Source organism: Nicotiana tomentosiformis, chromosome 4 (assembly GCF_000390325.3).
Source record: "Nicotiana tomentosiformis chromosome 4, ASM39032v3, whole genome shotgun sequence".
Lineage (NCBI taxonomy): Eukaryota > Viridiplantae > Streptophyta > Magnoliopsida > Solanales > Solanaceae > Nicotiana > Nicotiana tomentosiformis.
This window is the reverse complement of record NC_090815.1, coordinates 115,290,293-115,359,110: the sequence shown is the minus strand read 5'-3', so window position 1 is coordinate 115,359,110 and position 68,818 is coordinate 115,290,293. Positions and strand designations below refer to the sequence as shown.

The 68,818-nt window shown below is 36.2% G+C and overlaps 3 protein-coding genes across 5 annotated transcripts in view; 2 read left to right on the top strand and 1 right to left on the bottom strand.

The window, feature by feature from the left end:
• Window positions 1–22,750: 22,750 nt before the first annotated feature.
• LOC104119728 (transcription factor RSL2-like) lies at window positions 22,751–25,018 on the top strand. Its single transcript, XM_009631303.4, has 5 exons — window positions 22,751–23,496; window positions 23,584–23,841; window positions 23,944–24,009; window positions 24,254–24,319; window positions 24,625–25,018. Exons 1-5 carry the CDS (start codon window positions 22,858–22,860, stop codon window positions 24,715–24,717), a joined length of 1,122 nt encoding a protein of 373 aa, XP_009629598.1. The 5' UTR covers window positions 22,751–22,857; the 3' UTR covers window positions 24,718–25,018.
• Window positions 25,019–41,296: 16,278 nt separating this feature from the next.
• Window positions 41,297–66,503, top strand: LOC104119729 (uncharacterized). 2 transcript variants are annotated; one of them, XM_009631305.4, is made up of 19 exons: window positions 41,297–41,712; window positions 45,300–46,039; window positions 48,762–50,419; window positions 51,522–51,730; window positions 51,827–52,616; window positions 52,695–52,776; window positions 52,975–53,022; window positions 53,456–53,653; window positions 54,379–54,396; window positions 56,272–56,278; window positions 57,540–57,953; window positions 59,223–59,382; window positions 59,482–59,543; window positions 60,246–60,340; window positions 62,476–62,589; window positions 63,508–63,573; window positions 63,896–63,993; window positions 64,344–64,783; window positions 65,231–66,503. In XM_009631305.4, exons 1-19 carry the CDS (start codon window positions 41,409–41,411, stop codon window positions 66,316–66,318), a joined length of 6,591 nt encoding a protein of 2,196 aa, XP_009629600.1. In that variant the 5' UTR covers window positions 41,297–41,408; the 3' UTR covers window positions 66,319–66,503. The 2 variants fall into 2 exon arrangements, with proteins under 2 accessions (XP_009629600.1, XP_018634395.1); XM_018778879.3 differs by lacking the exons at window positions 41,297–41,712; window positions 45,300–46,039; window positions 48,762–50,419; ... (7 more) ...; window positions 57,540–57,953; window positions 59,223–59,382 and having other exon boundaries at window positions 60,257–60,340.
• A 2,166-nt stretch (window positions 66,504–68,669) lies between these two features.
• The window catches only part of LOC104119730 (uncharacterized), a 5,170-nt gene continuing 5,021 nt past the window's right edge, over window positions 68,670–68,818 (bottom strand). For both annotated transcript variants that reach the window (XM_009631306.4, XM_070200182.1), the window contains exon 13: window positions 68,670–68,818. This exon is cut by the window's right edge and continues 205 nt beyond it. The gene's annotated coding sequence lies outside the window, so the exon portion shown is untranslated.

Here is a 68,818-nt window from a genome sequence, read left to right as displayed (position 1 = left end):
TCATGAAACAACAATTCAAACATGGTAGGGAAAACAGGTTGAGATAACTGTTCTAAATCACAAGCAATCACTAAAGGGGTATGGGATCGAGTGAGCATGTTGAGCGACACAATCGCAGAGAGACAAGTTATAATTAACAACGAAAGTCTTAACACAGATTATTACAAATGTGAGGCATTCGTTACAGAGATTCAGGGCCAAGCAGGTAAGCATATTCATGAACATTCAGGTGTCAATACACTAGCTAAATAAGCTTAGGAAGGTTCAGATTATCCAAGTTAGACATAGATAATCTCAGAACTAGCAGCATTAGGAGTAGTTAAATGCTAAAGAGACTTAAAACGCGTGTAAAGTTAACAGAGTTGTACATAAAAGTAACCCAGAAACACATTAAGCCATAGATTTCAGAAGTAAGAACACATACCAATCAGAGACACATAGGGATGAAATTGCAAAAGTCAAGTGGCTTACTAGTTAAACGAACAAGAGTAAAGAGCAGAATTTCACAAAAACCCATAATTTCAATGCGTCAAAGTTCCCAAAAGCTTTAAAAGAACTCTGGGAAATACTTGCACCAAGAGAAAGTTCGAATAACAGAATCTCAGTGGCATTGGCTTTCAGCCGGCCAAAATAAAGTACAGAACAAGAGAATAAGAAAATCACAGAACAAGGCTCCAATTTTTAGTAAAAGTATATCGATTCAAGTCTGTCCCAAGAAGGGAAAATGGGGGGTTTATATATCAATTAACATTGAACGAACACATAAGGGAATGAAATAAATCAAACAACAAATAAGGAAAGGAAACATGCAAAATCAATTCGAAATCAATGTAGGAGAGAAATTCGGGAAACCCTAGTTTTTTTAGGAAAAGTGTAAATCACAGAAATTCAAACGAAATCGGACTCACATAATACAGTGTTGAACGTATGTAGAAAAAATAGAGCTCAAAATCAAAGATTCGAACCCCTTTTTGTTCGATTTCGGAGATTATTTCTTGCCTTGTTTAGGCAAGCACTTAGGTAACACCACAAACGGACAATCAGTACTAGAAAGATTCGAATATGGCAAGAAAATAGTAGTTGAATCTCATTAGGAGGGGGATCAGGAGAGAGATTAAGGAAGGCAACTAGGGTTTAGAAAAGAGAAGTAGAGAGAGTTTCAGGGCGATGGGTTAGAGGGAATGGGGGATTAGGGTTTGGGGTTGGATAATTAAAAGGGGTAAGTTGATTGTGGGCCGTTGATCTTAGAGATCAACGGTCGGGATTTTAAAAAGGGGGTGGGGCGGGTTAATTAAATGGGTACCGACCGGGTTTATTAAAGGGGTATTTGGTTTGGGCTTCTGATGAGTGAATTGGAGTGGGCCAAAGGTTTGGGCCTAATTTGGTTCATAAATAGTCTTGTATTGGGCTATAAAATAAATATGCAAACTTATTTTAAAAATAACTCATAAAAGAGATTAATAAATAATAAAAATATCATTAATGCATTAAAATGATTTAGAAGACTAGCTTGACATTATAAAAATATAAAAAATATTTTTTAGCATAAATAATACAATAAAATGTAATTATGCATAGAATATAGGCTATTCTTTGCAAAATTATGTAAATAGCCTAAATATACGAAATATAATTATATAAAACAAAGTAAAATATTATGAAGCATATATATAGATGTATAATAATAAACTGGATGATTGAGTCATTATAAAAATAATTTAAAGGATAATTTATAAATATTGAATGATTTAAATGCAAGAAAAATTAATTTTGAAGTTTTAAAATTATGAAAAATTATGGGAAAATATTTGCATAAATCTTGTAAATTAAATGATAATGCAAAAATAATATTTTAAAAGTATATATTATTTAAAAAATATATAAGGGCAAAATTGGGTATCAACAATGTGTGACTATGTGCAAGATTTTAGGCAAATCTAAAAGAGTCTCGTTTGGAGGCTATCAAGAGGTTACTCAGATATCTTAAAGGGACTCCTGATCTGTGCCTATGGTATCCTAGAGAGTATAGTTTTGATCTAGTTGGTTATGCTGATGCTGACTATGCAGGTTTTCATATTGGCAGGAAAAGCACTTTAGAAACAACACATTTTCTATATTCTTGTCTGGTGTCTTGGGGAACAAAAAAGTAGAACTCGGTGGCTTTATCCACAGTTGAGGCTGAATATGTAGCAGCAGCATCCTGTTATGCGCAATTGTTGTAGATAAGACAACAACTAAGGGACTATAGTATTTCCGTTGATTGTGTTCCTATTTTCTGTGACAACACTAGTGACATAAATATTGCTAAAAATCCATGTCACCATAAGAGAACCAATCACATTGATATTAGACACCACTTTTGCAGACAATGTTGCAAAAGGGAATATCTCAATTAACTTCTGTAAAACTGAAGGCCAAATTACAGCTATTTTTACTAAAGCTCTAAGTAGGGATCACTTTCAAAGGAATAGATTGGAACTAGGTTTAATCAATACTTTCAAATAGGTTGAACTCCAATGATTGGCTAGAAAAAGTATAATTAGATGTAGATTGTCAAGTACAATGTATTTGATTCAGTCTCGTGCTTGTACACACACTTGCCTAGAAAAATCTAGTTGATAACTATGTTGTATGATACTAACTTGTAATGCTGAAGCTTTATCGCAGACATGAATAAAGAGTTACTGAGGATTCGGTTCTTTGATTTAAGTACGTGATATCTTGTCTTAATTCACTGAGACTTAATATCCTAAATTACGGTTATGCTCGCACTTTCTAATCCTATTAGCATCACTTCTAGTCGTCATCTAGTCAAAGAGTAAGGGAAAATCCTAGAGAAATTAAAGTTTAATTACTTTTGAAATCCTAACAGTCAAAGTAACCGTTAATAGAGTCCCGTTAGAACTCAAATTTGGTCAATCTCTCTCTCTCTCTCTCTCTCATCCAATCAAATAAGGAGTAACATCTTTAAAATACCCTTATGATCAGTTTCTCGGACCTTATTGTTCCTCTCAAACCCTAAGCAAAAATCAAGAAGCAATTCTCCCTTTCCCTTCATCGATTTTCTTCTCTTATCCCCATTAGGGATGTACATAGGTCGAGTTGGTTCGGATTTTTCAATTATCAAACCAAACTAATGGTGTCAAATTTTTAAATTTATAAACCAAACCAAACCAATAAATGCGGGTTTTTCAATCTCGATTTTTCTTGGATTTTTTGGGTTTTCGGAATTTTTTCCGATAAAGTCTTCATAGCATAAAATATGTAACGTGTGCTCTAAATATTTCTTAAGTCCTAGTAAAATACAACTATATAATATTTTTTTTCAAGAAACTAACACAATAATATGAGATAAGTCATAGCATTATACTAAAATATTCAATAACAAAGATAAAATAATAAAATTACATAAAACAAATATTGCTAATTAAGAAGCCATAATGAAAATTAACATAATCTAAAAATGCTATATAGGTCATGCTAAAATAAGTATAGCTAATAAGTACTAAAATTAATTACATAACTAAGTACTAAAGAAAAAGATAAACTAAGCTATGCATTTTTATTATAAATCAATGTAAAACTAATATAATTATCCAACACTATCGCCATTCCTAATATTGAATTGAATTTCTTTTGTTAGCATTAGTATTGATTTGAACTTTGTTTGAGTTACTACATTTATGGGCTATAAAATTTATTTACCATTCAAGAATGTTAAGTCTAAACTTGAAATAATACGTTAAAATATAAAAATGTAAAAAAGTTTAAGAAATATTTATAAATTATATTACAATAAATATTTTTAAAAATTATATAAATGTACTATCGGGTTGGTTTAGTTTCGGTTTAACTTTTTTTAGTTAAAACCACACCAAACCAATTATGATCGGGTTTTATATTTCAATACCAAACCAAATCAAACCAAACCATATCGGGTTTTTATTCCGGTCGGTTTGGTGTGGTTTATCGATTTTTTTTGTACACCCCCAATCACCATACCTAAATCCAGCCAAACCCCTTCTAAAGCAAAATTATCATCCAAGACTGAAGCAAAATCCAAGAACATGAGGCCCAAATCAAAGAAAAGTGTCAAACCATCTGTTGACCTAAGCGGTTTTGGTTTTAATGATTGACAAAGGAACACATGCATGAACCAGGTTCATGGACAGTGTACACAGGTGACGGGCAGAATCAAGCAAAAGGCATGTACATAAAAGAGATAAGTATAAGTGGTTATTGCTGATAATCCCTAAATGAACAGGTTGCATATTTGATAAGGAGCAGGACTTCTTACTTGAGAAGAACTCTATCCAAGATAAGCAAAGAGTTAGAAGTTAAAGATAACTAGAACTCTTCTACATGTGATGCACACATACTGAAGTTATGCAGGAATTGAGAGCAAAATATCAAGGCATATTGGGAGCAATTCCTGTGAGATTTAAGAGTGTGATCCTGAAGCTACACGAATCAGATTGAAGAACCAGCTCCATAAAGATTTTTATGTGTCTTTCTTTATTTCTAGTTCAAAGTGTAGTAAGGGTTTTGAGTTGTACCATTCAGCTTTCTAAGAAGCAAATTGTACTAGGTATCTGAGTTACATCTTTCAAGTTAGAGTTAACTTGAAGTAGTCGGAACAGCCTGTGGCGTATTGCTATAAGGGTTAGAGTTAATCCTTAGGTTTGCAAGAGGTTGTAAACTCTAGTTGTATTGTTCAAGTTAGAGTTAACTTGAAGCAGTCGCAACAACCTGTGGTGTGTTGCTACAAGGGTTAGAGTTAATCCTTAGGTTTTCAAGAGGTTATAAACTTTGTTGTTGGCTCAGAGTTGTAGTGAAGTATTTGGGGAAAATTCTATTGGGTAGTAGGTTGTGGTTTTTTCACCGTTTGAGCCGGGTGTTTTCCACGTAAAAATCCTTGTATTTTTTACTTTCTGCATTATTTATTCTGCAACTGTAGTGTAAGGAACGCATAGAAGAGCCAGGTCCTTCGATAATCTAGTGCACGCGAAAATCAGGCACCACACAAATCACCCCCACTTTTGTATGGTATTGAAGTATAAAACATCAATTGGTATCAGAGTCGGTTATCCTTGAAGAGGCTAATACCTTAGAAATAGATCAAAATGAATGCACTACCTGAAAACAGTAAAGAGCAATCCACCATTATCCAATGATCACTACTATTGCTTATGGAAGGAGAGGAGAAGAGATCACTTGTAGATGACTAATGGATGCTTCAAATGTTGTAAAAAGAACCACATGATCAAGAACTGTCCTATGTGGGAAGTCAAGTAGATTAAGGAAAGATCTAAAAGAATAAACAGAAAGAAGGAACATGTTCATGATAAGAAGAAATACAACAAAGGGCCATCCAAAGAAATGGTTGGTGCCTGGGAAGAACGATCAGATGAGGACATTGATGATGGTGATGATGATGATACTGAATGAGCTCTTATAGAAATTCAAGAATCTGAAGATGAACTTGATGAAGAATCTGAGATAAGTCTTCCGAACCTAAAGGATAAAATTAAATTCCTTTCTAAAGATAGACTATCAGAACTATTACTAACTTTAATTGATGAATCTAAGAATATAAGTTCTGAAAAAGAACAGTTCTCAAAAGAGTGTAACTTTTTAAAAGCAAAGTGAAAAAACTTGGAAATTAGGGCTTATGAAACTGAAAAAGAAAATACTGTTTTGAAGAACCAGGTTCATGCACTTGACACAACTGTCTTAGAACTTAGATCTGATAATCTGAAATTGATGTTAGGAACAGGTAAAGAAATAGCTAATGTCACACAACTCACACAAGAAAAAGATTTAGGAAAGGTAAAAGATGAGCTATATAAGAGGGATGAACAGGTAAGAGTCCTAACGGAGGATCTGAACAAGGTCAAGCATGAGCTAGACAGAACTTGTAAATGGAACAGGTCCTCTAATGCACTTTTATGGCTACATAAAAATCATAGTAGCAACAGAAGAGGACTTGGATTTGGGAACTCTGCACCTAAGTGGGGTCCCAAAAGCAAGTACCTCACACTCCCTGAGAATAAGATTTGCACACACTGTTGTAACACTGGTCACTATAAAAGTGAATGCACTGCAAAAGAGAAGGCAAGTCAAAAGAACAAAAAAATTATTCTAGGGAAAAATAGGTTGCCAAGTTGGGCTAAAAAGAATGTGATTTATCCTTTTGCCTATAGAAAGAGACCCAAACTAGTTTGGGTTCCTAAGACTAACCCCCGATTTATTTTTACAAGTCCAAGTGAAGGGGAGCAGCCAAACATGGTACATGGATAGTGGCTACTCAAAGCATATGACAGGAAGCAAGAATGAGTTCCTTTCACTTGAGGACCTTAAAGGAGGTAATGTCTCCTTTGGAAATGGAAAGAAAGGTGAGATTATTGGGGTTGGAAAGGTAGGTAAGACTGATTCTCACTCTATTGAGAATGTCTACTTGATAGATGAACTGAAGTACAGTCTAATATGTGTATCATAATTGTGTGATAGAGGTTACATGGTAGCCTTCACCTCTACAAAATACTTTGTGATTAATCTTACCACTGACAAGATAGTTTTGCAGGAAAAAAGAGTGAACAACATATATGTCGTGGATCTGTCCACACTTTCAGATAATGAACTCACTTGCTTAAGTGTGTCGGATAATGATCCCCTCCTTTGGAACAAGAGACTTGGACATGCCAGTCTAAGCCAACTCAACAAACTAGTCTCCAAGGACTTGGTTATAGGGCTTCCTAACACTAAGTTCAAGGAAGATAAAGTTTGTGAGGCTTGTGCAAGGGGGAAGCATATAAGATCCTCTTTTAAAATCAAGAAAATGGTAAATACTACCAGGACGATAAAACTGGTCCATATGGATCTTTGTGGACCAATGAGAACATTGAGCAAAGGTGGTAAGAGATATGTTATGGTACTTGTTGATGATTACTCTAGGTTTATGACATGTTCACTTCATTTGTTAGAAAAACTCTAAAATAACTAGGTAATCAACTTGCATCAGTTAGGTCTGATCATAGTACTGAATTTGAAAATGCTAAATTTGCTGAATTGTGTGATGAGCATGGCATAGATCATAATTTTTCTGCTCCTAGGACTCCACAATAAAATGGAGTAGTTGAAAGAAAGAATAGAAAATTGGAGGAAATGTCTAGGACTATGCTAGTTGCTAGTAAATTGACCCATAACCTCTGGGCAGAAGTTGTGAACATTGCATGCTACATCATAAATAGGTGCATGATTAGACCTTTTGTTGAGAAGACTCCTTATGAGTTACTTAAAGGGAGAAAACCAATTATATCCCATCTTAGGGCATTTGGATGCAAGTGCTTTATGCATAATAATGGAAAAGACTCCCTAGGTAAGTTTGATCCCAAAAGTGATGAGGGAGTATTCTTGGGATATTCTTCATATAGTAAAGCTTATAAGATATATATAATAGAAGAACTATGTGTGTAGAAGAAGGTGTGAATATTATTTTTGAAACTAACATTCTTTCTGAGAGGCAGGAACACGATGATGAAGAGATTGGACTGACAAGAAACTCAAATGATGAAGCCACAGTCCAGCCTGAAGATACATCAAAGAAAGGAACATGTCCTTCCACCCAGGGCAACCTGGCAGGGGGAACTGACTAGAGAGAAACTGATTCTCAAACCTCGAGAGAACCTGTCCATGAACCAATTCCTCAATAACAAAACAAGGAAGGAACATCCAAAGAAATTGACACTCCTATTGTAACATCCACGAAATTGGAATTGGATGAACCTAGTTCATCTGTTGATCAGAAGATGTATAGGGGAATGATTGGATTTTTGTTATATATCACTGCTAGTAGACCTGACATTATTTTTCAGTATAGGCCTTTGTACTAGATATCAGGCAAATCTAAAGGAGTCTCACTTGAAGGTTGTCAAGAGGATCTTGAGATACCTAAAAGGCACCACTGATCTTTGCCTATGCTATCCAAAAGGTAATAATTTTGATTTAGTGGGATATGTTGATGTTAATTATATAGGTTTTCTTGTGGATAGAAATAGAACTTCAGGTATGCCACACTTTCTTGGCTCATGTCTTGTATCTTGGGCCACCAAAAACCAAAACTCTATGGCTTTATCTACTATTGAAGATGAGTTGTATCCCCATCTTTTGTGATAACACTAGTGCAATTAGTATGACCAGAATCCAGTCCATCACAAAAGAACTAAGCACATAGATGTTGGTCATCGTTTTCAAAGGGATAATTTTGAGAGGTGTTGATCACTGTGGAATTTTGTGCTAATGATAAGGAAATTACTGACATCTTCACAAAATCTTTGAGTAGGGATCACTTTGAAAGGAACAGATTAGAATTAGGGATGATTAACATCACCTAAAAGAAACCAGTTCTAACTCAATGATTGGTTAGATAATTTGTGAATTTTGTGAATAATTAGATTAGATATTGCTCAGTCTCATGCTTTTATTAGTATACTCTTGTGCCATGTGCTAAAATGGCTCACTGATGTCTAATGATATTATCCTTATTTTCTTGGAAAAAATCAGTCTTACACAAGAGAACTTTGAGTGAAGAACTTGGTTCATCGAGCTTATAAGGTATATATTCTACACTCCGCATAATTTGAAATAACTGCATATCGATCATGAACTGAAAAGAGTCTCACTTTATTCCAAACTACTTTTGAACCAATTAGTTACAAACGAACCAGTTTCATCAAGAGTCCTACGCGACATAATTGCCGAAATATTTGGGGAAGAGTCCAACGTCTTTTCAAACTGAAATTTCCAATATGATTAGACTTCTAGACTTCAAAAAGGTGTCGTTATACACTCAACCTTTCCCTCTTTAAATTGATCTGACCTTACCCTCTTATCTCAATTTTTTTTGAAAAATCAAACTCTCCAAAACCTCAAAACTCTCTCTATTTCTCTCAAATTTCTGAACTGATCAAATGGCAAATACCCATGAGAATCCCAAAAACTCTGAAAATTCTTCCTCACCACCCAAAGAACCTTCACCAACACTTTCAACCACCCAAACCCCCAAGAAAAGGCATATCAAAATGATTACATGTAACACAGTGGCCAGTAGAGAACAAGCTAAGAAATTGAGTGAGATGCTACAAGCCAGTCGAGCAGAAGAACCCTAAAATTTTGATGAGTCCTTCAAGTCTACGACTGAGGGGGAAGAACAAGTTTTATCTGAATCTGAGCAGGTAACTTCTGGGTTAACCTAATGAACCTGGTCCTTGATGATTTGTGACTTTAAATGAAAAGTGTTCTAACATTGTGTTAATATTGAGCTGAGTTGAATTAGGTTCCATGCTTATGAAAAGCACCGAGTTTGTCATCATCAAAAAGGAAAATTTGTTGATCTGAGCGGTTTTGGTTTTGATGATTGACAAAGGAACATATGCATGAAACAGGTCCATGTACAGCATACACAGGTGACAGACATAATCAAGCAAAAGGCATACACATGAAAGAGATAAGTATAAGTGGTTATTTCTAATAATACCTGAACTAAAAGGTTGCATATTTGATAAGGAGCAGGACTCCTTACTTGAGGAGAACTCTATCCAAGATAAGGAAATAGTTAGAAGTTGAAGATAACTAGAACTCTTCCACCAAGGAGGATTAAAGCATTAGAACTCTAGTTAATCCTTATTCTGCTAACTCTATAAATATCAGTTGTATTCTCTTTTACAAGTGATGCACACATACTAAAGTTAAGCAGGAATTGAGAGCAAAATAGCAAGGTATTTTGTGAGCAATTCATGTGAGATTTAAGAGTGTGATCCTGAAGCTACACAAACCAGATTGAAGAAACAGCTCCATAAAGAGTTTTATGTGTCTTTCTTTTTTTCTAGTTCAAAGTGTAGTAGGCGTTTTGAGTTGTACCTTTCAGCTTTCTAAGAAGCAAATTGTACTAGGTACCTCAGTTATATCTTTCAAGTTAGAGTTAACTTGAAATAGTCGCAACAGCCTATGGTGTGTTGCTATAAGGGTTAGAGTTAATTCTTAGGTTTGCAAGAGGTTGTAAACTGTAGTTGTATTGTTCAAGTTAGAGTTAACTTGAAGTAGTCGCAACAGCCTGTGGTGTATTGCTACAAGGGTTAGAGTTAATCCTTAGGTTTGCAAGAGGTTATAAACTTTGTTATTGGCTCAGAGTTGCTGTGAAATGTTTGGGGAAAATCCTACTAGGTAGTAGGTCATGGTTTTTTCACCGTTTGAGTCGAGTGTTTTTCATGTAAAAATCGTTGTGTTCTTTACTTTCTGCATTATTAATTCCACAATTGTAGTGTAAGGAACGCATAGAAAACCATGTCCTTCAATAATCCAGTGCACGCGAAAATTAGGCACCACTCAAATCACCCCCCCTCTTGTGTGGTAATGAAGTATAAAACATTACCATCAAGTGAACTTGCACCCACACCTACCCCTTCTTCATTGATATCCTCCACTGTACCTACACCATCATCCCATATTCCTGTTGTTCTCACCATCTCCACCCCTACTGTGCCTTCACTTTCAAAACTAACCACCCATGCATCTGTGCCTACTTTGAAAAACACCTCTAAGTCAACCAAGATCAAGGCTAATCCAAGAAAATCTGTCAAGAGTGACAAGGTAGTGGTTGATGCTTCTTCTAAAGTAGACACAGTGGTTAAGGAAATTGTGGTTCAGGGGGAATCAGTGTCAATTACTACAAGTCAGGTAAAACCCCCTCCATCCAAGTTAGATATTTTGGTATCTGCTATAGATCACCCTTAGACACTGTCCCACCCACAAGTGAAGGAACCTACTGCAGAAATGAATGTAGCAACTCTAGCGAAAGGGGTATATGCCACTGATGTTATGCCTATAGTTGGGGGGGGGGGGAGGGTAGTAAAGAACCAGCACAAAAGGAGACATCTGATGCTCTTTCTTTCAGCTGGACTGAGGATGAGGATGATAATAAGTACTACTAGAAAATAGCTGAATTCCGACCACCAAAATGGTCGAAAATCACGGATTTTTGACTACTTTCCGACCAAAATTGGTCGGTCGGAAAATAATTTCAGACCAAATCCGTCGGTAATTTTCGACCAAAGTAGTCAAAACATTCAAAAGGTCAGACGACCAAATTATTTTCAAATTTCCGACCAAAGTGGCCGGAATTTTACCAACCGAATCAGTCGTAATAATTTAAATTAAAAAAATATTTATTTAAAATTAAATAATAAAAATAAATATTTACCGACTGAATAAATTGGAAATTATTAATTAAAAAATAAAATTTCTTTAATTTCCGACAGAATCTGTCGAAAACTAGTAAAAAATAATTGGTTTTTTTTATCATTTCCGACCGAATCGGTCGTAAATCTGGGTGTTTTTTGAAAACAAAATGGGCAACTATCTGATTGTTTTCATCGGAAATCAATCAGAATTTTTTGTAAAACTAGGCAGAATTTTGCTCAATTTTAAGCAACACTACCTGTCAAACAATTACAATACAATAACGCCAATAACCAATCAACAAATATAAGATCTAAACCAACAAATCTAACCATTAACACAATCTAAACCAACAAATCCAATCATTAACACAATCTAAACCAACAAATCCATTAAACCTAATAATTTTGGGCATAGAAACATCCAAATAGTAGCCCACATTCAAGTTTAAAAATAAAACATAAACTTGTCTCTCACATTCAAGTTTACCAATCAACCAAAATCATACACCTAAACTACTACAAATCAGATTCAGTTTGTTCATCCTCATCATCAGATAGATCATGCCCATATTTTCTCGTGAATTTCTGCATCTTAACAAATGTTTCGAACTGTGAGTCCAACTGTTGCTTCAAATCACGAATTTATTTTCTCATATCTTCCATCTGTTCTTGATTTTGCGAAGAAGAAGAATCGGCTAAGAGTGGGTTTGAATGACTTGTAGGTCGGTGTACTCCAAGTCCGTAGACTCTGCCTTTGTTTACTCCACCCGCTGCCTCTGTCCACAATGAAGCCATATCATCAGGTGTTGGTTGAGTTGAAGGAGGCTTAGTTTGTTATCATTCTTCCACCCTTTTATGATAATCTTCCTGAAATAAAAACATAACTATTATGTAAACAAACTAATATTAATAAACTGTAAATAATTATGAAGTTAGTATTTTATATATGTATCCAACGCACGCGTCACCACCCAGTGTTCTCTTGTACTGTCCTTCTTCTTTTTCTTAAGCGTCTCCTCGAAGACCTCAGCATGACTCATATCTCGCCCTATTTTATTTTCATTCATAACAAAAAGTATGAGTTAGACATTACAATCATAAAATTCTATATGTAAAACTAAGAAAATTTTTATAAGTAATTACCAATCTTAGTTTATGGGACGCAAAACTAATCGAACCTCCTGTGTGCAACGTGCCACCTTTACTGGAGGCACGGTTTGCCTTTGCTTGTTCATTCTTCTTTTTCCATTCATCAGTATTCCATTTCATAAGAAGTTTCTTCCAAACATCTTCTCTTAACCACTCCGGCATTTTACCAGCATTTCGAGCAGCGAATAGAGTATCTTTAATCCGCTTAGCAACCTTCTTCTCGAAAATAGCATTTATTTTATTTTGATGCTGAGGATGCCATGTACACTTTGTCTACAATATAAAAAATAACATTAGATGAAGACGATAGTTATTAAATAAATGTAATCAATTTTTATCCTAAATTGATTCCATATTTGCTCTCTGATGTTGTACGGTATCCGTCTCCAAGAATTCTACGACTCATGATAAAATGGCTTCATAGAATCCATAACCAAATGTGTAGACTGAAAGAATGGAAAAAACCTGCATTAATGTGTGGTAACAAACACTGGCCAACATGAATATGGTGCAACAGAGATATCAAATGGAATGAATACATCTGCACATGATCCCGACCTAATGTTTCTTGGTTCACTAGCAAACTCGGGGAACACCCTATCAAAATGCTTCCACGCTTCTCCATCTGACGGATGGCATAGAATACCGGGTGGCCTTCTATGTTCATAATTTCATGTCATATGAGTAGCAGAGCTCATTGATGTATACAACCTTTTTAACCTAGGTATTAGAGGTAAGTAATGCATCGCTTTAACTGGAACCTTCTTTTTTGTATTGGCATTTGTGACTTCCTTAAAACGAGGTTGATTACAAAATTTATAGTTCTCTAGAAATATGTCATCCTTATAGAATAACATGCAACCTTTCTCACAACAATCAATTTTCTCGGAGGAAAGGCCCAATTTAGAAACCAATTTCTTAGTAGTGTGGAAATCTTTTGGTTAGTTAATGTTACTCGGATTAAGTTCTTTCATAAGCCCAATAATAGAATCCATGCCCGCTTAGGAAATAGAACTATGCGATTTAATACTTAGCAATCTAACCGCAACAGACAACTTGGAATGCACCGAGCCTTCATACAATGGGCGACTAGCTTCCTCTAACTGTTCATAGAAACGTTTAGCCTCATCATTTCGTTCGGATTGAACCCCAAGAAACATCCCAAAAGCAACCCTCATCGTTTCATTGTATCAAGAATTTTTAATATTATGCTCCGCTATGGGGCTACCCTCACCACGAAAGGAATTCTGAAAGTTAACATCATCTAAACTAGCATGATTTTCCCCGTGAACAGTCCATATATAATAATTTTCTACAAACCCTTTCTTGTAGAGATGAACTTTAATTTCGTCTGTTTTCAATAACTTAACACACTTCCATTTCAACCAAGGGCATCTAATCCTTCCTCCAATAAGAAAATCATCATGTGTTTGAGCCTTAGCAATAAATTCAGCAACCCCTTCAATAAATTTATCCCCCAACCCTTCACGATTAGGATGATTCCTATTATACATCTATCTACGATGCACAAATTCCATCTACACAAATAGAAATGTAGAAATGAGATATTTAAAATAATTTAATTTATTTAAATTGATTACAAAGTTATACTCTTTCAAAGGTTCCTTTTATATATATATATATATATATATATATATATATATATATATATATATATATATATATATATATATATATATATATATATATATATATATATATCTCATTGTGTCAAAGTACTTTAATTGATATATTTTATTTTTAAATTAATATTTTTTAACACTCAAAATCTCACATCAATCCCTATTCTAAATTATATAAGTTTTTAACTATAATAATTAAATTTGAATAACTTCTTAAATATTCATATAATCCAAACTAATGATTTCTCAAATTTACAAATTAATCTTAATGTTGAAATTGAATAATTTAATATCATTCTAATAGTAAAACTAACAAGCAACAATGAACCTAGTACAACAAGCTTTACACCAAAGCTTTAAACTATAACTAGTTAATATAATTAAAATCAATAAACTATAAAGTTAATATATCATTCCATAGATAAATTCAATACAATGGTGTTATGTTTTTCCTATAGGAAACCCTAAAAACTTATAGCATACAAAGATAAATATATAATTAAATTTTACATAATGTCAATTCAACCATACCTATATCAAATAAACCTACAAAAGCTAAAATCCCTAAAATTTCAACCATACCTAATTCAACTAGCTAGGATGTTCATATATAGAAAATCCAATAAGCCTACAACAACTAAAATTACTATAAATTTAACAATGAAAATAAGATCTATGTCAACGAAGTACTTACCTTGTCGGAAAAAATGCCGAAGAAGAAAGATGCCTCAGTTGCCGCTGCGGAACCACTGCTGAAAAATAAAAGAAAGTTAAAAATTAAGGGGAAAATGGAGGAGGGAGAGGGAGAAGGGAGGAGGAAACGAGAGAGAGAGAGAGAGAGAGAGAGAGAGAGAGAGAGGGAGAGAGAGATAGAGAAAAAATACATTACCTAGAAGGAGGAGGATGGTGAAGAAGGACGAGGGAGAGAGAGGAGGAGGATGAGAGAAGGAGGAAAAAAGAAAAAATATGTTTTGTTTTTGGGGAACGAGGGTTGGGCAGGGTTTAAAACAAGAATTCCGACCGATTCGGTCGAAAATATAATTAAATATTTCTTTTTAAAAAAATCGACCGATTTATTCGCTATTAAAGTCAAACGAGTCAAACAGTCGAATTTTAAAAATTCAATACCGACGGATTCGGTCGGAAATAACCTCCCGAGCTTTTGTACCAAAAAGTACGCCCGATTTGGTCGGAAACATGGTCGAAAATATTTTTAAAAAATATAATTGATATTTTTTTAAATTTCGACCGATTCCGTTGAAAATTTTCGATAATTTTTTTCCATCAAAAATTTCAGTCAAAAATTTACGATTTTCTATTAGTGGAGAGTGAAAAAGAAGAAGGAGTAGTGGCCAGTCATGAGGAACATCAAACTAATGACATGGCTAATGAAAAGAAAAAGAGTGAGAATGAGGGAGATTCTGGTGAAGAGAAGGAGAGTGATACAGAAGATAGGATAGATGAACAAGTGAATGATTCTGCAGAAAAAGAAAAGAACAACGAAGAAGAAGGTGATTCTGAGAGTGAAGGTGAGGATCAATAAAAAGCAAGTGAGAGTGAAGGAGGGAATGAAGAAAGCGAGGAAGAGAATGAGAATACAAGTGGGGAATCTGAAGGCTCTATGACTATTGGGAACATTGTCATAGCCCCTTCAGAAGAAGCAAGTGAAGAGAAAAGGACGGAAGAAACCGGGCCCTTGTTAACTCCTTTCACTGGAGATGAGGAGGTCAGTAGTGATGAAGATAACTTCCCATTGTCTGCAGTAGGGAAGAAAACCAGGAAGACTCCTCTTAAAGCAACAAAGTTTGTTGTCCCTACAAGGAAAGAAGTGGCTCCTCCTGCTAGGACTCCTCTCACAAAAAGTAAAAGAAAGGATGTTGATGAACAAATCAATAAGGAGTACAGAGGTGCCGAGAAGCCAAGGAAGCAAGTTTCAGTTATGGAACCTGTTGTTCAGTTGGATGTAAAAGATGAGTCTGATTCTGCTCTGCCAGATAAGTCATCAACACAAAAGAAAAAGGTTGTCAAATCTACAAATACTACTACCCCATCTGTAAGGTCCAGTAGAGGAAAGAAGAGAAAGATTGTGCATGTTGTGGTTGATAAATTCACTGAGCTCAGGAACAAAAAAGTCCGTAATGTGACGATACTTGCAAACACTGATGAAAAAGTGATGTCTCAACTTGTTGAAAAACTTGAGCTACAGGGATGGAAACACATGTTTGTCAAGGCTTTCTCTCTTGTGTGTGTTCCTACTGTGGTGGAGTTATATGCGAACTTCCAGTTTGATGGAAAGGCGGTCAAGAGTAATATAAGGGGGTTTGAGATAGAGTTTGATGCTAAGGAGCTGGGGATTCTTTTGAATATTCCCTCTTTAGGATTTGAAAATTACTTGAAGTAAAAGTGGCCAGCCATAGACAATAATGTGGACACATGTATCACGATCCAAAATCCAACTAGTCGTGATGGCACCTAACTCAACCCGCTAGGTAAGCCAATTAACAACTATCCAATTCCAATGAAATTTAATAAGACAATTAAGTGAAAGAAAATATCTGAATCTTATACATTGTCCAAGGACTGGTAGTACAAATCATGAGCTTCTAAGATTAGAATTTACAAAGCTGGTATGAAATAAATACATCATCTGTTCGAAATGTACATAAACAGATTTTTATAACTCTAAGGCTACCATGAACTAGAGACAGCTATAACCGGAATGCATGTACGTCTTCAAATCCTACTCTCATCGATTACAGCAACATCAACATCCAATATCTGCACGCAAGGTGCAGAAGTGTAGTATGAGTACAACCGACCCCATGTACTCAATAAGTAACAAACCTAATCTTAGGTTAAAAGTAGTGATGAGCTGGAACACCGGTCGGGGTCCAACACTAATAGCCAATAACAGTTCATGACAACATAATGAAATTAATAAAAGAAGTATCTCAAAGATAAAATACTCAGTTTGTTCACAGTTCTAGAAAAATAGGCTTGCTTTTTAAGGATATCAGTGAAAACCCAAATCCTTTACCGAAATCACCAAATTTATGAGTAAGTTTGAAAACTGTGATTGTTTCCCGAAAACTTTTCAACAATAGGTAAGATGTTTCATTATCAAATGGCATGAGGAAATTACATCTCTATGCCTACATGTCAATATGCAGGTGGAATTATGCATGACACCAAAAACCGGAGTGACAAAAAGAAATACATCTCTATGCATGTCAAATGTAATGTATCTCAGTGATAAGCTCATGTACTCACACTCTCAGAGTCTCACTGTCTCACACTTTTCACTCATCATGCTCAATTACTCGACATGCTCAGTCACTCAGTACTGTATATGGCCAATTCAGCCTAGGGGAAATCCATCCCAAATACATATATATCAACTAACAGTTAGTCACTCAGTACTGTATAGGGCCAATCCAGCCCGGAAAAGAGCCATCCCCAAATATATATGCTTCAGGCAAGATCCATGCCCAGGGAAGATCCATCATTCAGTATAATCAATTGCGCTCACTGGGGGTGTGTACAGATTGCGAAGGGTCTCCTTCAGCCCAAGCACCATAATAAGCCAGATCCAGGCATAAATCAATATAACATGTTGCGGCGTGCAGCCCGATCCCTTAATATCACTCACAATTATGCCCTCGGCCTCACTCAATCATCAATCTCTCTAGTCTCTCGGGCTCACAATGCCATGAAACTAGCCCAAAAATAATGATATGATGTGTCAATATCTAGCAACAGATACTGAGATATGATATGCAATAAATGAACATGACTGAATATGGAATTGCAATGTAAGCAAATAACTCAACAGCAAGAATGACCTCAGTAGGTCCCAACAGAATAAGCATATAGCCTAGATATAGTTTCTAACATGGATCACAGCTCAACAGCTCTAGTACGTAGAGATTTCATGGTTATAGATAAGATCAGGTAACTACACAATACTACAGAAATAATAGAGTCACAATTCATACGGTGCACGCCCACACGACCGTCATCTAGCATGTGTGTCACCTCAACACCAAAGACATAACACAAAATTCGAGGTTTCATACCCCCAGCACCAAGTTTAGAAGTGTTACTTACATCGAACAAGCCAAATCCAATACTGGACAAGCCAAGGGATGCTCCAAAAATGCCATCTCGTGCGTACCGACCTCCTAACGGCTCGAAACTAGCCAAAAGTAACTCAATTACGTCAATTAATGCCTAAGGAAATAATTTCAAATGATAAGGGTCGAATCTTTAATCAAAAGCCCAAAATCGACCCAAAAGTCCAACCCGGGCCCGTACCTTGGAACCCGATGAAAATTACAAAATCTGATAACCCATTCAATTACGAGCCCAACGATACTAGTTTCACTCAAATTTGACTCTCAATCGACATTCAAAACTCAAAAACTCACTTTATGAAGCTTTAGGCTAAAATCCTTAATTTTCTCATTAAAACTCATAATCCAATTACCAAAAATGAAGATAAAATCATGGAATATAATTAAAACCGACTGTAGAACACTTACCCCAATCCTTGTGATGAAATTTGCCTCCAAAATCGCCTCAATCCGAGTCCCGCATCTAAAAATATGAACAAAACGACCAAACTCTCGATTTAAAGCTTCTGCCTAGTCATTTCTGCTTCTACGGACACAAGAGCCGCTTTTGTGGCGTCGCTTCTGTGGCACGAGCTCCACATATGTGGACTCCACTAGCCAACCAACCCCTCGCACCTGCGGATCTCCATCCGCTTCTACGCAACCGCAGGTGCGAAGCCAAACGCGCTACTGCGCTCCATCTCGTTTCTGCGCCCAAGACCATCGCTTCTGCGGGGCCGCAGATGCGCCCAAATTTCCGCTTCTACGATTTTCCTCACCAAGCTCTCCCTCTCTTCTGCAACCAATTATCTATATCTACGGACTCGCATCCGTGTCTATTCTTCCGCAGATGCGGAAGTACCAGAACCAACATGCCTTCAGCAATGCAACATGAAATGAAAATGATCTTAAACTCACTCGGGCTACTCGGGACCCCGTCCAAATATGACAACAAGTCCCATGACGCAACACGAACCTATTCTAGGCCTCAAATCTCACTTAACAACATCAAAATGACGAATCGCACCTCCAATCGACTTAAATGAACTTTGAACTTTCAATTTCCGAAACTTGCGCCAAAACATATCAAATCAACTCGGAATAAACCCAAATTATACACACAAGTACCAAATGACATAGCAAAGCTATTTAAATTCCCTGAACCAAAATTCAAATCCGATATCCTCAAAGTCAACTTCCGGTCAAACTTATGAACTTTCCAAACCTTCAAATTTCCGACTTTCGCCATTTAGTGACGAATCCTTCTAGAAATATCCAAATGTAAATCCGGGCATACATCCGAATCCAAAATTGCCATTCGGATCTAACAGAGCCATCAAAACTCTGTTCCGAGGTCAAATTCACAAAAGTCAAACTTGGTCGACTCTTCCTACTTAAAGCTTAAATCATGAAATTCATTATTTCAAATCGATTTTGAATAATCTGAAAACTAAAATCAATGATTCACATAAGTCATAATACATCATACGGATCTACTCATGCCCTCAAACTACCGAGCGAAGTGCAAATTCTCAAAACGACCAGTCGGGTCATTGCAACAGGAATTATGGTCATAGGGAAGTTCTCTCAAAAGTTTGAACTGGATGCTCCTCAGATGGTGTACAAAACTGATATGACCCCTTTCCACAAGTTGTTGTTTCACTTTGTCAATTTCTGCATTTTATAGAGGTTTGAGAGAAGGCATGAGGCTACCCTGTTGGATATGGCTGTGATGGAACTGCTTGACACTAGTATACCTATCAATCTCCCTAGCTTGTGATTCAGCACCTGGCAAGAGTTACAGATACCTCCAAGCCTAAGCATGTTATGCTTTATGGATTCATGTTGACTGAGTTGTTTGACAAGCTTAACATTGTCGCTTAAGTATAGAAATCATAATGATATCTTCCTGTTAGCAGCAGGGCAGAAGACCAACAAGTTCTGCTATTCTACCTGGTAGCAGCATGGCAGCAGAGCTCACTAAGAGGTTGGAGTTGACTGTTGAGAAAAATGCCAAGCTTCGAGAAGATAATTATGAGTTGAGAAAAGAAACCAGACAGCTTAGGGAAGAGCTCAGAAGGGATAGGGAAGCTCATGCCCAATAGATTGCCACCCTTGTAAAAGCATTGACCCCCTCTACCTCTCACCCATGAACTTGTTCCTTCCCCTAGTGTCCTTAGTTTCTTTTGTTATCCCACTGATGCTTTAGTTTTTTTTTCTTCTGTTCTAGTCTGAGTAGGTTGCAGCATGTTTAATTTATTTTGGTCTAATGGTTTAAGATAAGGCCCTGAGCTTATTTTGGAACTGCTAAATGACTTCTCTTATAATGTTTTAATGCTTCACATATGGTTATCATTAACTTAGTCGGTTTGCTTTGATAATTCTTGAGCTTGTATTGTAGCCTGTATGGCCATGAATCTTTCATTAACTGTGCTTAATATGTCTAACATCTTTTTGTTATTTTTTTATGATGCCAAAAAAGGGAAGACAGAGTTGGGGTGCAGTGTATGTTGTTATGGATATGTTTGTATGTGGTGTAATGCGCTTGTTGATCATGATTTGGTGTGATTACCCGATTCTAGTATGTACAAAGTTTGTCATCATCAAAAAAGGGGAATTTGTTGAGTATTGAGATTTTGATGATTAGCAAAGTTTATTCAGTTGAAGTGTTCTAAAAACCAAATCCCCAACATAGCTGCCTAACCGCTTTAAGAACCAGCTCCTCAGGGTTAAGGACCAGCTCCTCAAGGTTAAGGATCAGCTCCTCGGGGTTGATGATTGTACATATTTTCAAGAAAGTAAATTTATATCAAAGTTACCTAGGTCCGAGTTTGGTTGAAGAAGACTGCTACTTATGATAAGGGTCGTTGCCCAAGAAAATACGTATGAATGAGAGAGAGACAAGAGTCCCAAGACTTGTGGAGTCTTTGAAACAGAAGGAGTCCTATCAAACGAGAAGCTGACTACTTTTAGGACTCCTAGAAGATCAGCACGTCAACTAAAGAATTACATTTTACACACTACTAGTTGAGTACCCGTATTGTTTTCTTCTTGAGTCATTCTAGTGAATGTATTTTAGGAAGTGTCACAAATAATTAGTGAGTTGGAGTGAGTGGTTGTTTTACAAGTTAGAGTAACTTGTAAATCAAATAGTTGTAGTAGGAGTACTAGAGAGTATTGATTTACAGTTTTGTAATCGATATATTTGGCTCATTGTTCTAGTGAAGTTGAAATTAAAAATTCTACGTAGTAGGTCGTGGTTTTTGCACTTTTTCAGCCGGGTGATTTTTCACGTAAAATTTATTGTTTTTACTTTACTGCTTATTTTACTTCACGTTTAAGGAGTAAGGTAAAGAACCAAGTTCTTTAGTAATTCATAAGGTCACTCAAACTAACACAACTTTTCCAAACATCTTAAAAATATTTGTGAATATAGTATCTTAATTTGAGTTATATAAAGAAGAATTCTTATATAGAGTTAATAGCCTATTTGACCAAGCTTCTTTTTGGTCGAAAGTATTTTTTTTCTAAAGTTAAAATATTTGGCCAGACTTTTAGAAGGAAAAAAATATTTTTGAGTAGAAGCAGAAGCAATTTTTGAGAAATGGAAAAAATAGTTTATCCCCAAAGGCACTTTTGAAAAAAATACACTTAAAAATACTTTTTAAAAGTTTGGCCAAAATACTAATTACTGTTCAAAAGTGTTTTTTAAATTAATCAGTCAAGCACAAACTACTTCTCAAAAAAATACTTTTTTGAAAATTATTTTTGAAAAAAATACTTTTTTGAAAATTATTTTTGAAAAAAATACTTTTCAAAATAAGTTTTTTTTAGAGGTTTCGCCAAATATGTTAATGTGTTGATCCTTCGTGTTTTAGACCTTTTCAGAACCCTTGTACTTAAAACCTTGTCGCTTTTTTTGGGGGGGCACAAATGGAGTATTTTCCTTTTGACGAAATAAAAAGAGGGGAAATACATGAACTGATATCCTTATGTAACGACATTATATTGTATTTCAAGTACTACTAGGGTAACAATGGTTAGGTTTGAGAACCAAAAATTCTCAAAACAAAGAGACAAGAAACGAACTTTGCGGTTACAGTGTCGGATTTCGTTAGTAGTTTAAAAGATTGCACACTCATCTCCCACGTCCTCTTCATTCCTTTTCTTTAATCCCCCAACAGAACTCATAGTATATTCAAGAAAAGCTTACCACGTTCTAACATCTCTTCTGTTAATTACTGTTAACTTTTCATTAATTTTTATCAATCAGTGTGGTTAATTGTCATGACCCAATGATTAGATTAAGACAGTTAGCCTTCGATGACTCATTAATGACATAATAAGCTAAGTCCAAGATTACATTAATCCAATTAAAAGGCTAACATATTTTATTTCATTATTGCATGAACTTGGCCCCTCTTCTTAGTTGTACTTTGCCTGTTGGTTGGCCCCACATTGGAAAAAAGACCTTTGTAAATTAATCATTTGGAATTATGGATTTCAATTAAAAAAATCAAGTAAATCTTCATCTAAACATTCTTTCAATTCCTTTGTAACCTTTTCTCGTATAAATGTCCCCAACTTTTCGCTCATTCCAAGTGTGAGATCATCCTCAAAACCTTATTTTGTCAGTATATCAGTTGACAATACTATTTAGTAAAGCCACCTCTATTTCTCTTTGGCCTAACTCCCTTTACACTTTTAACCAAAAAAATGGAGCAAATTGGAGCTTTTTTTGATGAAGAATGGGAGTCATTAACCAAATTATTCTCAAGTACTGAAACTGCAGATTTCATGCTTCAATTGCATGGCGACCAAGGCAACTTGTTCGCGATAAATGCTCGCGAAAATGGTGGCTCGGGTTATGAGAATGGTCCTCCACAATCAGCATTCTATCAATTAGGTGATGAACAACATGAAGCTAACACTAACTTTCAGTATTTTTCTCAAGAAAGTAGCATTACCAGCTGTGGAAGTGATGGCATTTTTTTCACTAACAATTCGAACCACGACATTGATCATGATGTTAATAACCAGCTTCTTCAAGTAGCAATTAACAACCAACCTGATGATCAGTCCATTGATTTCTTTATTATGGACAACAAAAATAATCTTGAAAATTTGTCTATTAATTTTCCTGATGATACTAATGACATGGACTCACCCTCATCCAAAGAAGAAATGGTATGTGACCAATTGGACAATGTTGGAATTTCCCCTGTTTCAAGCAAGGAAATGCAGCTGAAGAGGAAGTTTGACAAAATTGCACTTCAATCAAGTTCAAAGGAACAAAAACTCAAGGAGGAATTACCTGAGAATCCGAAGAAGAAATCGCGGGGATCATCACAAGATGTGAGTTTAATTTAAGAACTTTAACAAAAGAGATTGATTAATATTATCTTTGTATATGAATCTCATTAGATTATTTACTCAATGCAGGCACAGAAAAATAAGAAAAAGGCACAGCCAAAAGGGAAAAAGAATCAAAAGATAACTCAAATTAACAATGAAGAAGGAGAAGATCAAGAAGCTAATAATGCAGCTATTCAAAATGGACAGAGCTCAAGTTGCTGCAGTTCTGAGGATGATTCTAATGCTTCTCAGGAATTAAATGGAGGGGCAATATCTTCAAAATCTAAAGGGAAATCAAGAGCCAGCAGAGGAGCTGCTACAGATCCACAAAGCCTTTATGCTAGGGTAATAATTAACACCAGCTTCATTTATTCACTTATTGTTCATTAACTTGTTCAGAGATTTATAATGTTAATAAACTAAGATTTTTATTTGCAAAAATTGCAGAGAAGAAGAGAAAAGATCAATGAAAGATTGAGAATCTTGCAGAACCTTGTTCCCAATGGCACTAAGGTAATAATGCTTTTTATTATAATACTTACACGTTTGTCCATAGATTTTTTTTCCTCTTTTTTGGATTTTTTTTTCAAAAACGTGTTTGTCCATAGATTTTTGCATGTTTTGGAGATTTTTCGAAAATGAGTTTTTCAAAACCACTTTTTCAAATTTTTCCAAACGCCTACGAATTCATCTAAAGGAATGAAGAAATTCAAGAATCCTCTTATTGAGTATTTTTCTTATTTGCTATATACATCAGGTTGACATTAGCACAATGCTTGAAGAAGCAGTTACTTATGTGAAGTTTTTGCAGCTTCAAATTAAGGTAAATAACAAAGCCTTCACATTTTCCAGTTTTTTTGGGGGATTTTTACATAAATAGCCGGTGATATTCATTATTTAATTTTTCTAGCCATATACTAAGATTATACATTGATTATACACAATTATACATATATAATGCATAAATTATGCATGTATTATACCTCCACCGGCTGTTTTTAGTTTAAGTGATTGGGTGAACGGCTATTTGTTGTTAATTCTTCTTTCTTTTTTTCCCCTTAAATTTGATTGATTGAATATGGGAAGTAATATAGCATAATTTACTAAATATTTCTTCTCTTGCTACAGTTACTGAGCTCAGATGAACTGTGGATGTATGCTCCAATTGCTTACCATGGAATGGACATTGGTCTCTATCAAAAGATGATGCCAAGTTTGTAATAACTTTGGAAGCAACATTGCCTTGCAATTTTTTATTAGTTGTTATACCTTGAAATAACAGATACAACAGAAACCACCCAAGTATGTTGACTATGTAAAAAAAACATCTATCATTTCTTGATCATGAGGAGTAATTCTCATGTTTTATAAAGTAACCATCATTTAATGAATTAAGGTGAGAATATCTGTCGACTATGATTTAGTGATAATAGTGTATGTAAAGACCAATATTATGTCTTTATTAGATTGATGTAAACATTGAGTACGAACAAGCTTTTTCGGATATAAGTGTCTGTAAATCAAGAAATTGAAAGAATGAGAATTTCTTTTCTCTTTTGTTTCTACCTTCTTCTCTTGATAACTGATAGACAATAGGATTACGTATAAACAATTTGAAAGATCAAAATAAAACAAATCTTATTATCCTTGTTTATTGGCTATTTTGCTGAAAAGAACTCGAACCTACTTGTTTGGACCAAGCCACATTGGCAACAAGGGAAGAACGTTAAGGCATGCAGTTAGTGTGCATTTTGCAACGAATATACACCAATGCATTACCAATCTTAAAAGCGATAATAGGAGAAATTCAAATTTCAGATATGTCCATAGACATGCCAGTAGATTTGCTTTAATTAAAAAAAAGCTCAACTTCCAAGATTAAAAATTAGACAAGTGTTCAATGTATTAAAATACAAGATCGGAAAAAAAAAAGGCTCAAATGTAAGTAGTAAGTAGATAGATCTGTTGTCACGAACCAAAAATCACTAGTCGTGATGACACCTAACTCGACCCGCTAGGTAAACCAACTAACAGACAATACAATCCAAATGAAATTATAGGAAAATAGTGAAGAATTATCTCGATATTTACAAATTAACTCAAGAACTGGTAGTACAAATCATGAGCTTCTAAGACTTGGAATTTACAAAGCTGATACAAATAATTACACGGTCTGCTTGAAAGTTACATAAACAGATTAACAAAATCTAAAGTACCAAGAACAAGTGGCAGCTATATCCGGAATGCACGAACATCTTCAGGGTCAGCTCCCGGCATCACTAGCAGCTTCGCTCCAAAAATCTACACGCAAGGTGCAGAAGTATAGTATGAGTACAACCGACCCCATGTACCCAGTAAGTATTTTGTCTAACCTCGTCGAAGTAGTGACGAGGCTTTTTAGTTAAAAGATGCTCACTGATAAAATATGTACCGTAAACTAGCAATAAAACTATACTACAGTATAACAGAATAGAGTACACGAAATGAATGTACAAAGCAATAGCGGAGTACTAGAAGAGATCATAATTCAACAGTTTCCAATATCTCGACCAATCTTTTCCTTAGAACGAAAACTAATAGACCACAATAGTCACCCCATAACTTTCATAGCGTGAGGAATATACTCTGATATCAAGTCAAGTGCACGACAACACCCTTCGTGCATTTATCTCATCCTCAACAAATATGCGTAAAACAGTACCAATCGGATGGCAGAAATGCCGATAACAGTAATAACAAAGTAGGAAATACGCAAGTAAAAATAATGAACGAGGATATACATAAGGGCATCGGTAAGAGACTAGGCGGAAAGCATAGGGGTAATGACAACAATTAGGGAAAGGAATATAACTTCAACTAACTAGCATGGTGGAGGCATAAATATAGATATAACGAATAAGAGGGGAACACGTGATCTTTATGCGTTAACAAGTAGAAGCATGAATGACTAACACGGTAGAAGGCATGTACTAAGTGCAACCAAAATAGATACGACAAAGATATAATTATGACAGCAGGAAGTAGGCATGGTATTTTGCAAGTTTAGCAAGTAGAAGGCATGAGTGACACAATAACAAATAAGATAAAGGACAAGAACAGGGCATTAACGACAAGTCATATAAGGACCATAAATACAACAATAATAGCTCAATGTAACGACATGAACGTATATACAAAAAAAAGATATCACAACATAATGCATGTCCCTCGTCCTCACCTGCACGGAAACACCCATCGTGCCATGAACTCATGATAATTTAAAGCATGATAATATAAATGAAATGGAACGGCATCACCCTTCGTTCTTTACACTCACATAACATGGCACGGCATCACCCTTCATGTTTTTACTCTCAATAATATGGCATGGCATCACTCTTCGTGCTTTTACTCTCAATAATATGACATGGCATCATCCTTCGTGCTTTTACTCTCAATAATATAGCACGGCATCTCCCTTCGTGCTTTACACTCTCCCTCACATGATAATATATAAACAAAGGAACAACATCACCCTTCGTGTTTTACACTCTTTCTTACCAAGCATATGTATATCAATGACAAACAAGGTATAAAGCATAAATAACGTCAAGGAGAGTGTTTAAACGAATATTCTAAATGAATCCCAATCATAGCTTTTCAAGCCAACAATAGTTCAATAAACCCGCAAGAACCTTATTATTCAAGTATTCCAACAAATCTCACAAATGATCTATAACATAAGTATATAGAATCTAGTATCTCAAGAATATCGGTCGTAGCAATGTATTAACGATTATGCATATTGATGACCGAATTAAACACACCAATGTATTCTCAGAATTTCATCAAATTTGATCAAGTTATAATAAGCTAAGTCTTAGTTTCTAACATTTAATACTATGTTCTTAGTATCTAGGAGTCAAGGCATGAGGTAAGAAGGTCACGTGATTCTACAAGATACAATTTATAATATAATTTACCCCCGAGCATGGTTAACCCTGGCACATGCATATATGCTCATCACCTCATATATGTATCATTCACGCATGTAGTAAACAATGTCAAATAGTAGGAAAAATTTCCTCAACAAAGTTAGGCAAGACACTTACCTCAATTCGGCTAACTCAATACTCAATTTAGCTTTTTCCTTTACAAATTCACCTCTGCTCAGCTCAATCTAGTCAAAGACGACTTAAATACATCACACAATGCAAGGGAAAATAATTTCAACTAATAAAGCTGTGATTTTTATACAATTTCTAAAAGTCAACAAAAGTCAACCCCGAGCCCGCCCGGTCAAAACCCGGGTCCAATGGTAGGTCTTGACTACCCATAGCCTCATGAGTCCAAATACGTATTTTGTTTCCAAATCCGAGTCCTATGCGACTCTCAAATCCCAAATTTTTATTTTTCAAAGTTTTGACAAAATCCACAAATTTTCATGAATTTGATGTTAAATCTTATGTAAAATCATGAAATGTAGTTGAGAATTAATTAGAGGCACTTACCCAATGATTTGGTATGAGAATTCCTTCACAAAATCGCCTCCTATCGAAGCTAGGGTTCAAAATATAACAAAATGAAGCTAAGTCTCGGAATTCTCAGAATTTAGCAGGCTGCAGATGTTGCATTTGCGACATGGGGTTTGCAAATGCGACCTCCGCAAATGCGAACCAGAAGTTTTCCTGTCAAGGTCGCGTTTGCGATCCCAAAACTTCGCAAATGCGAAGATCAATATCTCGGAAAAGCGACAGGGTCCATCGCAAAAGCGAACAACCCCACATCGCAAATGCGAATCTCCCCCCAGCAGCCCAAATTTCGCAAATGTGATGGCTGCTTCGCAATTGCGATTATCGCATTTGCGACAAAAACATCGCAAATGCGATGACACCAGTACCAGCACTCAAAAATCATGAAAAGTCATTCTAAAACCAATCTTAAACTCACCCGAGCCCCCGAGGCTCCAAACCAACCATGCACCCAGGTCCAGAAACACAACACGAACTCGCTCGAGCGATCAAAACATCAAAATAACCTCTAGAATCACGAATCGGACGCCTAAACGCATGAAGATCAAGGTAAACTTCAAGAACTTCTAGAATCACAACCGAGCGTCTGAACCATATCAAATCAACTCCAAATTGAGCCAAATTTTGTAGACAAGTTTTATATGACGAAATGAACCTACTCGAGGCTTCAAATCACGCATAACAACCTCAAAACGACGAGTCGCACCTCAAGTAAAAATCAATGAACTTTGAAACTTCAACTTCTACAACTGATGTCGAAACCTATCAAAACACATCCAATTGACCTCGAATTTTGCACACACGTCACATTTGACATTACGGACCTACTCCAACTTCCGGAATCGGAATCCGACCCCGATATCGAAAAGTCCACTCCCGATCAAACTTCCCAAAAATCCAACTTTCGTCATTTCAAGACTAATTCGACTACGGACCTCTAAATTACAATCTGGATGCGCTCCTAAGTCCAAAATCACCCAACGGAACTAGCGGAACCAACGAAACTCCATTCCGAGATCCAATGCTAAAGGTCAAACTTGGTCAACTCTTCCAATTTAAAGCTTAAATCTTGAAGTTCATTCTTCCAAATCGATTTCGGATAACTTGAAAACCAACACCGACGATTTACACAAATCTTAATACATCATGTGGAGATACTCGATCCCTCAAACTATCGAGCAAAGTGCAGATGCTCAAAACGACCAGTCGGGTCGTTACATTTGTATGGGTCAAAAATTACCTCTGATATGATAAAACCATATTAATATTAAGGAGGCACTCGCAGATTGTCACGTGTCGTCAGTACGGCTTTAATAAAGACCTATCCAAGGTCGAAATGGTCCCTAAAGTGATGAATGGTACGGTCGAATGGTTAGCAAAGATCAGGGTCGAGAAGTCATCGTAGATCAAGGTCGAGGTCGAGCATCTTAGACAGAGTTAACAGCTAGTTTTAGAATATGACACAAAAGAGAATATTCTAGTGGATATTCTCTGTACTTGTGCTATTAGAGTTTTTAGGAATATGTTCCCTATAAATAGAAAGAGACATAATGACAGGGGACATAAGATTTGTAAAAAAATACATTGACTTTATAGAGAGAATCTGACTTTATTGCAAGCACACGAGAAACACCTTTTTACTAAGATTCTTACATAACCTTTTCCACTAGATCCAAGAACTACTTGAACATTCGAAGGCTTATCAATCATTCATAATTGTCAGAAGAAATATCCACAAATCTCACCTATTTTTCGGGTGACTTGCATGTTCTTATTTACATAAATGTCATCCATTGCTATTTCTTATTATTTAATACTATCTTTCTCCAGTTGGGTCATTGAATATTGTTAGCATTGTCCATATTTATTGCCCTTCGGTAAAGCATACATATTATCTATTACAAAATCGGCTATTTTGTCTTTTAGATATTAATATTAGCTAAGATTGACTCTACTTTATTTAAATCTAATTGGTTGAACCCGAATCTAAAATTTGGGTCAAGCAAGTTCCTTCGGTCATCGAGTATGCTATCGACTTTTCACATGTATTATGATAATATCGCTCATCTTTTGACTCTTATGGAACACCTTATCATACACAACGAGCCACTAGAGTCATTATAAAAGCTCTAGCACGAAAATAAGTTAAATTAACTATAAATGGTTAAATTAAAATTATCTAAGGTTTCACTTAATGGGCATTTCAATCTAAGCTAGCGTTTGGACATAGATTTGATTGAAAAAAATAAATTTTTGAAGTTATGTTGAAAAATAATTTTTGAAAGTTGAAGTTGTGTATGGACATACATTTTATTTGAAAAAAAACTTGAAAGTTTGTGAGTGGAAGAAAAAATTTCACCCAAAAACTGCCCTGAACTAGTTTTTGGGAACTTGAAATTTTTTGATTTTTTTCCCCAAAACATATATTTCATAAATAAACAATGTTTTCAAAAAAACATTCTGAAAAAATGAAGCCAAAATATATGTCCAAACACGATCTAAATAGTTCAAACCTCAGTCATTAATTGCATAATTTTAAAATAACCATTTAATGAGGATGAATAGATGTGGACCATTCAGATCTTGAATGTTATCTTAAAATTATTACTCTCTCTGTCCCACTTTATGTGGCGGGGCTCGGATTTCAAGAGTCAAACTTCTTAATTTTAATTGTGAATTCAAACATAGAATCTTTAAATTTTTTGAAATAAAATTTATTCCCACCGTTCACTTTTACTTGTCCACTATTGACTTTGCACTTCCCTTAAGAAATAATAAATGAAGTGCATAACTTACCATGATATTCATATTAATTGATACATATTTTTAATGGATTTGAGAAATGATTTAAAATGAGTAATTAATATTCTGGGTATAACAGGAAAAAAAAATTGTGTTCTCTTGATATGTTAAAAGTAAAAAATAAAAGTGAAAATCTATTTTTAGAATACTGGACAAGTAAAAGTGAACGGGGGAGTATATATTTAGAAACTACATAAAAAGTTCAGTCACAATTATTAACAATTCAAAATATCTAAAAGGTATAATAAAAAAATAACGTTAAAAAAACTCATTTCATTCTCGAAATCTAAACTCCGTCACATAAATTGGGAGGGAGGTGTAAGAAACTATTCAAAAATATGAGGAATATAATTATCTGATTAAAAATATAAGGAATGTATCTATACTTAACATAGTAGTATTATAAAGATGTTTGGCGTAATTCATCAAATAGTACATGGCTAAAAGGCCTCCTGGCCACTTGAACTTGCACCCGATTGTCATGACGGTAAATAAATTTTCAAAATTCTCAAATGAATACTTCAACTCGAGAATAAGTTGTTTAATAAACACATCTGACAGTTGAATCATAGCGCGCACATTACAATTTTACAAACATGGCAACTCAGTCAGCAATAAATAAATTAAAACCTGCCACGTGTAAGGCGCGAAAACTCACTAAGTACCGAATATTTCCCATTCATTTTTTACTGAAAGACCCTAAAACACTCATTTCATTTTCAGTCGTCTCTCTCAAAGAACTCTACATTTTCAATCGTCTGCTCAAATGGAGTGAACGGTTGTCATAGGATTTTCCGCCCATTAGATCATCTGCTCATTATGTTTATTTTTCTTTCAAAATCGGTCCCGAAACAAGAATCTGAGTGTTTCGTGTAGCGTCTATTTCTCCTTCACCGGAAACATAGAAATCATTCAGGGTCCGATTGTAGTCTTTTGTGAAATTTCTGGTTGTTTTCTTTTTGGACATAATAGATAATGTTTTGTATGCATGCAATGGTTCTTTCGTTATTTAGGGTTTAAAATTAGGGCTTTTTGGAATAACACACTAAATTCTTATTTTTTTTCTCTAAATTTTGTTGGTTCCTAACTGATTTGGCATGTAGTGATCAAGTTATGGTTCTTTTCCCGCATTTGCTTGTTGTTTTTCAAAGACAGTTCAAATAATATTGTCTTTTTCTTTTGAATATTTTACTAATTTGGACTTATCTTATCTTATTTTCATAGGGGTAGTGACGAGCTCGAAACACACACCTAAATTATGCTCGCTAATCAAAGATAGTATAGTAAAATATCGTATCCATAGGGATTAGATTTAAACAGTATTTTCGTAGTTTCTAGATTGGTTGCTATCCAAGATGATCAACATTTGAGATTTATAAGATGTCTAACTAAAATTAACAAAGAATCTAAAGTTATTGACTAATAACAATCGAAACAAGGAATAAGCAAAGAAGGTTATCAATGGGAGAAGATAGTGTTTTGATAGGATAGGTGCAAGATAATTTTTTGGGATCTAACTCTAGGTAATTCGCTTTTAATATTAAAGTGGGTCTCTCGAATTTACTCAATTATTAGTTCAAACAGCAAAAGCTCCTCTCTCGATTAAGTCTTAACCTCACAAGATGAATCAATTTAAGCACGTAAAGATATGCAAGAATGCATAGTGGATTGGTCTTTAGAAGAACTTCTCTCAATTATCCTCCTAACTAGGTTTAATTAATGATTCAGCTAGCCTCTTTCGATTACTAAGAAGAATTAATGAACTCGACCAACAATATAATGCAAAGAATTCACAAGTTATGCCTCTCTCGATTACATGAACAAGTAAATATAGATGCAACAATTAAATCATCCAAAAATGCGTCAATACATAAAACTAGAGTTATAATCCACAAACAATCATCAATACACCAAATCCATCAAACCCTAAAGGTAACTACTCCATAGATATGGAGCAATTCATCACAAATAAAGTTAAAGTATAGAAAAATACAAATTCAATCTAAACTCGGGTCTTGAGTGAGAAATGAATGATGAAATCCTTGTGCTCGTGTTCTTCCAATTCCTCCTTAGCTTCCTTAGGTCGAATATGTGACAAAAGTCTAGAAAATAATATTTTTCTATGTATTTATACCAAGTAGGGTCGGGCCTAGATGAAATCACCTTTTTCTAGCCGAAATAGGATATTTACTCTGTAAAAAATACGCAGGCGCGCCGAATGGGGCGACACGCCATGCGTGGCATTAGTAGGGAAATCCAGAGAGCTAATTTTTTCACTTTGCGGGAATTTTGCACTGCGCCCCGGTACGCATGGCGCGGGGCGGTAGTGTAATTTTTTCAGAGTAATTTTGTTTTCTCATTTTTTGACATCCAGACTTGGTCCTCAACCCCCGAACATGATCCCGACTTAATTTCTTGGGCTTTTACTCAGATTTCAAAGCTCCGACTTATTCTATTTAGCTCCAAATTATCTTCATAGCTCGGAATTACTTCTTGCAAGGCATAAAACACACAATAAGTGCAAAATATAACCAATTAAAGCTCAAACACAAATAAAGTGTTGTGAGTTAGAGTGCAATAAGCGACAAAAATACGTAATTATAGCCTACCATCAACACCCCACACTTAAACCATTGCTCGTCCTCGAGCAATCAAACTACACTTCACATAGACACGATATTTTTAAACAACTCTCATAACTCATCACACCAAGAATAATTAAAACAGATTAAGCACTCTAATATAATATCCTTGCCTCAAGATTTGACTCAAAAGCACCACACTTTTCACAACCCGCTCACTTACTCTAACACAGAGGTCAACGACATTACCTTTCCTTCATGAATCAAGTGCCCTCACACAATAATAGAGAGTAGTTTCACACACAATAAAATTTAAGAACAATTACGAACTCAAGATATAAATAATTCACTCACTCTCAGAATCATATGCCATAAAAGACGTACCATAGGCTTGCCCGTAAGGATCAAGTAGAGGATCAAGTAGGACTTTAATTAGTTGTAATGTAGGTTGCAGGATGGGTAGGATACATTTGGATATAAGAGTGACTACACTTCCCTAAATACTTTAATACATACAATTAACCATTCAAAACCCCACACTTATGTCAAACCATAACTCCACATTTACATCAATATACATTAACTCCCTACTTCTTTAAGAACAATTACATCAAGAGTCACCACTATCAAAGAATATTTTGCACAACAATACAACTATTTTTTTTCTTTTCAATTCAAGTAGCTCTTACATTTTCAAAACAGTACACTTTCTTCCTTATTTCAATAGTTCCATTCAAAAGCCAAACCAATCACCCTACACTTTACCTTTTACAAAGTTCATAACAAATTTACGTGCTCACGAGAGGTAAAAGTTCAAATTCAAACAAATGAGTAAGGTTTGTACTGTGGTTGCTAAAGAAACATGATTACATTCTCAAAAGGGTTAACTACGATACATAACAATTAGGTGGGTAAAAGCTTATAATTGGCTTAACAAAAAAGGCCTAAATCACTTCCAAGACTGAATAAAACTACTATTACGCTTTGCAAACATACGGGGCAAGTTTTAGACATCAAATGCACTGAACAGAATAACACAAAACCTCACACACACATGGCACATAACTTATTCAGGATCGGATTTATCCCGACTCTCTAATCAAAGAAATTAAGCAAGGTCAAGATCAAACAAATTAAGGTACTTATATACGAGTCAAGAGCTGAGCTTAAGCGTCACAACTAAAGTACTCATTATTCTCAAGGTATAATAAGGTCAAGAGATATTGCTTTCAATTCAAACCATAGCACAAGGTTTCCTACTACTTCACAAAATAAAAACTAACTATACCCGGTTCAAACAAAACTCTTAGAAAAGAACCGCGACACAAAAAAAAAAATCAAGGGGGAATTATTACACTACCTAACAAAAGAAATCTTTTTGTCTTTTTCTTTCTACTTTAATCCCTTAAGAAACATGTCTATGATATCCATCGTCGGCAAAACTCGAAAATTTTAAATTTTTTATGGTTTTTCAATTATTTTCTATCTCTAACTACTACAACTAACAAAAACTAACACTAATATACATACATACAACATATCCTCCACCCCACACTTTAAGTTGTGGCATGACCTCATGACACACAATTAAAAAATATAAGGTAAAGGAAATTTCCCTGAATATCTAGTCGGGGCCTGAGTCAAAGTCGGGCTCCATTCTCCGCGCCTGAACTAATGCGCACATCCCTGCAGACAACGGCGTCAAAATTTGACAAGCGCAAAATACAACACAAAATTATTGCTCGCTAGTCAAAGATAGCATCGTTTAATTATCGTCTCCACAAGGATTGGATTTAATCAATGTTCGAATAATCTTCAGTTGATTACGATCCAGGAGAATTAACACTTGATTTGATTACTATTACTACGATTAACTACTAAAAATTAAGCAATTAACAATTGATCACAAAAGACAGCGGATGAGCAATAAAGGAATATCAAAGAGAGGAATAATGGTATTTGACTAGGTAGGTGCAAGATAATTGACTCGGGATCCAATTCTTGAGTGAATTCACTCTATAATACTATTGATTCTCACGAATTCAACAAATCATCAGATTACACTTGAAGTGAAGGTTCCTCTTCCGATTAAATATTAATTTCTGTAATTAATCCAATTGAAGCACGGTAGACAATTGCAACAATAAAAAATGATGGTCATGATCTAAAGGGTAACTTCTAACGAATATTTTTCTATTTTCTAGTTCGATTAACAATTCAAGAGGCTCTTTCAATTACTTATTTGAATAACGAATTTAAACTAGAGCATAAAATGTAAAGCAATTCAATATCAAGCTCATCTTTCGATTAAGCAAAATAAGAAATGACTCCACATTATGAATTAAACTCCAACAATTAATTTTGACAGTTATCAAGAATCGAATCCCTAATCAAGTTATCAAAACACCGTATCTATCAACACCCTATTGGAATTTACTCCATATCTATGGAATAAGTCATCTCAATAAGGTTCAAAAAAAAAAAAAATTAATACTAATGATTCGATACAAACTCGCGTATCACACCGATTGTAGGTTGAAATCCTGAAGAATTCTTGTGTCTTCTTGCCTTGGTTGCTTCTCCAATCTTTTTAGGTCAAAAGTCCCTTCAAAAATATCTTTTTGGTGTATTTATACCCTGTAGGAGTGGGCCCAGGCAAAATTACCTTTTCCAAGCCGAAATAGTACAAATACATTGAGAAAATTACACATGCGCGCCGTGCATTGTGCCGCCCCATGCGGGGCGCTAGTGAAAAAGTTAAGAGAGCAACTTCTGACGAGAAGCAGTACAAAAGCACTGTCGCGGTGCCCTGGGTGTCGCGGTAATGGAATTTTGCTATTGTGTCACGTTTTGCTTCATGATGAACGATTTAACTTTGCCCCTTATGAGGCATAGCCTAGCACATGACATGTTAGTGTCCAACATCAGAAGGGTCTTGTTTTGCATTTATCTCAAATTTCTTGGCACAAGGCGGCACATGACGAATTGCACGACGTGGAACTTGACAATTATTAGAATGTTGAACTTCTTTCATTTTGCTGAAAATTTGCATAGCACGACGTGGCATCCTTGGTTTATTTCCTTACATTTTTTTCTTTTCTTTTTTTTCTAGGCATACTCGGTCCTTGACTCCCGAACTCGATCCCAACGCCTTAACTCTCGAACTTATACTCAGACTTCAAAGTTTGCTTTTATTCCTTTTAGCTCTATAAATTCTTTTTAGTTCGAAATCTCGACCTACACAACAAAAAACACGTAATGATTATAAATTGACTATATTTTAGCTCAAACACAATTAAAGTATATTAAATAAAAGGTGCAAAGTAACCAAAAATTTCGTATTTCTAGACTACCATCACGTAGTGAGGCAGGATGGTTGTTCTTGTGAAATTACAATTTCACCATCATGAACAACTGGTAGCTGGCCCATTAATGAGGTATGAAAATGGTATAACATGGTCTACTATTGTAACTATTGACACTGATGAATTGCATGTTATTCAACTCAAAAAATGGGCAAATGATATGGGGTACTTAGGTGTGGAGAAATTTGCATGTTAAGTCAATAAAAAAAGAGCATTTCGATTTATTAAGTATGATGCTGATATGTTAGAATTCTGCAAAGACCTTCATGATGGGGATTTTATTGATGTTTATTTATATCAAATTGTTAATATACCATGTGTTGATATTGAATTGGATGAAATATTAAGTAGTGGTGTAGACCCCAGTGATATTCCATATGACCAAACAACTGGCTTTAGTGAAGTGCCACAAAGGCAAAGTAGAGCTAATGCTAGGGCAAAAAACTCACCTACCAATGATATAAATAGTGGTTGTTTTATTGAGAGAAAGGGTAAAGGGAGTATTGCTGATATAGAAGAGTCTACTGAGGATGAAGGGGAGTTCTACAACTTTCATCTAGCCATAGTTTCAGATTGTGATGAATTTGAGAGTAATTCCAAGAGTGAGGATGGTGAATATGAGGGTGTTTCTGCTGATGAGGATACAAATAAGTCATTTTATGATGCTGATGACGATGTTATTGGAGAGACAAGTGATATAAAAGCTGACCTAGTTGCTGCTAGATATACCAAAGTAAATCAGAAGAACTGGAAAGAGAGATCTAGTGATGTTAATGTAGATGAGCTACCTAGTGGCTCAGTAGGCATTGACCCTGAATTTGAAGATTTTTACAAGGACAAGACTACTAAATATGCTGGCAAATTGGAAGGGGATGAGCAGTACCTAGACAGTTCAGATCCAGGGAGTGAGGATAGTACTGATGATGATATAGATGCAGATGATGAGGTGCAGAACCTTCCTCCAAGAATATACAGTAGAAAGGTCTACTTTGACCCTAACTGTAAGAAAATTATTTTCCAACTAGGAATGGTCTTTAAAAATGTTAGACAATTTAGATCTGCTTTACAAGACTATGTTGTACAGAGGATAATTCAGTTAAAGTTGAGGCCAAATGAGAGGAATAGGGCCAGGGCAATATGTTTGAACTCTAGTATATGTAGATGGCATATTTTAGGCAGATTACATGGCCACATACAGAACTTCATTGTTAACACATACTACCCTATTCATTCATGCTTCCAGTCACAAAGAACAAGCTTGCTAACACAACTTGGATAGTTAAGCATTACAAAGATAAGATCATTAATCAGCATGACATAAAGCTTAAGAAGTTGCAAGAGTTGATAAGAATTAAGTATGGTGTGTATGTAGGAAAAATAATATATGCGAGGGCTAGACAGAAGGTAATAGGTAAGTATTTAGGTGATTGCAAAATAGAGTTTGCTAGGATTAATGATTATGCTGACATGATAAGAACTACTAACCCTGGTAGCACTGTTGTGGTGAGGACTTCAAAAGAAATAGAACCTGGTAAAGAGGTATTTGTGAGGATATACATTTGTCTACATACTTTAAAGACAGGTTGGTTAGAAGGGTGTAGAAATATAATTGGCTTTAATGGTGCATTTTCTGAAGGGAATATGTAAAGGTGAGCTATTGTCATGCATTGCTAAGGATGGTAATAAACAAATGTACCTTGTTGCTTGGGCAGTGGTTGAGAAAGAGACCATGAACAATTGGTCATGATTTTTTAGGTGTCTAATAGAGGACTTGAAACTGACAGAATCTGAAGGTGAAAGACTAATAATTATGTCTGATATGCAGAAGGTATGTGTATTGTTTTAATATTATTTTTTACTTTAATACTTAAGCTTGCATTATATGAATTCTAATAGTGTATTTTTGTTGTTCAAGGGACTTGTTCAAGTTGTATCTGAATTGATGTCAAATGCTGAGCATAGAATGTGTGCAAGGCATATATGAAGCAACTGGAAGAAAATACGGAGTGGTGAGAAAAGAAGTAAGAAAATATGGGGTTGTGCAAGAGCTTCAATTGAAGCATTTCTGAAGGTTAAACTAGATGAGTTGGCAGAATTGTGTGGCAATAAGATAATAGAAGACTTACTTAGATATCCCAAACAGTCATGGTGCATGGCCTTTTTTAAAGACTGTAGTAAGTATGATGTTGTGAAGAACAACATGTGTGAGACCTTCAACAGTTGGATACTTACTTCTAGGCACAAGTCAATCATAACCATTTGGAAGAGATCAGAGTTAAGGTAATGAAGAGGATGACTAATATGAGAGAATTTGCTACAAAGTGAAATTATGATATATCTCCTATGGCAATGGGGTACATTGAATATCAATCTATAAGAGCCACCAAGCATCAATATAAATGAAATGGGGATACTGGATTTGAGATCCAAGATAGAATTTACAAACACATAATTAATTTTGTAAAGAAAGAGTGCACATGTAGAATGTGGCAATTGAAAGGCATACCCTGCTCCCATATAGTTTGTGCAATTTTTTTAAAAAGGTATGACACTGCTGACTATATTGAGCATTGGTATAAGAAGGAAACATACCTCAAGGCATTCAATTGTTACATTCAACCTATGACCAACACGGAGATGTGGCCTCTAACTCAAAACTCCAAAGTTGAGCCTCCTCTAATTACTAAGATGCCTGGTAGACCTAAGAAACATAGAAATTTGGTAAAAAGTATGACAGTGCTAACAAAAAAGGCTGTGCAATCCTGGTAAGAAACAAATACTCCTTATGCTTTAAGTGTTTTTAGTCTTTTGCTGAATGTTTTATATCATGGGTGTTTTAGAAAGGGCAAAGTTCAACTGCTGGTGCTAGTAGTAGTACTGCAAATGCCAAGGCTATTACAGCTGTATCAAGAGGTCATTTCGGTACTACTGCTAGTGGTGGATCTGCAGCACAACAATCTGGTACTACTGCAACAGCTAGATCTGCAACTCAAAGAAATTCTGGAACTGCTGCTGATGGTGGATCAGGAACACAACAATCTGGAACTACAGAAGAAAGATCAAGGACTCCTCAACAAATTCTTTAACTTTAGGTGGAAGGCCTAGGACTGCTGGATTTGGAATACTGTTTGGTGAATCAGGGATAGTCATAGAGAGGGTAAGTATGTGAAATTCTGTCCAATTATTGTGTCTAATTACTATACTAAGTTCTGAAATTATATTTCTATTTGAATGTAGTTTGGGTTAAAGGACAAAGTCACCCATTATCCTAGGCAAATAATTAATACTAGCGAGACCAATATTAATCTTGGATATAGATCACCTGGACTAAGGTGAAAAGGAACAAATGCAGTAACACAACGACAACTTCAACAACAAGCTAGAAGGAGACAAACTCAGGCAACCCTAAGCCAATCTGAAACTCCTTCTTCAACTCAACCAAACCTGAGTCAATCTCACTCCAACTTCAACTAGTCTCAATCATAATGATTTGAAGAAATATTTCTTTTTGTGAAAGTTTAAGTCTTTAGTATCAGAACTTATTTGTAGGTTATTTTGTGGAAGATTTAGTCTGAAATATTCAGAACTTAGTTAATGTTGTTTTGGTTTGGTTTAGGCACAATAGTAAACTGGTTTTTGCTAGTGTGCATATTTGATGGCCTACTTTCGAATCAAGATTGTTGTTTTGAACTTGTCTAGTATATGTTCAGATATTAATACCAAGCATCACTTTTCATTGTAGCAAAATACTTCATACACTTGACATTGTCATTGTTTGTTAAGAATAAACATATGATACAAAGATCCTAAGCTAAGAATAACACTACAAAGAGCAGTGCAACAACAACAAACACAATTACATATTATTTTTCCCTATTCCTTCGCTGCTCATTCACAAGAATTTTTGTTAGCAGTCCCAAAATTACTTGTTTGTAATGATCTGGAAGAGGTGGGTCAATACACCTGAAAAAATTACATCAACTACTTCTACCATACTTTGAGCATCCTAAGGACCTTCTACCCGGATTGGTGGGCTTCCAGGTTATGCAAACAACAACGTCAACTCCACAACGATGAAATACACGGCTTTCCATTGTATTCTTGGCCTGAAGAATAAAATATCGACCTAGAGAAGAAAAAATTGACTTGAATATGTAAAAAAATTGAAGAGAGAAGAAATTCAAAGCTTGTATACATCAAAAAATGGAGGTTGTAGGCCAACGGAGGAGGAAGAAGAAACCCTCTAAATAGATGGGCCCTTGGGTTTATTACCGTTGGGCATTCAAAAAAGAACATTCACGGTCCTGTCAAGCGTGAACAACAGCTAACTAGGAATTACTGATGTCACATAGATTGAGTCAAATGATCGGAGGTGTTTATTAGTTCACTTGTGCTAAGTTGAAGTGTTCACGAGGAAATTTTGAAAGTTTATTAAGGGGAGATGAAGCCATTTTGCCATAGTACATTTTTTACTATTAGCCACTTTTCAACTTGACTAGGCGCATGCGTATGGGAGTGCGGACGGTAATTACACTTAGGAATATTAAGAAAGATCGTACGTTCTTAATCACCAAAGTAAAATACAGCCAAAAAGCGTGACTGAGCGCGTGTTCCCACTTCTCCCCTCTTCTCCTCTTCCCCGTCCGTCTGCCATGGCTACGACGGAGCAGCCACTGAAGAAACGGAAGCTTTACGAACAACTACACGAACCATCACCAGCACCGCCTCAGTCACCGCCTCCTCCTCCTCCGCAACCACCACCACAGCCTCAACAGCAGAGCGTCGCTGCTCCGGCGATATCTCAGGATGAAATCCTCCGACGGAGAAGGAACCAAGAAGAGATTCGCAATGTTTACGAGTGTTACAAACGTATTAAATTCTGCATCTCACAGAACGATCATCGTCTTTCATCCGAACTCGAACAAGCCTACCTTTCTCTCATTACTTCCTCAAGAGGTCAGTATTTAGCACTTTTTTCTCTCTCTCTAATTTCGCTTTTGTTCCTTTTCTTCTGAATCGTGAAATTGAGTATTTTCGTTGCTATTTGTGTTCAGTTGCTTGCTGCAGAGTCAACATATGTATGAAGTTTATACAGTTCTTTTTCTCTTCGTTGTTATTCGAAGAATAGGAGCTAGTAATGTTGTGAGACTGATCAGTTACATGAAGTAGGTGTCTTTAGGCGTTTCTGGGATTTTCCCCATCCCTTGTATGATTCATGAACCCTAGGTTTTAGAAATTACCGCTTCGTCTAGTTGGAGTGAAAAAGAGGAGATGTTCAAGGAGTGCAAATAAATGTGGAGGGTTTGTTTCCCTTGCCAGACTGAAAGGAAGAACTATATCTTGTTTACTTACTTTCAACTTTATAATCCCACAAGTGGGGTCTGGGTCGGATAGTCTGTATGCAGACCTTACCCCTACCTCTCACGAGACAGAGAGACCGTTTCTGAAGACCCTCGGTTCAAGGACAATAGGAAAAGTGGCAGTAGCAAGCGGTAAGAACATCGATATATAAACAACAACGGTATAGTGAAATAATTGAAGCGAAAGAAATAACTGGTAAGAATATAGCTCTACGAACAGGAAAAAGGAAAAAGGAAAAAAAGACTACAAGACTAATACTATTGCCACTAGGATGACAAAGGAATACATCTAGCTACCCCCTAACCTTCTACCCTAATCCTCAACCTCAACACCCTCCTATCTAGGGTCATATCCTCAGTAAGCTTAAGTTTCGCCATTTCATGCCTAATCACCTCACCCCAATACTTCTTAGGCCTATCTCTACCTCTCCTCGAGCTCACCACAACCAATCTCTCACAACTCCTCACGGGGGCATCAACGCCTCTTTTTCTCACATGCCCGTACCATCTTAACCTCACTTCATGCATCTTGTCCTCCACTGGGGCCGCTCCCACCTTGTCCCGAATAGCTTCATTCCTAATGTTATCTCTCCTGGAATGCCTGCACATCCACCTTAGCGTACTCATCTCGGCTACTTTCATCTTTTGGATATGAGAGTAAATTACATTATTATCCAAACAAACCGACGAGAGTAATGCGAGCAAGGATTAAAGCTTTCTCATGGTTGAAGTGATGCGAAGAAGACTATATTTTGAATTAGTGACAGTGTGATGCAAAGTGAGGGTTATAACTTCTCATGGTTGAAGTGATGTGAAGAAGAGTGTGTTTCGGGTCACCGCTTCTCATGGTTGAAGTGGTGCTTAGCTATGTTGCTTGGATTTTTCAAAAAATACCACTGCACCAATGTTGGAACCTCCAAAAAATGCATAATATTTGGAGGATCAGACACGGGTATGCAACATTTTTGGAGGATTTGAGCAAACATAGATGCTAAGAAGCGCGAGTTTTGGGCAGTGAGGTGCTAAGCGATCCAAGTGACAAGCATCGCTTCTTCGAATACAACTTTAAAAGATGGATGGCGTTTTGCTATCTGAGTATAAGTATTCCTCTTTGCTATCATCTGCATCTTTTCTTAGCTTGCGAGAAACTTATTCTACTACTTTTGTTAACTCTCCTTTTCCTTACTTTTTTCTTCATCTTCTTTTTTCTTTTTCATAATGACTCTTTCTTCTTTCTCTAGTGTCTGAGTCATCTTATTCTGTTCTATATACTTGGTGTCCAAAAAATAACACTTATTAATCTGATTAATGATGTCGTTTAGGGTATCTTTTTGACCGAAATTGTCAGCTCCCTTTAGGACTGCTCATATGGTTGACCATTTCATCAAAAAGTATCTGTGCCATTAAAACAATTGTCTGCATGTTTCCTTCTGGCACAAATTGGACATGCTTAAATCTTCCAGGGATACTTGGATTTCTATTCCAGTTGTGCTATGGCGGGTTATATGGAAGAAAAGAATTACTAGAGCTTCAAAGACAAGTAGTATAATGCAGTTAACCTTAAACTCAAATGTATACATCTGCTTACTTTTTGGTGCAACTGGCACAGATGTATTACATCCGTGAGCCATGGTCGATTTTCTCAGTTCTTTACACACACTGTAAAGTTCTTTTTTTGGATGTACTCTTTTCCCGCATTCCCTTAATGCTAGTTTTTAAATCAATAATATCAGTACATTACCTATCCAAAAAAGGAAAAAAAAAAGGAAAAAAAAATAAGAGAAACCTGAAAGAGGTGATACCAGTTGAATAATCACCGAAAAAAGGAATGACGAACGATCACTAGGAAGGAGACATTGTGCCATCAAAACGGCCACTTGAAATATACTAGTAAAGTCATCATAACAAGAAAAACTTTTGACTGAACAGTTGACATACCAGGGACTTCATCCAAATTTTAGGCTACTTACAGTCTACTGAATGATTTTTCTTTGCACTTTAAAAGGTAAGCAATTTTCCTACAAATAAACAATTAAATAAATAATATTCTATGACATTTAAAATCAGAGAAGGTCATTAGAGATGGTTTGATCATGTCAATTCACAGAACTCTATATGCGACGGTTTGTAGATGCAACTATTAGTGCTAAAATTTGTACTTAAAATGACATAGAAGAAAGTTGTATCTATCTTCGTATTATTTTGAGTTAACAATAACTTTGTAGCGTGCACCTATTTCATTTGGATGAAGGGCTCTGGATTGCCCTGTATCGAGTGGCAATAATCTCTCCTACTTGTGACAGTCCTCTCCAGTCCTTCAAAAAGAAATACTCTCTTCATCCCATTTTATGTGGTGGTGTTTGGCTGGGTATGAAGTTTAAGAAAGAAAGGAAGACTTTGAAATTTGTTTGTCCAAAAGAAGCTACAGACATTTGTGAGGTTATAAATCATCTCATTAAGGGTAAGATAAGAAATTTAAAGTTCAATTGTTTCTAAATATAGAAATGCGCAATTCTTTTCGTGACAGACTAACAAAGAAAGTATGCCACATAAAATGGGAAAGTGGAATTAACAAATAGAGAATGAGAAGGAAAATTGCAGAGATAGATTACACTGGGGTGACATGGTTTATTTCTCAATTCATTGAATGATTATACATATGAAACTAAGACAGGTTACCTAGTGACGTGTATTGGTGTTCTGTCCTGTTCTTTCTAAAATCTCATATAAATGTGCCAGTTGTTCTATGAGATCCATGCCCTTGCTACTCATGCTCAAATGTGATGCAAGTGTGCCAATTGTTTTTTGAGACCACTTTCGTTCCATTCTTTCTAAAGTGTCCCTAAATGTTCTGCGGGACCCACTCGTATTGACTAATTGGCATGAACAGCAGTTGCTATGTTTATGCTTCTAGTTCTATCTTGTGCAACTTTGCATTAACTTAGTTCTACTTAGCTACTAATCGAGTAATTCTTTTCATGCTTTCATTATCGTAGTAAATAATTGCAGTATAATGAATTGCCATCAATGTTCCTGATAGAAAATCATTATACTGACGCAGCCTGTGAACTCCCAAAGGGACTTACTCCTATTTGTTGAAAGTATTCCTCTTTGGTACTGAAATATATTGCATGTTCTATGAAGTTTTAACTTAAATTTTCATCTATGATTCTCGGTGTACAGGCTGCACAAGCGTACAACGTTTAGTGGCTGATTTTATTCCTCGATTTGCTTCGTATTGTCCTACTGCTCTTGAAGCTGCAGTGAGAGTTGTTATCAACATGCATAATTGGAAGTTAGCTTTGATTGGTAAAGGAGATGATATAGACGGTGTTGCATTTGAAACTGCCAAGGCATGCATTTTTGGTCTAGCTGATATCTGTCAAAGTGCTGCTGCTGAGGCGCCAACATCGTCAGTTATTCAAGGAATTTGCTCCACAGTATTCCATGACGCACTCACCTTCTTCATATCCAGTTTTGAAGGGAAGGATGTTCTCGAGATTGCTGACAAGGAACTTTTTGGTATACAGGATGCTCATTCGTTCTCTGAGTACCAACAAAAAATTTTAAACAAGGAAAAATCGGTATTGCTCAAGCTATCTGAGTTCCGTGTACTTAGTTTCCTCAGAATTTTCTTTACTTGCCCAAAAAACTCAATTGCAACTTGTTTTGAGCTCTTCGGCTCTACTGGATCGGAGGAAGCTAAGCGAGAAGGATATTACTTACTTCGTCAGTTAACAAACAGGCTTGATGATGCTATTGCTCATCCTAGGAATGGCGGAAATAGTGCAGTGACATCATCAGCAACATCCAGAGAAACAAGTAGCAAATGTAAGGGTCTTGTGGATGATGGCCTTGCAACATGCAGCAAACAAGTCTCGGACAACAGCTCTATTGTTTTGAAGAACTGCTTATTAGGACTGGTACAATACCGTATCTAACAATTTTCCTTTGATTAACTAGTCAGTTACTGTTCCTTTTTCCGTTTTCCCCTTTCATCTAAAAGCAATTCTCTGAGACTAATCCTTGTTCTTTTGTATTGGTTGAAACATGGGACCTCTTGTCCTGTGTCTATTTCTGTTATTATTTCAGTACATCTACTTATCTGTTTCATGTTATTTTCTTTTTCCTTTTTCCGTCTAGAAGCAGTTTCGTTTCATGTCAGCTCATCATGAGAAGCTGGAATCAGTATATTGTGCTTTTTTTTTCCCTTGTTTCCTAGTAGGGCAGATGACAGAAACCTAAACTCAAGGTTTAGGTCTGAGACTTACTTGCCACATGGTTTCACAGATTATGAGCTCATCAGCTCACTAAGTAATTTTTGTCCATCGTGAGATTGTTCAATTTGAATTCAATATTAGGGGTGGGCATACATCGGTTACCGGAAAAACCGACCAAACCGATTTTTTTGGTTTTCTCGGTTAGGTTTCTTCTGTTTTTTGGTCGGTTTCAGTTTAGAATTTTTGGAAGTTTGGTTCGGTGCTCGGTTTTTCAAAGAAACAACCGATTAAACCGAATAACCGATCTTAAATATACTTATTGCATCATATCTTTTAGTTTTGAGACTTACATGGAGAAACAAAAAAAATTTAGGACTTAGGATCCCTGAGTAGAGGGAGGAAGGAAGATTGACTTGCCATAGTCGGAGATTTGTCGTTCTAACCAATCAACGGACACTAGATCTCTCTTTAACCATAACAACATCAGACGTTCGTAGGCCAGGATGCCTTTTCCATTGGAAATTTAAGTAGATTTTGGCTGTTCTATAGTATCATTACGTCTTTAAGTGCTTCTGATTTAGTTGTTTTCCTTCTGTGAAGAGTTTTCTTGGTAAATGAGTTTAGATTGACTGTCTAACGGCGGTCGTCTGAGGCACCTTTTACTGTCTACAGTGATGTAAAGGTTCTAACTTTCTTGGTTTTCTTCTTCTTTCTTATGAAGAAAGTTATACTTTTTTTTGAGTAAGGTAACAATATATTCATCAGCACCAAGTTGGTACTGGTATCCAAAAAGAGAATGTACAAATTACAGAGGGCCTTGTATCTTACAAAGAATCTAAGAAATCTACAAGTGATTCTGCATCCTCTATATAGTTCTCTTTACACCAGAATTGAAAAGACAAGAAACAATTCAGCTTAATTCTTTGTATGGAACTAATTTTATCCTCAAAACATCTACGATTCCTTTCTGTCCACACCGTCCACCATGTACATACTGGCACCATTCTCCACCATAGCTTCTGACACATCCTTGTTTCAATATAATTCCAGCACCACAAAAGGTCCTTGGTATTCTTTGGTATTACCCATTGTATTCCTGCCAGGGTAAGGAATAACTGCCACAGAGTATCAGTTACCTTGCAATGTAGAAAGAGATGGCTATTGGTTTCTTCCTCCTTCTGACACAAGAAACATCTGGAAGTCATAGGAATCCCCCTTCTCTGCAAAACTTCATGAGTGAGACAAGCTTATGAAGAAAGTTTTACTTTTTTAATAGAAAAGTTTCTGATTTGGGGAATCACTTGAAGAAGACGACAGGCATCATTGCAAAATTGTTTTATGAGAAAACGAGGCCCAAATAGATAAATCCGAACCAAAAACCAAAAAACCGACCGAAATTTCAAAAACCAAACCGAATTGAACCGGCCGATTGCCCACCCCTAGATTCAATATAAGCTCCTCTTTTTTCTTTACTTAAATCCATCACAAATTAAGTGTGTTGAATTATACATTTCAAACGTATTATCTGATAATTGGCTTTCTATTCTCTCAAAAGTTTATTTAAGGCTTTTCCCCTACAGTACTACCTTAGTATTGTATATCAATAAGATTTTACCTTACAAGAAAAAAAATATTTAGGTTTTACCTAAATTCAGTACAATCACAACTTAGAGATCATTGCTTCATTTTCACCGAGTGCTCAATGTTTTTATTTTAATAATTTTTTTCCTTGGTAATTATCTCATAGATCTATATAGAAACATAGGAGCATTCTATTTGATGAAGTTATATAGTGCTTAAAATAAAAGGTGAAAGAACTTCTATAATATGGACACATCACTTGATGAAAAGGGTGCATTGAGCTCTATATCCTATGTTTCTCATGAATTGTTGTAAGATCTGATTTGTTATAGTTCAACAGAAATAAGGGAGGTCAAGGATACATACTTAAACCTTGAGGGCAGTTTTTGTAATTGAATTGTTCAACTAGTGGCATAGCCTTCTCGCTGAAGTTATGTCTCCCATTAATATCTGAAACCCTGATTGCTATGAGGTGGAAAATAATGTCTGATGATCTTTTGTTGATGGTCAATCCTTCAGTTTTGAAGTCATCTTGGGGAAAAGGTTTTTTTTTTATGTTTGAACTGTCCCAGACCCCACTTTGTGGGATTATACTGGGTTTTTTGTTGTTGTAACTGTCCCTAGAAAATCGATGTTGTCACGAAGATTTCTCTGGAATTTTCAGAGAGTTAAACACTTAATTTCCATAAAGTATTGTCATCTTTCCTGTGGTGAAAGTGATAGTATGATTGATTTATTTGGTCTCTAAGGCTTTTGCTCAAGATGTGCACTCTTATTATGATTCATTTCTTTGGTCTCTAAGGCTTTTGCTCAAGATGCATTGTCTTTAAATCTCTTTATACAGGTCGTAGAGAAAGATAATTCTCTGATGAGTTGGATTTGCTCAAGGTTTAAGAAATTAAGTAAATCAGCATCCCCTCGAGTTGTTTCAGATATTTCCTCAGTTCTTGAAGGAATATTGCAGTCTTTCTTAGATGAAGTGAACGCAGAAAAAACGCATGAGTATGGTGATGAGGATGGTTTGGGTACAGTAAAGTATGCTAGTGAGTACTCGGGTCACGAGCTATCTGCTAAAAAAGAAACTCATGAAGTTTCTCGAAGCCCAGCAATCCCTCTGGGAGCAAATCACCGTTCCAGTATGAAATCAAATACTGATAGTGGTGAGCATAGGCCTGTGGTTTTTGATTCCAAAGAGTCTGGAGTTTTACCAAGGCCTAAAGAGGTTTATAACCAGCAGATTCTTTCACCTATTGCTAGAACACCGTCGAACTTGAGAAGTAGTTCATCTGATTTAGGCCACCATGGTGGCCTGATGGAGAACCACCAAAATCCAAATATGGACCGTTCATTACCAGCCTCAAGATCAACTGGAGGCATGAGTTGTTCCATGGAGTCGCCTATGCAGCGTTTACCACTGCCTCATTCTTCCACAAATCAAGTTGTTTGGTACACTGATGGAGACCCAGCTGCCGCAGATATCTTTCCCGCTTCAAATCAGCTATGGTTGGGGTCTTTAGGCCCTGATGCATCTGAAGCTGCTGTCAGACATAAGTTTGAGATGTTTGGTCCAGTGTATCAATTTGCATTCTTTGCATTCAGAGGTTTTGCTTTGGTTGAGTACCAAAACATTATGGACGCGGTGAGAGTCAGGGAAATCATGCAGGGAACTTCTCCTTGGGGTGCTGGTCTTCGAATAAAGTTCTTGGATATAGGATTAGGAACCAAGGGGGCTATAAATGGTGTTGCTGTTGGTTCTAGTTGCTATATTTATGTTGGAAGTGTTCAGAACCATTGGATGAAGGATAATGTTATGCATGAGCTGAGAAAAGCACTTCAAAAAGGTCCTCGGATGGTTACTGATCTAGGCAGCGAAGGTGCATTGCTGATGGAGTTCGACACACCTGAGGAGGCCACAATTGCCATGAATCAGCTAAGGCACTGGCGTAAGGGAAGGAGTAACTGCAATCAGCCCCTAAACTTAGGTGCAGCTAATGCCACCGCGCATGCGGAAGGTGTAAGACCTAGCTCTGCCTCTGTTTATGTTGGTATTGGAAGCAATATTTGTACCAATAGTACTGTTGGGCCAAATCACTCCCAGAACATGCTTGAGAACCATTCTGACAGTCATGTTCCAAGAATGTCACGTCTATCTTCTTTGCTTTCGCAGTTAAGTACCAAATATAATGTTACATACAATCCTGGCTATAAGAGTCATCACATGCCAGGGAACTGTGAAACTGGATTCTTGGGAGGAGATACAATGCAGACAAATACAGTACGGATTAGTATTCCAAATGGTAGCTCCTTGTTTATCACAGAAGATGAGCTTTTGGCTATTTGTAATCTTGCCATTGACAACAAAGGTTCTATCATCAGGTTAATGAGGGAAAATATGCCTATGGGTTCTTGTTGGCTAGTTGAATGCAGCAGCATGGATTCTGCAAATACTCTCCTGAAGACCCTTCGTGATTGTCCTGGGTTATTCTTCCAGATAGAATTCAGGTATGTACATTTTACCTCCCCCCCCCAACAAACAAAAAAAAAAAACCCCACAAGCCCCAAAACGGAAAAGGGGGAAAGAGTTCAGGTATGTAATTGCTTCGAGCTGCTTGTCAGGTTTTAATTCACTCGACACTGATATTTTTCAACGTCTTTGTTCTAGTGCTATTTGATTGTTTATTATAGGTTTAAAGCGACAATTTGATTTCTGTACTTTTCTAGTCTTTCCCACTCTGATTGGGAACAAGTCCTCTTGTTTTTGGACGAGTTTGTCTCTGTTTAGTGTGTAGTCGTCAAAAAACTTACCTGTTAATTTTCCTTATATTTAAGATATGATTTACCACATAGCTATATCCCTCAAGAGTGTTGGGGAATGTTCCATATCAAAAAAGAAAAAAAAATGTTGGAGAATTTTAATGACATATATCATGGAAGTTACCTTTCCCGATAACAACCAAGCTTTATTGAAAACCTGAGTGTACACAGATAGTATGTCCTTCAATCTTTCCCATGTTGAAATTTGCCCTTAGCAGTCCCTTGCAGCTCTGATCACGAGTGATACACTTGCGTGCATTGAATTCAGAAATAGGCATGTTTATGGAAACCTTACCGAAACTTTTCTGTAACCTTCATAGACCTGTGGTGAAAAGTGATGCACTTGAATTAGCACCCAAGGGTGTGCCTAGCGGTCAATGAAGTGGGTTGAGAACCATAAGGTCTTAGGTTCAAATTCCAGCGGAGACAAAAAGACTAGGTGGTTTCTTCGCATCAACCCAAGCCTTACTGGACAGAGTTACTCGGTACCTATGCTGGTGGCAGGTAGCAAGTACCCCGTGGAATTAGTCGAGGTGCGCGCAAGCTGGCCCGAATGCCGTGGTTATAAAAAAAAGTAGTGTTTTTCCCCCTTAACAAACCTAGAAATTTTTGAAAAGATCTGGAGTCATTTGAATGATTTGTCACATTTGAATTTCTAACACTCTCTTCTTATCTTTTGTTTTTGGTTCCTGTATACCTAGAGTGCTTTACATTGTGTTAAAAGCTTAGGACGGTCTTGCTCTATAATCTGAGCTTAACAATTGAGCTTCTCCTCCTGTTGTTCAAACAGTCACCCTGGGCAGCATCATATTCCTGCTCCTGTAAAAAATGAAGGTAGTATTATGGAACTCACATCACCCAGACTAAAACCAGAGCAAGCTAGCATGCCTCATGCTGGATATGCACCTCAGTCGAACTGGACACCTATAGCAAGCAGAGGGATGCCCGAAGTTGGTACTGGAAAAGCTGATATGTTGGTTCCGATTCCATCACCTAGAGGTACTTGTCCATTACTCTAGTTGTGATCTTTCCAGTAGCAGTTTGATGCTCATTGTCATACTCATTGTCATACGGTTCTCCTGATGATTTCTGCAGGTAATAATATATTCTCTGGTGTTGTTAATGACATGTGGATGCACAGGAAAACTGAAGCAGAGCTTCATTCTAGACCGGCAATTGTTGCCTGCAATCCTGCACCTCCTCAATTGCCTACTAGACCACTACAGCCTATTCAAGGACCTCCTACCGTGCCGCCGCCAGTTCAAGCACTTCCTCCTGCAGCAGCACAGCCAATTCAAGGACCTCCTATTGCACCACCACAGCAAGCACAACCGCCGCCCTTTGGGCTCCCAATGTACTTCCCCCCAACTGGGTGGGATTCACGTGGTCTGAACCATAACTTGCCTCCAAATCCAATTCCATCTGGTGCACTTCCTACTAATCTCCACCATTGTTCAGTTGCACCACCATTTGTACCTGCTTCTGTGACTCCACTGTCACAGATGCAAGGCACCTCCATGCCACCATTTGATCATATGTTTCCCGTGCCTGTTGTTCGACCACCAGTTACGTCTTTACCACCACCACCTCCTCAGCTCGACTCATTACCCCCATTACCTCCACCTGTCTTGCAGCCTCCATTACCTTCATCCCCGCCTCCACCACCTTATCCTGACCCACCTAATATTCCTCCTCCACCTAGTTCCCCGCCTCCCCCGCCACCTCCATTATCGGAATCTTTGAATTTGGTTAGTTCTGAACCATACTTGCAGTATCAGTGGCAGGGCTCCTTGAGTAAAAGTGGAGTTCATTACTGTACGATTTATGCACAAAGAGTAGAGTCGGATGTTTGCAGGTATTCAAATGCCAATGCTGAGCCCACAGAGTAAGGACTTCAGTGCCTTTGATGTTTTGATGATTGATTTGTAAATATTCTTTTTTTTAAAAGTGGAAATGTGTGCAGATGGCCTGCTAAGTTGGATATGACCAAACGCACTGATTTTCGGCATGTCAAATCAACATTTTGTAGTACACCACCCCACAAAGTGAGTCCTTTGAACATTATAAGGAACGCTCTGCATATCATATATATATATATATATATATATATATATATAGCACATATTAGCACCTTTTGATAATTGTTGTTTGGCAGCTTTACTCTTTGTATATCTGTGCCATATCTTTACCAGGTTTACCTATTCTAACATTTCTACTTTCTTGTTCAAATTAATGTGACACAGAAGGAGATATGCTGGTTGCTACCTTCTTCTCCAATAGATCACAAGGGCGTAAGTTAATCATGCTCTCCTTCAGTTTTCATTACAGATGAATGCAGTCATGATGTATGCTAGATGGTAGATGGAGAAATGTTTTTGTGTATCTTCCCAAATTACTTGTTATCACCTTGATTTGTGCGCGTATTTTTCCCTAAAATGGGAACTAAATAGAATTTCCAAAGAAAATCATTTTAGAAAGAGGATCCAGATATAGGAATTTGAACTTTTTCCTCAGCTGTTTGCTAAAATAATTAGTCCAGTATCCAACTTTTCCCACTGGTTTTATCCATGACTTGCTATATATGCTCAGATATGGACCTTAAGGAGATTTTTTCTGCATTTACTTTTTACTTTTCAAAATTCCTTCTATTTTTTTGCAACAATTGCTCAATTGTTACAACTGGAAGCGATTTAGAGGACTAAAATGTAGTAACTTGCTTTGCAGTTTCATGATTTTATATCATACCTGAAGCAGAGGGAATGTGCTGGTGTAATTAAAATTCCAGCCATAAAATCAATGTGGGCAAGGCTTCTCTTCATCCTTCCACAGTCATCTGATACCTGCTCTATGCTCTCAGTTGTGCCTAATCCATCTCTTTGTCTAATTGGTCTGGTGTTGCCTAAAGAAACAAACTTTGAATGGGTGTGATGTTAGTATATGTGGGCAATACCGCATCGGGAAAAGGATGGACGTGCTGCTAATTGCCTAATGCTGCTGCTCGCCAGGTTTTCTTCAGCTTTTTCCATGATTTTCGTAATGGCATTTTTCAGAGCTTTGGTGAACGCCCATGGATCACAAAGATATTCCCGATGGGCATTCAGTTCTGATTTGCAGTTGCAGCAATGTTGAACGGACCGATAGTGATTTGCTCGCAAGTATCAATCTGATATACAATATCGGGCAATAGATCAACTCCTCATTCTGTTGAACCGCTGTCATCTAGTGTGAGATAGTTACTGGGAAGTTAATGTAATTTTAATTTAAATTGTAGGTAACTCACAAATCATTTCATTGATATTGCACCAAGTTGGTGCCAACTCAATGTTAAGTAATACCGTAGTAGCGATGAAGTTGGAGGAAAGCATCAGGAAAGAATTGAGTGTCTTATTTGTAGGAGTCTTCTGTACTTAGAATCTGCTAAGCCTTTTCTTCTTTCTTTCTTATCTCCGTTTATAGTGGAGCGACATTTTTTGATGTCCATGTAAGCATAGTAGAATATGATTGTATGTAAAGTGTGAAGAAAAATTAGCTACACGAATGTTAACTATTTGGTGCTGGCTTCGCTATGGATGGACTGCTGGTATGTAGCTCGACGTTCTAATTTTTGGTAGTATGCAATGTGAGTAAAGTTCTATTTATGGGGTTAGAAAATTCTTTCTATTTCCGTAAGACCCATGTTCCCTTATTACCGCTTGAGTTCAGACTAAGATAAATCGAAGTGTATGATTATAATCTTATCAAAGGAAAATAAAATCATTCAACTCTATTATACATTATCAAATAGTTGTCCGACTTTGTGTTTGAATCTGATGTAGACTAGTAGTCGAGTTAGCTCTTTGCTGACATCGACTCATGTACAATGTCCGGTTGCTGGTCATGTCTCCGGTCCAGTTTAGCAGCCAAGGGCGGCTGAGGTTACTATCTTGAACATGCTAAAGACTATATCATTGGCACCTTTCACTCAAACAATAGTAGCAGTGAAAATTGCTTGCAACCGTTATCACTGGAAAGGCAAAACTTGTTTCTTGTACTATCGAAGATAGTAGGCAGTGGAAAGAACCCTATAAGCATTATTTCAGTTCCAACTCTGAAGATAAAGATAATAAATTGTACTATGAAACAACTAGAACTTATCAATGAATAAGCATACTTTATTATTATTATTTCTAGCAGTAGATCTATTTGGTATATACATATTTTCTTGCAATATTATCATAACAATTACCAAGTATGTAGTTTAAATCATAAAACACATAAGGTAGACAGGGGCAGATGTAGTATTTTAAAGCCAGGTTCATTTGAACCAAATACTTTTGATACAGAGCATAAATTCATGTGTAAGAATATATTAAAATTGTAACAAATAATATGTCTGAATTCATAATAATAAAAATATAATTAATTCAATACTAAAAACCTTAAAGACTGAATCCATAAAGTTTAAATCATGGATGCGCGAAGGTTGAGTATCGATGCACAAATACGAGGATACGGGAAAAAAACGAAAAAACAAGAAGCAATGATAGACTTGGGACAAAGAAGGTGTTTGGCTAAGCTTATAAGCTGGTCAAACTGGCTTATAAGCACATTTTGGCTTATCTACGCGTTTGGTAAACATTCAAAGTGCTTATAAGCCAAGTGCTTATAAGCTAAAATCAGCCATAAGTCATAAGCTGGTCACCTCCAACTTATGGCTTTTCAGCTTATAAGCACTTTTAGTTTGACCAACACTTTTACTAGTTTATTCTTAATAATATTTTCTAATTCACAAAATACTTGTTCCAAAATAAATTTCTTGACTTTCTCTTCATTCCATATTCGTTATTAATTCTTTTCTTTACAAAGAAATTTATAATTTATAATTTTTTGAAAAACATTCAAGGGTATTTTAGTCATTTTAACAAAAAATAGCTTATCAGCACTTTTTAATCAAACACATCAACTGCTTATTATCAATTTCAGCACTTCTATCCAAACACGTAAATGCTTATTTTAAAAATCAGTTTCAGCACTTAAAAAAAAATTCAGCACTACAAGCTTATCAGCTATTTACAATCAGCTAATCCAAACGGGCTCAAAGTATTACTCCATCATTAGTATTAGCAGAAGTAAAGATCAAATCATCCCTTAGATATCAATACGAAAACGGAAAAGATCCAAAATTGCCCCTGAACTATGAGAAATGAAGCAATTTTATCCTCCGTTAATAATTGGGGTCAGATATACCCCTACCGTTACCAAATGGGCTCAAATATACTCTTATTGACTAACAATCAACTATTAAAAAAGTAATTAATCTTTTGTCGAATCAGTATTTTCCACATGTCCAAGCTTAAAATTAAACCAACCCCAAACATTAAAAATTCTTTCTCTTCCTCCTCATCTTCTCACACCATGACTCCTCCCTACCAGCGGCCACTCGAAAATTTCGCCGGCAATTTCGAGCTCATATTAGAACTATAATCTATAGCTCAATTGGTTATTTTAGCGAACTAGCTCACAATTTTCCCTGATTCTTAGACAATATTTTCTATTTATAGTGGATATGTAAATCATTAGTTCTTTGTTGGAAAAGTAATGTGATTTTTGGAACAAAATTAATGAATCCTTGCGGATAAGGAAAGCTAATGACTTTCTTATCTATCCAAGACGCCAATTGGTTTTCTTATGCTGCTTCTGGCAGTGTTAGTTTCCCCCACGGTTAAAGCTTTCTCCATTATCACAAGTTACCCACATAAATTACATATCAAATAAATCTTTATTGAAATCTCTCAAGAAATATACTTAGATCCTTTCAACTTAGTAGTCACTCGAATAATTATATTCATCTCCTATCTCACATATGTTACAACTTGTAATGTTGAATTCTTTTCTTTCTTGAATATGTAACTTCATGTTCATGTGAATTTCATGATCTTTAAACCTCATTATTTGTTTATTAATTTTTAATGAAAATTTAATTGTGGGTTTAGGAGGGAAAGAATAAAGATGGGGAAGTCACCGGGGAAATTTCTGGTGATGATTGCTGGCAGATGAGTGGCGGTGTGAGAAGATGAAGAGAAAAAGAGAGGGTTTAAAATCTTCGGGGTTGATTTAATTTTAAGCTTGGACATGTAGCAAATACCGAAGGATTAATTACTTTCTTAATAGTTGATTGTTAGTCAGTAATGGTATATTTGAGCCCATTTGGTAACGGTAGACCCCAACTATTAACGGAGGGTAAAATTGCTTCATTTCTCATAGTTCAGGAGCAATTTTGGACCTTTTCCGAAATTAAAATCCAAACCAAGGAAGATTATCTTTTTATGAATATTAATTTTCTAGTATAGTACTTAACACAATTAAATACCATGGATAATAATTTTCATGAATATTACTTGGGCAAGAAGGTTAATAGCTTGTTTGGCCAAGTTTATTTTTGGGCCAAAAAATACTTCTTTTTTTTTCAAAAGCACTTTTAGCAAAAAAATTGAGGTGTTTGTCCAAGTTTTTGAAAGGAAAAAAATTATTTTTAAAGAGAAACAGAAACAATTTTTGAAAAACAGAAAAAAATAAATTCAATCCAAAAAATATTTTTGAGAAAAATACATTTAGAATCAGTTTTCAAAAAATTAGTCAAACACGCTCTAAAGTATTTTTCAAATTAATTAACAAAAAAAAAAAAGTTACCAAACATGCTATAATTTCAACTTCCCCAAGACGTTGCTCCAATCCGGTTCGGCGGCACTGAAGGAGAAACACTATATTCGCCTGTGTACACGAAGTCAATACATTAACATAACATAGTTTTGAGTATCTAAAATTATAGCTGAAGACATGTCGAATCGCTATTATAGTAGCCAAAACAGGAACGAAAAAACTCAGAAGAAGTTTGTTCCAAAGAAGGAACCTCACAATTCTCAAACCCTAGCAAATTCCTTCAGGCAATCGATCTCTAAGCAATCCGATGGAGGTGCTGCCGCCGTTAACTCCACTAACGCCGGCTCCGCTGCCAGAGAGCTCAGCAGTAGGGTTATGATGGGAAACAGTGGCGCCTGGGTTTCCACCGCTATTCCTAGTGGAAATTTTGTGGATTATTTGCCTCAGGATGAGGCAGTAGCAGCTGGCCTTGGAGCCGATGAGGGTGCATTGGATCCCGTGGAGTCGCAGCGTGTGGTTGATGTTTTGAACAGGGAGTTGTGTCGGTTACTCAAGATTAATGCAAGAGATTTCTGGCGAGAAGGTGATATTTTGCTCTTGCTTCGTGAAATCTGGTTATGATTTGTATGGTTTGAATAATATGTGAATTCTTAGGTATTATTTGTATCATTTGATTATTTGTAGCGGTCCGATTTGAATAAATTTGCATCAAGTTTATAGGAACGAAGATTGCTCATGTCAACCTTGTTGTTTTTCTGTATTGAAGAAAAAAAATGATTAATGATGTTTGAAGCTTTATAATTTAAACAGACTGCTTATGCTGTGTAGTAAAATGGTTGGACCCCCGTAAAAACACCTTTTTTCGTTATTCCACATTCGCTGCAGAAGACTTCAAAGCTCTATCCTACATTTAATGCTTAGACACCAAAATGCCATGCCAGGCTGAAAGAGAATATTAATCGGTGCTTATAGAAACAATAAAAAGAAAAAAAATCTCCAACCATTGTGCATAATCCTTGTATCAGCAGCGAAATTCCGTTAGAGAAATGTTTGATACGTTTGTTCTGCTTAAAACCAACACCCAAAGAAGATAGTAGTAAATTTGGATTGTTTGTTGCTTATTTATTGAGTAACGACTTGGTCAATGACGCAATGCGTAGGAAAGCATCCAAGGTTTATATGAGCTTTAAGAAAATTAAAGCACGTGCTTTAGTAAATTAAGGTACGGATGATTTTATGCTGCACTTAGTATCATGGATTAAGCGCCCTTAGTTTAATAACATTGTTGGGTTGTTGTACATTTTTTCTCCTCTCCTGCTTTCGGTCTTTATTAGTGGTCAGCGGCATTTCTCTTCACTCTTTTCTTGAAAGCATTTTTAGGGGAGATGGTACAATTTTCCATACTAGAGCCAGAGTTATAGTCAGGTGTGCTACCTTGCTGGCCACATCAGTGCCATATGATCATTACCTGATACACTACAACAACAAACCCAGTATAATCCGAATAAAATGGGGTCTGGGGAGGGTAGAGTGTACGCAGCCTTACCCCTACCTTGAGAAGGTCTAGCCTGGCATTACCTGATACACTGTAAAGCATAAATTAGGATATTCCTCTTTTGTAATAATATATTTGCCTAATGCTCTTTTTGGGTATACTTTAATTGTGTAATCGTTGCCATTACATTTGCTATGCTCCTTGTAAGATTAAGGAATCTCGATCAAATTCATTCATGTTAAAACATCTTCTTTTTTTTTTTGGGGGGGGGGGGGATAGGTTTGAATTGTTTGTTGGTTTGTATATTGTGTTACTGTACAACTTTTACCCACGTCTCCCAATTTCTCTATTTACCAGTGGCCAGCGACAGTTCCCTTCACTCTTTTCTTGAAAGCTTTCTGAAGTTCAGGAGTAGGTGGTATGATTTTCCATATCGAGGAGCCAGGGGTATAGTTGCTGGGGTCATTGTTGGTGAGTTTGAGCTCTGCCGGCGTATCTTTATGGTCTTATATCGCATGTGAGTTACACCATTTCCAAAGTATTTGATGCATCAAGTTGTATTTCCTATGTTGTGCCTTTTGATCTAAACGGCTCTTATATTTAAATTAAATGCTAGATCGTCAAATCAGGACCCTGGAGCTAAGACTGCTGATAGTCTTAGTCAGAAAGATCATGCAGGTGTGCCCCTGACTCATTGCAGTTATTATTTATGACCTTTTTAGACTTCAAATTTTATGATTGATTGGAATTTTATTTTGGAGGTCAATTTCAAAAGTTATATACAAGTGGCAGTGCAGGTGTATCATGTTTGTTTTTTGTATTGAATTTTATGCAAGTAAAATGCTTTATTCACTCCCTTTCCTTATATTATGCCTAGCAGGAAGATCATGAATTTCAGAAAATGGAAATACTACCTCTGAAGTGTCAAATAGAAGCGTAGTTTTCTTTCCATTACCTCTGTGTAATAGTGGCTAACAAGTTTGAATTGGCAAGGTTCAATTGCAATATTATGCTTGTGAAAAATTGAACATGTGTAATGTATCTGATTCTAACTCCCTCGAAACAACATCCTAGACCCTTTTTTCTTATGGTTTAATTGGAACATTATCAGCTCTAAGAACCTCCTAATATGTCAATGTCCCATTTTAGATTAGATTTTTCAACTCTAATAGCTTGCTTTTTCTGATTTGTCAACCATTTCCGTATATTAGCTTAGAATCAAAGTTATTCAAAACTTGCCATTTTCACAAGCAATGGTTGTTATCCATGCAAGGCCATTGAATTCATTTCCATAGTAAAAGTCCTGAAGATGTATATATTTCTCTAATTATCTTTGGAAATTATATTCGAGTGCACAATGTTCACTAATTGCACTTGTAGCCCTTTTGCAGGAAAAGAAGTTGCTTGATTTACCAAAGTTATTAGACATATGTGCCATATATGGTCATGAAAATGAAGATCTGACAAGAATATTGGTATTGTTAACTGTACTGGCTTGTCGCTAACCGATTGATGATATGGCTTATTGTTCTTTGGTTTCAGTTTTATCTTGTTTCATAACACAAATCCCGATGGTGAGCTAACATTTCTGACCTATTATTCTGCTTCCAGTGGCAGGAAAATTGTCCTGTTAGAGGACAAGAAATATGAGAAATACTATTTCACTTCTGTGCCTTTACCCGTTCTTTGGATCCTTCTTCTTCCTCCCTTCACTAAAATTTAAAACTAAAAAGAGTATTATAGAGGGTATCACATGCAAATTGATCAAATGGACCAACTTTCAACTTCAGAAGTTCATCAGCAAATTGGCCTTGAGTTTCAATTTGAACATTTCAGGCACCTTCTGTAAGATATAAACATCTGAGGAAATAACTACTGTAGTTGTTTTCTTGTCTTTCTATGGGGTGGGGAACACACAGAGTATCAAAATTACTGCCCATCCATGTCATGTGGCAGCTTTATCTCTTGTCTAGCTAAGAATAGCTTCACCAAGAAATCAAAAACTTCTAATATATGAAGAGAAAATCTAGAAACCGTCCACGTAAAAATGTAAAACTCTTTGCTTAAATGCTCTTACATGTAAAACTTCTATCTAGGAGTTGTTTACTCTCAAAGATTTATATGTCGGTAGAAAATATAATGAACTTCTAGTACTTATTATTATTATATTTATTTATTTTTATTCAATATAATATGGTTACTATTTTCTTTATTTTTATTTTTATTCTATATAATATTGGCATGAACATTACACCCCCTTAGGTGCGGTCCCTCCCAAGACAACGCGGGATGCTTTATGTATCGGGGCGCCCTTTAGTATAATTTGTGGCAGTTGTGTAATGTAATGGTTGGGAAATGCTTTTTGATGAATATTGGGAACTTGGTTTTCTTCATGAGCCTAGACTTCTATTACTACTTGTTGTCGTCTTTGTTTTCGGTTTTTTGATTGCATTACCTACTGCTAGTTTTGTATTTTTGCTTCGGTTGTCAGATTGGTTTGCTTGTTATTGCCCCTCCCCTCTCCCCTTCCTGAGCCGAGGGTCTACCGGAAACAGCCTCTCTGCCTTCTTAAAGGCAGGGGTAAGGTCTGCGTACACTCTAACCTTCCCAGACCCCACTTGTGGGACTACACTGAGTATGTTGTTGTATAATATTGGCCTGAGATGAGTTTAAATGGAGTAATATGGTATAAATTTTACTACTTCAAAAAAAAAAAAGTAATACGGTCAGTGAGGATTCATATAGCTGACCCAAGCTTGTTTGAGGCTGCGATGTTGTTTAGATGCTTTTACAAGTTTTAGGTATGGAATCATATGTCAGTTGTGCACATGCTTTGCATGACGATCTATTGAAGGATGGACCAAAAATACCTAGATGGAGTTTAAATTTTGATATTTAGATCAACACTACTTTGTAGATCTTCTGCATATCTCTGAAATATTCCCTGGTGGATTAGGCGTTGAGACCAATTTCATATAAATGTTTGTAAACATTGGGATCATTACTTAGCTTCCTGAACTAAGAAGAGTTTGTAGTAGAGAGGTTTAAGCACAGCCTACTATAAAATTCAATTTTTGTCTTGGGTTAAATATCACGTGCATGACCCACTGCAATCACAGTGCCTATTCTTTTAGGCCTCAAATCTGACAAGTGCACTGTAGTCGTGCTGCATATGACAGCAAATGGGGTTCATTTGGTCTTGTCACCAATTTTAACTCAAGAAACAACTGTGTCAAAAGAAAATGTATCAGGAGATCTAGATGAACCGTTTACTTTTGTTTTGTTTTTGCTTATGATTTGTAAAATACTTGTGACAGCTCCTAGTTGGTGCTATGTTAATAATACACTTACTATTTCTCTCGAGAAAATTAAAAAAGAAACAACTGTTTGGAATTCTTTTCTTAAGCATTCAGTGAAACCAAATTTAGAAACAGTTTCCTTTGCCTTCGACATACATTTTGATAAGACAGTGCTTCCTGTTGTCATTTCTGCTTTGTGTTTGCTTTTCCTGCTTCATCCAAATTTGAGTATTTTCTTCTTTTTAATCAAGGATGCTATTGGATATTCAGATTCCCTGTTTCTGACTCATGTCTGTCTCGATGTTGTTCAGGTCATCAATGCCATAAAGTCACAGCCATGGATCCATGATGATCTTTCATCTGTTATTTCGCACTTTCTTAGCATCGTGCAGACTATGTATCAGAGGTGTACATCATCGTTAGAGGTATTCTTCCTTTAATGGCCTGTACTCTTAATTGACATCTTTACATTTATTAAACATAGGGGGTCAGGGAAAGGGGATATGGAAGACGGAGTAGTTGGAATCAAACCCACACTTATTGCGTGAGAGAATCCTCTGATACCAGTATACCACTAAACTTTAAGTCTTGTGGTACCCTTTATTCATTTAAAGAGTCGGTGAATTATCCAACAGTGATTTGTGCTTTATTTCTGTTACTGAGATTTGAAATATTAGACTTTCCCCTATTTTTCTTTGCTTCCTACTTTGCATGTTCCTGTACTTCCATTGCCAGAGTGGTTCCTGGTTGCATATATCTCAGATGCTTTTGTATAGAGTACCAGCTTTTTTTGTTAAGTAGAAACCTGCATCTCACTGTTTGTCCAAAAGGCATGAATGTATAAGTTCAAGCTTTCCTTGAGGTCGTTTCAAGCTAACATCATTTGATTTACTTTTAAGATAAGAAATATTTTCATTTTATATTATGAGAATAAGTATATGCTTGAATAGACGAATTTGGGGTCTACTACGAGCTATTTTTTTGAGTTTTTTTTTTTGGAATGTGTTGAAGATATAGTTAAGTAAATAAAAGTGTGCTCTCAGGTTTAAGTTTTTAGATGAGATAGTCACATTACAATAGAGTGCTTATGTGTTGTATTTAGATGTGTATGGAGTGGTGTACTTATATGCAGAAATGATAAATGCAGTTGTCTGTGCTTAGTACACGTGTTTCTTTTACTACCATGGTTCTAGTTTTATGAATATCTTGAGCCATCTAGATGTATGTTGATATACATACTGTTAAATGTGGGTTTCTCATAAGGATGCTGGCGATCGCAAAAAAGATCTTGCAAAGGGTTATCCAAAGTTATACAGGACTAACTATTGTATGGCTGACTGCAGGTTTTATTTTCCTCTGGTCACTTGCAAGATCATGGGCACAATCGACTTCAAACAGACTATCTAGAGGTGAGTTGAGTTGAGTTTATTCCGATGGGCAGTAAGATAGTTCAGGAATATGTGTATATATCTGTGTGGTTTCTTTTGTTTGAATAAGGATGCTAACTTAGTACAAATGAGAACATTCCTTCATGTGGAGACCACTGAATTTTGAGATGATTGCACTGCGCTCTTTTAGGGGAAAATTATCCACCAAAAACTTTTATTTCTTATATTGATTAGCTTCATGTGCCTGTTAATAATTGAGGTCTCACTTGTATGCGTTCTCCTTCAACTTTCCTGCCAGTAGTGTGCATGGGATTTGTTATTTTTTATTTTTTCTTGCCTGCAGGTGATGGACTTCTTAAATGATGCTGTGGTATCTATGGATGCGTTTGTCAATGCGTATAAGCAAGCATCCATCTACTTCTGCTGTCCTGTTGAAATGAGGTACTGACGTTTTGGTTGACTAAAGTTGTACCAGTATTGTGTAATGTGTATATACTACCGATGAATGGCTAGGTTGATGCACCTAAAATCTCAATGTCTTGCTCCAGAATACAGACCTCCTTATATTGCAGAGTATCATTAACTTCTTTCCTTGTATGCGTCTCTGATAATTTGCAATTTATTTATTATTTTTCATGCCTTGCATGCTTGAACATTGTGAATTGTACTTTCATTACACCCAATTTGGGTAATTTGTATTCTCATTACCTGCCTATGGATAAAGAGCTTTTGTGCTTATTTGAGGAAGGCACAACAAAGTTCATATTCATTAGCTTTTTTTGTCTATGCAGTCATGGGAATGAGGAGGTGCTTACTACGCTTGCAAGATTACATGATTCATTGCTGCCCTCTTTGCGGCGGGGTTTCCACATTATTTTAACCTCTGGAAAGAAAGGTTTGACGGAATCATCTAATGAAATGCGCTCAAATGTTTTTGTCAGTCTCAAAATGTTATCCGCAAGGATAGTAAATTTTGGTTGGAAGCTGCTGAACTTGTGCTATCTAAGTGATGAGGCTTTTGTTGAAAGTTCTCCTCTTCCTGCAACCATGAAGATGTTCCCTACCAATGTGGAGGATCCTGCTATAAGAGCAGATATATTAGTGCAGTCAGTGAGGGATATCAGTGGAGATTACTCACAGGCTCTAGAGGGACGTAGCAAAGGCACATTTCTCCAAGTCATTGACAAAAATCACAACATAATGAGCAGAATTGAGTTACTACGGAATACAGGTAATTAGCTTAGACTTACTCTTGTTACTCAAAGTTTAAGGTGGCTCACCGATCTTGCTATTAAGTGGATTCCAAATTAAAGCATGCATGGCAGAAAGAAAATGGAACATATGAGACTCGTTTTGGAGTGAATAACATTTTCTGTGATTGAAGCTTTAGCAGAAATCTGCTACATATCTACATTTGTTTTCTCTTTTGTTATGGCTTGTACATATTTATGTTGAGAAATGTGAACCCCTCTTCTTTCTTCTCTAAATCTTTTTGACAAACGTGAACCCCTCTTCTTTCTTCCTTGGCTTCCTACTCTTGGAAAAATGTGTAAATCATACACAATGAACAGGTAAATATTACTCTTATCTGACGTCTCATGTCTCTGCTTATTCTTCCTTGAACTCATGCATGTTTGTGATTTTAGGATGGAATCCGATCTGAGTTTGTCTCATGCAGGGTGGATATCAATGGATGATGATCAATTCAAGTTTCTGTCGGGGATCATGGTACACCCAGTAGAAGATAATTTTGGAAAGGCAGCCAATCCGGCAGTCTCCCAAAAGGATAACCAACCACCTGTTGATGAAGACACTGCTATTATGGAGTCAAAAATAAGTCAAATAAAGGACCTCTTCCCTGATTATGGAAAAGGTTTCTTAGCTGCTTGTCTCGAAGTATATAACCTAAATCCTGAAGAGGTCATTCAGAGGATTCTTGAGGGTACCCTTCATGAGGACTTGCAGTCTTTAAACATTTCCTTGGAGAAAATACCACAACCCAAGTCTGGTGTTCCATCCATGACCAGAAATGATAAGGGTAAAGGGAAACTAGTGGAACCTGCGCCAATGCCCCCAAGAAACACTATGCCTGCAGCAACCCCATATCAAGCTGAAGGCTCATCTAATTCATCTACGACTTCAGTTGGAAGGTTTATCAGGAAAACAACCACTGAAGAACCTGCTTCCTTGACACTTGACTCTAGAGATGCAAAGGATTTGGCAAAAACCATTGCACTTTCGTCACAGCTTGAGTATGAAGATGAGTACGACGACTCATTTGATGACCTAGGTCTAAGTATTGGTGATTCAGCATTTGAGGAAACTGAGAACCTCCAAGACAAATCAAATTTCGGTCGTGGGAGAACTTATGAAGCTGATAACGGTAGCTCAGCTTCCAATGCTTCTAAGTGGGGATCACGAAAAAAGCCACAGTTTTACGTCAAAGATGGCAAGAACTACAGCTACAAAGTTGAGGGCTCTGTTGCAGCGGCTAATTACAATGAAGCTTCTTTAGTAAATCAAGCTCAGAAGGAAATGATACATGGATTGGGACGAGGAGGTAATCATCCTTTAGGTGCAGTTAAAAGGCTAACTGAGCCAAGCGAGGCGAAAGATGACGAGCCGGAAACAGATGAGAGTGGTGGAAGGGGGGGAGGTCGTGGGTTCTTCAGAGGGAGAGGAGGGAGGAGAGGAGGAGGTAGATCAAATCATTACAGAAAGGACCAAGCCATGAAAAAACATTTTTCAGGCTTGACAGGCCATTGATATGGAAATTTTCTTTACCTTTAGTATGTATACAAAATGTTGATAAGCCGACGACAAAATAACATTATCTTTTAGCTACCTTTAGAGTTTCCAATCGACTGTATAGGTGATTCGCAGAAACTTCAGTTTGATTTTGTTTCATTGAAAATACTTTAGCATATATGATGACTCTGAGTTTTGTTGAATATACGATGTAATAAAAATGCTTATCAAAATGTTAACAACCGCAGATATTTTTTAAGAGATAATGATTTAATATAAACGATTATGTAAACTATGATATAGTTAGTTTAGGATTGAAAAAGACAAAGTAAAGCAGACCCAAAAACAGAACGATTCCTGAAGTTCTGTTGCCCTTTACTTCCAAGAGAACTCCTGGAAAGACAAGTTCCCAACTCATGAGAATGTGGCCAACCACTAAAGGAAAGTTATATTCCTCTTTAAGCAAATTATTTATTTATTTATTTTTGATAACTAAGAACTTCCAAGGGTCAGTATAGCATGATTTGAAACTTAGCGAATAACAAGTATGTTACTTTGCCCTTCTCCACTTAAATATCAATACGACTTACTACATTTTGAAACTCGATGGACCAATAACAAGCCCGTCTCTTAACTCTTCCTCACCACTTAAAAATCCGTCCCTACACTCTTTACTTAAAAATCAAATCTTTTTTTATCTGCTATAGGATTCGAACCCGTTAGACGCTCTTACCAATGTACCAAAGCATCTGAACCTCATAATTTCCAAATCCCAGACCCTGCTAGTATCAAATTAGATGCTTCTGAAAATTATAATCTAACAGGTTGTTTTTACTACTCATATTCAAATAGAGAAAAAGGGTCAAATATACCCCTTTTACTTTGGTATATTGTTCACATCTACCATCTGTTATGCTATCAGGACATATCTACCCTTACCGTTAGTCAAACTTTTTAAAAATACTCTCCACCTAACGGAAAGCCACCATATTAAAAAATGCCCGTTCTTTTTAAACCCATTAATAACCCGTTAAATTCCTTTCATTTACTGCTTCCTCACATATTAGTCATCTCCTTTATAGTTACTTGTTGAACTCAAGAAGTGAAAGATATAAAAATACCCACAACCATATATTCATTTATGTATTGAGTCCCGATTCTTTTAATATTCTTATTGTATGTTTATTATATTCTATTTTTTTCAATTTCTTTTTTTTCTTCTAGCTTCTCTCTTTATTTTTTTCCACCATGTCGAACTGTACCGAGTATTCATCATGATTTTCTTTTCATCATGACTTGAATATTTATAGCATCTTATTAGGTTAACAATTCTGAAGTCTTAAGGCAGCTACCGAAATATTTCATCCTCCAACAGTGAGCCTTTGTTGATGAGTATTCACGCACCATGATTTTCTTATTCTGCTTTAAGCACTTGGGCAACAAGTAATTATCACCAAATCACGCCTTAAGAACCAGAGTTAGATTCCAAGCTATAGGATGAGATACTCATAATTCTTAGTAATAACTGAACTTATAATGAACAAAAATTACAAAATAATTAGAGGAGATTCAATTTAATATCAAACTACAGTCTAAGGAATTCATCAAGAATGAAAGAAAGTACAAGCAACTTAACAACCTAAGTACACTAACTTCATGTATTAACCAAACATAAGTATTAATAAAGTATATATCAGTTGTTACCAACATACAAACCAACCGTCAAGTATGCATTGCATTAGATAAAGGGATGCCATATTATCACCACAAAAAAAAAAAAAAAAAAAACTGAAAGTGATAACATGACAACCTAATGCTACCATGAACAACTAATAACCAAAAATATAAGTTCTTACTAATGCTACTTCCACCATCATTCTAAAACTCTCTAAATAAATAAAATGTGTTAAAACATCTCAGAAATTTAAGTTCCAAATTTTTAGATGATAGTTTTAACGGGTTATGGGTTAATGATTTTTTAAAATGATTATTTTATTAATCTAGTGACTTTCCATTGGGTTGAAGATATCTTTAAAAAGTTTGGTTAAAGAGGGTAAATATAATATAACGTAGGTTAGATATGAACAATATACTAAATTCTGTTATATATGAACAATAGCTACTTTAGTATATTTAGCCCTTTTCCCTTCAAATAGCTACATTGGCATTCAGCTTTTCCTCTGCAAAAGATGCCGCCATCCCCCCCCCCCCCCCCCCCACAACCCCCACACCAAATACCCAACAAAAGCTGCAGTGCAGATTTTACCCCAATATGCTAGTACTTTTAATAATCAACTCCCACAAGACCAAGCAAAACCTTTCTGCTACAGCAAGATTTACTTCAAAAATTCAATAATGGTAATAAAATCTCACACTAACTGAATCATCTATTATGACAATATGTGTTCAAATAGAAACATAGATGCACAGAAGCTGGCCTTTTTATGCACTACATGATGAACATCATTAGTGGAGGCAATCAATTCAAATCTAATTTAATACTCTATGAGAAAGAAGA

Coding starts and splice junctions, on each gene's coding strand:
- LOC104119729 (XM_009631305.4), top strand. CDS start 41,409: ATGGCTACGACGGAGCAGCCACTGAAGAAACGGAAGCTTTACGAACAA. Junction 59,383..59,481: donor TTTATGGTCTTATATCGCAT/GTGAGTTACACC, acceptor ATTAAATGCTAG/ATCGTCAAATCAGGACCCTG. Junction 60,341..62,475: donor AAGATCTGACAAGAATATTG/GTATTGTTAACT, acceptor GATGTTGTTCAG/GTCATCAATGCCATAAAGTC.
- LOC104119728 (XM_009631303.4), top strand. CDS start 22,858: ATGGAGCAAATTGGAGCTTTTTTTGATGAAGAATGGGAGTCATTAACC. Junction 23,497..23,583: donor CGCGGGGATCATCACAAGAT/GTGAGTTTAATT, acceptor TACTCAATGCAG/GCACAGAAAAATAAGAAAAA. Junction 23,842..23,943: donor CACAAAGCCTTTATGCTAGG/GTAATAATTAAC, acceptor CAAAAATTGCAG/AGAAGAAGAGAAAAGATCAA.